Source organism: Alosa alosa, chromosome 16, assembly GCF_017589495.1.
Source record: "Alosa alosa isolate M-15738 ecotype Scorff River chromosome 16, AALO_Geno_1.1, whole genome shotgun sequence".
Classification (NCBI taxonomy): Eukaryota; Metazoa; Chordata; class Actinopteri; order Clupeiformes; family Clupeidae; genus Alosa; species Alosa alosa.
Genome location: NC_063204.1, coordinates 20,720,965 through 20,790,256, shown reverse-complemented (window position 1 = coordinate 20,790,256; position 69,292 = coordinate 20,720,965). Strand labels below are relative to the sequence as shown.

At 41.3% G+C, this 69,292-nt stretch overlaps 2 protein-coding genes across 2 annotated transcripts; both read right to left on the bottom strand.

Annotated features, from left to right (window-relative positions):
- Positions 1-5,796: 5,796 nt before the first annotated feature.
- LOC125309738 (transcription factor 21) lies at positions 5,797-6,779 on the bottom strand. The gene is made up of 2 exons (XM_048266827.1): positions 6,294-6,779; positions 5,797-5,880 (listed from the first exon to the last, which is right to left on the bottom strand). The coding sequence occupies exons 1-2, from the start codon at positions 6,735-6,737 to the stop codon at positions 5,797-5,799; spliced, it is 528 nt and encodes a 175-aa protein (XP_048122784.1). The 5' UTR covers positions 6,738-6,779.
- Positions 6,780-14,299: 7,520 nt separating this feature from the next.
- On the bottom strand, positions 14,300-42,973 carry trpa1b (transient receptor potential cation channel, subfamily A, member 1b). Its single transcript, XM_048265871.1, has 29 exons — positions 42,954-42,973; positions 41,626-41,687; positions 40,299-40,414; positions 39,001-39,163; positions 36,491-36,666; positions 34,987-35,094; positions 33,087-33,195; positions 31,568-31,713; positions 28,516-28,595; positions 27,116-27,164; positions 26,791-26,890; positions 26,199-26,299; positions 25,091-25,260; positions 24,598-24,762; positions 23,731-23,845; positions 22,550-22,716; positions 22,050-22,140; positions 21,666-21,725; positions 20,913-21,011; positions 20,398-20,468; positions 19,756-19,909; positions 18,505-18,594; positions 17,800-17,969; positions 17,410-17,539; positions 17,100-17,282; positions 16,893-16,961; positions 16,694-16,795; positions 16,147-16,262; positions 14,300-15,343 (listed from the first exon to the last, which is right to left on the bottom strand). The coding sequence occupies exons 3-29, from the start codon at positions 40,380-40,382 to the stop codon at positions 14,953-14,955; spliced, it is 3,459 nt and encodes a 1,152-aa protein (XP_048121828.1). The 5' UTR covers positions 40,383-40,414; positions 41,626-41,687; positions 42,954-42,973; the 3' UTR covers positions 14,300-14,952.
- Positions 42,974-69,292: the final 26,319 nt, after the last annotated feature.

Below are 69,292 nucleotides of genomic sequence, written 5' to 3'. Positions count from 1 at the left end.
AGATCTTTTCAGGCCATCATGGTTATATTAAAATTGTGACACTCAAGAGATCGATTTAAAAAACTTTCTCTATGTATAGAGCAAAAGGTAAACGTATTTCCTTCACTTCATTTATTTCATTGAAGTGTTTTCAATCAGTATACAATCTGTCATTTACTCTGGTTATGTCGTTGCTTCGTTCATTTTGTGAGTCCCGCAAAGAATTAAGTTCTTTGTATGTGACAGAAAGTAAGCCAGCTAAACCTGTGAAAATATGCAGCAACAAGGACAACACCACCATTAAGGGTATCCAGTAAATCCTTTTGTGTAAAGAGATAATAGCCAGGGGACAATGGCAACGGGCCCCTCCCTCATCTTGTAAGCAGGCTGGGAGAAGTGTGTGTGTGTGTGTGTGTGTGAGAGAGAGAGAGAGAGAGAGAGAGAGAGAGAGAGAGAGAGAGAGAGAGAGAGAGAGAGTGTGCGTGTGTTTCTCTGTGTGTGTGTGTGTGTGTTTGTGTGTGTGTGTGCGTAAGCTCCGCGAGAAAAAAACACTGGAGGGGCCCGCCATGGACACTCACCTCTTACCGGCAGCGGTCATCACGTCAGCGACCTGCCCAGAACAATGACAGGGGATACAAGAAGGAGGAGGAGGAGGAGGAGGAGGAGGAAGAGGACGAGAGTCAGAGAGGATAGTCTCAGGGCCTGTGGACATGGACAGGGATGTTGTCTTGTCAGTCTACACCCAGGCCAGAGCTCTTCCTCCCAAACCCACCCACACCTTCACCCCCACGTCCCCTGACCTCCACCTCCTCCTCAGGCCTCCTTCGCTCCCTGACTCGACCATTGCCTTAGAGCGGCGCACATCCAGCCACAAAGAGGCTCCATTCTCTCATGAGAGAGAGAGAGATAGGGAGGGAGAGAGAGAGAGAGGGAAGGGGAGCGGGGATGGGGTGTGGATTGGTGAGGGGGCATGTTGTGTGTGTGTGTGCGTGTGTGTGTGTGTGTGTGTGTGTGTGTGTGTGTGTGTGTGTGTGGTGTGTGAGGGGAGTGTGCGTGTGTGTGTGTGTGTGGGGGGGTGGTGCGCGTTCCTGCCCCCCCTGTAACTCTATCACCTGCCTAAAAGAAAACTGTGTCATCTCCCCCTGCCCGGCAGGAAGTCTCCCACAGACCAGATCAGACACACACGCTAATATTCAAAGTGACCTTCAGCGCGCCACCAAACTTTCTCACAGTCCCGTGCTGCCCCCTCCACACCCAACAATCCAAACACACACACACCCCTCCACACCCAACAATCCAAACACACACACACACACACCATACACACACACACACACACACACACACACACACACACACACACACACACACACACACACACACCACACACACACACACACACACACACACACACACACACACACACACACACACACACACACACACACACACACACACACACACATTCACAATTTACCTCCCCAAAATACACAATCACACACACACATTCACATACACACATGAACATGCTCCACAAGGGGTTTAACAAAGCTGTGACAAGTTGTTTTGAAACAAGATGGTCACATCTTCAAAAGCCTCAGATGATGTGCATAATGTGTGCCATAGTTTCTCACCACTGCCAATGCAAACATTATCAAGTGGGATAATCAAAGGAATAGTGGAAATGCTGCAGCTGTCAATAAGAGGAAGCTGTTTCAAAGTGTTTTACATTTTTTCATTCACTCCCTAAGTCAGTGTATTTTGTTTGTCTCAATCACAGTTTAATTCTTAAGCTGAGCTGAATAATGGCATTTCAAATGTCCTCATGAAGCCAAAAGTGAAGTAACACTGAAATCTGTAATAAGAGTTAAGCGCTCATGTGTTAGTTAGGCTGTACCTTGTGGATGGAAAGAATGAAAGCACACACACAGAGAGAGAGGGAGAGGGAGAGAGAGAGTTTGTGAGAGAGAATGTGTTTGTAAAACCTCAAAGCCTGCGACCCTGGGTCTCGGCCGGGACACAAGGCAGAAGTTTGTGCTTTTGGTTTAATCTACAAAGGAACCCTAAGAGAGCGTCAGTGTTGGCTTTGGACCTGCAGTTCCTTCCTGTTCATGGAAATTTCTTCATCGAAATATGTTTTGGTCCACAAAAAGTCCGAGAAGGCCTGGGTGGGTTCATGCTCCAGCACACAACCCCGATGTTCATGGAAATGTGTTCCACCTGAATAAAGGAGACTGCAAACACATCAAGAATGTCAAGAATTTAATTAAGTCAGGGATAATGTGGAGTATGCTTTTTGGCACTCAAGACAAAACATACTCACATATGAAAATGCACACACAAACACACACACACACACACACACACACACACACACACACACACACACACGTGCACACACACACACACACACACACACACACACACACACACACACACACAGCAAACAAATATACAGGGGGTAGGGGGTGGGGGGGTTAACATTTCAGCCTCTCTAAAACAACTTTTTTATCATTTCCAATATATATATATTTCCAACATATATATATTTCCAATATATATATATATATCCAAGACATAAATGGATACAATTAAATCCAGGACATTGATGTCAAACAAGAAGAGCTAGTCACCTAGGGGATATAGTGTAAAAGAAGCTCTAGACGTCTCAAATAGAACACTCTTGACCTCTGCTGGTTGGTTGGTGAACTCAAAGTCACCCTATGGGACACTGACTCAACAGCATTACAATGAAGTGGCCATGGACAATGAAGTCAATGTGTAATGTAAATGCACGAATAAGAAGAGTTACATGACTTATTTTAATGTGTAAGGCTGTTAACCATCATAGTATACCATTGTACAAACAAATACCATGTTATTTTAATTTTGACAAATTTTAACCCATTTCTCAAAACCACTGGTTTATTTTTAAAAGTCTACTTTTATTGTGTTTATAGTTAGAATTTATTTTTCCACTGTAAGTGAAGTGTCAAAATTGTACTATGTTACTGTAAGGTTGCTACACTTTTACTTTTGAAATATGCACAATATGCATGTACCTTTACAACCACTAGGTGGAACTGTTCAGTCTCATTCACTGGGCCTACTCCTTATGAATGGATCCATCTTACATTAATAACTGTGTGTGACAGAAATTTGGAAAATATAACAGAGCATAGCATGTCCTATCACTACAAATAAGAGTGTGCTTTGTGAGAAATGACACAGAACAACGTTTCAGTTTCTCAGTAAAACAATGAAGCAATTCACAAAAAAAATGGTAAAAAAGTCACAATGTATCACAGTAATAGATGACCGCGTTATTAAGCGTAATTTTCCAGCAAATCTCTGAATTAATCCTTTCCCATTGAGCAACCCGGCGGTGGGGAAAATGCAAGAGCTGATTGCCTTCTGTCCGCCAAAGTGCTTCATCTCAGCGGCGGCTGCCTCAGGAGACCAATTCAGTGTTCTGGGAAAAGCCAACTCCTCGACAGCTGCGCTCCACCAGAAATGTGATGAAAAGTCACCCTCTTCAGGGTTTAATTATCAGTGTTCTGCAGAGCATTCCAAAACCAACTTTCAGACTCGTAAGTGGGGGAATACCACAAAAGTTGCTGAGTTTATTTAGGGCTCTGTTATATTTTGATGAAGCGTTTTATTCTGGGGTCTTCACTGACACTCAGGTTGACATAAAAGGATTTCACTAGACGATGTGTTTAGTCTAAAAGAAGGGCTGACTAAGATCTTATCTGAATGTTTTATATAGCCTTCTAATGGGAAGATCAGACATGGGATGGGAAAAGTAAGAAGAGGCAGGCTTCAGAGAAGAAAAGGATTTTCATAACATGGAGAAGAGATCCATATGCATTAGACATCAGAAAAGAATAAAGGATGTATAGACTTAACACAGATAGATAGATAGATAGATAGATAGATAGATAGATAGATGCAGGCATGCATGCAAGTGTGGATGGATGAGAGGATGGCGATATGTAACACAACAGAACAGCCAAGTGTCTCTGTGCGTGTGTGACCTGGCAGCTCCAGGGACTGAAAGACCATTCTCCTCATTACACCAGGAGTCATTTGGCATGGTGAGGTAATGAGGCAGACTTAATACCATTGAACTTCAACTAATCCTCATTCATAATGGCGGAACCTTCTTAATGAAGAGAGGAACTTTTATACTGTCTCAGTAACGTGAAAGTTCTCCTGAGGAAGAGGATGAAGATACTGTAGCTAGAGGATAATAGGCCTTAGCTACCTTTTACAGCTGTCATGACATTCATTAAAAAAGGGCCCACTCCTTATTAAGTGTCCTTGTAACAGAGTACTTTAGCATGTAGTATGTACATTTCCATGTGTATGTACTCTATGTTATTGCACATTGCAAACTCTAATCTCAGACCAAAGCCATAACTTTACTTCAAATGACTTAACACGGTAATAGCTTGCAATATAAATGTATACTGTGTATAGCAGGGAGGGATTCTTAAAGTGCTTATTAAGCATTAATTACATTGTACCCAAACTAGGGCAATACTTTCCGAAAGCTTTTACAATCAGTGGTAACACATTAAATGCATCTCTTTCATTAAAATCACTATAAGGAGTTAATTGTAGTTGGAGATTGTCACTGAAATACAATGAATGATAGATCACAAACCTGTGATAAAATATTGGATATTGAGCTGTTGTTTATATCTATTTGCGGGGCGCTATAATAAATGAAAATATGTGGACATCTGCCTGTCAATATGAAATAAATAGACTGCATGCTGTCTATATACTTTATGTTCCAAATTGTCATGCATACAAATTATTACAATTTTCAAATAAATGTCTCAGGGGCCTAAAAATATAATGTCATTTTTAACAGAAATAAAAAGATACACAACAGTACATTCCATGTACCTCAACATGGGACTGCAGTTCAATGACAAGAAGTTTTGCAGTTTGTCATAAGTGCTATAGTGTAGAGGACCCACACTTAAACCACAGAAATAATGAGTACAACTTTCCTAAGTTAACTATGGGCCTCCCACAGTAACATCAATATTTCAGCACACTTATCAGTGGGAAACAGCCTAATGAAACAAACAACCTGAATCCTTCACATTGCCATAATGAATGCAAGTGTATTGAAGCACTCTTCCTTAAGTACGCTACACCATAATGGGACCTCGAAGTATATCTCAGGGCCACGTGGAAGATATGCAAATAGTTGTAGCCCAACAGAATTCGTAGTGGGTGAGAGCCTGAGGAGTGCGGTTAAGATTTTAATGTGACTTAAGAGTTAGGAAAAAAGATATTGACAATGTCACACAAAATTTTGCAAACCTCCAATGTATACTCATTTAAAAATGTCAATAATCAGAAAAGGTCACAGGCATAATGTAATTATGTGGGTCAACTGGAAGAGGCTACATTATATGTACCATATATCATGGCATAAACATTAATCTTATGAAAACATATTGCTTGAGATTACTTGACTCTCATTGAGATGACAATGCAATAGAATGAATTGCCAACTGGGAGATACACACATACTGTAAAAACATAAAGAAATAGTAGTGTCGGTAAAAATGCAGTCCAACCTCTAGCAGGTCTAGACAACCTGTCGCCATATGGAAACATTAGGTATAAATAGTCACAGTAACAAATTCCTATGTTAGAATTCGTAACACATTTGAGATTTCAAAGCAGTTTGTAAACTGAGACTGAGTTCAAGAAATGCAGCCATCGGTGGACAGAATGTGATAAATACGATTGTGGGAAGACTAAGTCCAGCATGTCTCCAGCAGGCATCACTCATGCAGTAGCCCCACACAATCTGGCAGCGGTCGCGATCTCTTTGCTGTCCTCTGGTCTGCCTGAGACCACAAAGGGCCACGTCTGTGGACAGAGAGAGTATACAACAAAATGGGATTGAGGTTGATTTGCCAGAGTCTGGAAAAGAAATGCATGGTATGTAGAACACCAGAAAACAACTTGTGAGAAAAAGTTGAGAGTTGTCCAAGTCTGGTCTTAAGGAGGCACAGACTATGACTTGTTTGAGTTGTTCTGGCATAACAATTCATTATGATATGGATATAATACCATCCAGAGGAATGGAGCATGGCCTGCTGAATATTAGTTACCATGCACAACAGGTGGCTATACATTCAGCCTACACACGAAAGTCCATGGAAAATTCAACTACTGTAGTTCTATCATATTTCACATAGCGGAGATCTGTTTAAACACTAACATACAACACGGGACTGTTGCAGAGACTTTTCTTCGTTGAAATCATTTTGGTCTCATACCAAATTTACCGGATGCACAAAACTGTTCTCATAACGGTCCTCCTGCAAGAGCTGCCTCAGATGAGAAATGTAGCTGGAGGCAAGTCGCAGCGTGTCCAGTTTGGAGAGCTTGGTGTCTGCCGGTACCCACGGCAAACTCGTCTTCAGTCTTGAGAAGGCTTTGCTAAGCACTCTCATTCGCGCCCTCTCCCTGGCGTTGGCGGCGTTCCTTTGAGTCTGGCGGCCATCCGATTGGTTTTTCCCCAGCCCCTTGGCGCTGGTCTTCGGCCGTTTGCTTTTCCCCTCGTAACTGTCGTCTATGCAGAATTCGTCCTCAGAGTTATCTCTTGAGTGGATAAGTGACTCCGATGTCATGTCCCGCGTGGGCCGTCTACTCTGTGCATTCAGCTGTAAAACAGGTAATTCGTGGATGTCCTCAGCATCACTCAGTGACCCGGTTGACATTGCTAATGCACCTGTTCCTTGCCAGATGAGGTTGAAGCTTCCCTAGGATAAATTGAAGAGTCTGTATTGAAATTATCACGACTTTATCAACAGCTACTCCAGCAGATGTTGTCTAAAACCATCCATTCTCAGATTATTGGAAATTAAAACTTTCAGAGGCATACTAGGCAGCTATAATGTAGAGACATATCATAACAAAAATCTTTGAGCCCAGAATTTTCACATGTTTGCGTCCTCCAGTGATGTTAAACCACTGTTAAAAAGACAGTGCGCTTTTGCGTTAATGAACTTGTTCTAAGTAGCCTAGTCTGCGTCCTTCAAAAGTGAAACTCTGTCCTCCCTCCCGCTCACAGCAGATTTAAATGTAAGGGACTCTGGGGTCTTCTCCCCACCCCTTTTTTCTTCAACCATCATTCCTAGGCTGAACATCATCCCCAGATTTACATAATCAAGGATTTTGACTGGTCTGTGAGGACAGTTACACACATGGACACATCTTGATAGGTGTGACCGGGAAGGCATAGCATAACATCTTAAACGTTTATTTGAATAAATGAAAAACAACAGGACTGCAAGGCAGATATATAACTAGATATACATTAGTATGTGTATTAACCCATCAAAATATAAGTGATGACATTCTGACAACTGTTAAATAACCATAGTTTGTCATGAATGCAGAAAATGATTTGCTTAAGCCAAAAAGATGTTTGTGGATGAGCACCACAGTTAAAGGACCTACATAATCTACACTTCCTATACCATGCCCTCCATGTCCCCATGTTTGTGCAGGAGTGCTTGTGTAACAGAATCATCTGAAAACCTTTATCAAACATCTCTAATCCAGCAGGCCACTTTCACAGAGCTATCTAGTTTCACCGCGTGTAGCGTGGTTTCACATACGGCTGATGTGCATTGGCTACAGCTGTCGGCACTTTCGGCTGTCACATCTGGAGCAGGCAGGGGGGGTGCGGTGGTGTAGGGTGGGGAGGGGAGTGATGAGGCGGTGGAGGAACTGGGGGAGAGGTGGCAGAGCCCCCGTGTGAACGAAGCCTTAGAGGAGCCACCCATTGGCACACAGAGTGGGAAAGTACTGGATGGTCCCAGATAGATGGCCACTGCATGGTAGCAGGTGTAGCACTGGGCCAGATGCGGCCTTAGCCTGGGATGGATCTGGTCGTTTGGACCTGGTTTTGTCAGACCATAAGCATGTTTCATCTCACAGTCTATGGTTATCTCTAGCTCTATCTTGCATCTTTATTTGTAGGCTACACTTAAAGACACCTTCATAACTGAAGACAGCTGCTTGAAACATGTCAATAGTACCTCATCAGATTGTTCCTTTTTGTCTTTGTGAGAATGCAAAATGAATGAAGGCTAGTTGTTTTTATAGGATAACTTGTCCTTTTTTATGTTTTTCATGTGTGGACTTGAAGGATTCTTTGGATTTGGTCAGTTAAGGCCAGTGCTATTCCATAGTGGTTTGGAAAGAAATGTGTTTAAAACAACATTAATCAGCACACATGTGTTTCAGGGGTTGAATATTAATGCCCTGGCCCAACTTCATTTCCTCTTCATTACTGGTGCTGCATGTCTTCTTTTCCAGGAAGAAATGTATGTCATTAGAATGAAAAGATGTATCAATCTAATTTCCACCCACTTCAAGGTTGCCTTATTAATGACCTCTATGGGATCAGCTGATCAAGTTTGACTGACAGCCTGCCGCATTTCTTTCTTTCTTTTTGGCCTTTTTTTCTGTGCAGTTGAACATTTTATCCCCATCTAGGGAGAAATTAGCTGTGTTATCGGAAACCTCAGTATTGTCGAACCTGCGCGTTAGTTTCTCTAAAACTTCAAAGATGAGGAAATAAAAATGTCCTTGGCGCCAGAAGACATTTCTGATTCTGTAACTGATAGCCTCTGGTGCTAGCGCCCGTCCAGTGTTTCCACTTTGTCCATCAACCTCTTGGTTTCAAGACCAACTAAACCACAGAGAGCGCGAGCAACAGTGAGAAATGCAGCACATGAGAAGTGGGAAAGTAATACTATCCCACCTGACTCTGTGCTAATTACTATGTTGATAGCTTGTCTTGTTATGTCTCATGCTCATTCTTTTTTTTTTACTAAAGACTTGCTTTTAAGAATGAATTCTACAGTATGTGTACTATACTGTACTTTATGCATTTTCACTGGTGTAGTGTCACGACACGTGATTGCAAAAAATCTTCCCACAGGAACTGTTCGCAGTATCTTACAGTGTTTTCCAGCAAATCTGATATCTGAGAGAATGTGCATCCCATTTTAATTGGTATGAAATTATGATTTTTCATCACAATTGCTGCCCTTGGCCAAGCATTATCCAACAGCACAGCTGAGAAGCACGCTTGGTTTTAACCGAGGGTCTCTGCCAAGTCTAGTGAGCTCTTGGAAGGAGTACTATAAACAGCTCTAGTGTCTATGGCACTCTGCAACCACTCAGAGAGCTTCTCATGACATAAAGCAATCAATGTCCTATGTAATTCCCATTATCAGTTATGTTTATTGTGATGGCTTTGCTAAGGGAGACTTTGACATTGTGCTGTTCATCTTATAGTATATAGCTTATACAATTGATTGTTTGAATTGCAAAAAAGGGAGTAGTGCATTTAAAGCCCCAATAAGTGAGATCCACATTAAAGTGGCTGTGGAGTAATGTGCCTCTGTGACTCCTTTTTGTGTAGAAAAGACATATGATCCTCACTATAGGTCATGCTGCAAAAAAATAACTCCTCAATATGTCCTTAGTTGCCACCTGTAGGTGGAATAGAAAAAACATGTTTCAGGTGAAAAAAATCTTTTTTAAGGGTGTTTACTGTCCACACATGGGGCCTGTTGTTTTTATGCCCCCCTCAAGGTAAAGCCATTTTTCTGTAACCAGATGAAAAAGAGGCAAGAGAGTGCATCTCTCTCTCTCTCTCTCTCTCTCTCTTTCTCTCTCTCAGGGCCCAAGTGTTTCTCACATTTCTCTCCCTCACAGGACAGGAATGCTCCCTAATCCAAGGACACATTCTCAGGGTTCCAGTAATCCCGTAGCTCCTGAGTCTTTCTTTCACATGAAAACGGCACATCAGCTGCGTCTCCCGTGTGTGCGCACCCTGAAAGAGGGATCATCCTTGAACTTGTCATCTGGCTGATATTCAATTCCCGTGTCTATGTACTATGATAGAAACATATTGGCACACAACCATCTCTTTTCATTTTTTGGGTATCCATCACTGTGTGTGTGTGTGTGTGTGTGTGTGTGTGTGTGTGTGTGTGTGTGATCCAAGGGACATCAATATAGCTCTAACACGCAAGGTCTTCTCTGTAAACCTCTAGATTTATTTCTCTGTTTGTTTTACGCGTTGAGTAGACAGTAGACAGTATGATGTGTTGCCACGGTAACAAACCCACAACAGATGTCATATGGACAAAAAAGTTTTTTTTTTTTTTTTTTTTTTTGAAAAAACTAATTGCTAATAATTTAAATGATGTCAAGTCAGAAGGCTTTGTAGAAGAGGAGAAATCTCCTCTTGTCTGTCAGTGAGCACATTAGAGGTCACTATTTGGCCAGCCTGGTTTCCCAGTCACTTCTCAAAAGTCTTTGAGCCGCCAAAGACAGGTGCAAGCCGATGACATCAGCGCCAATTTGCACTCTCCTCCTCCTCCTCCTCTTCTCTCTGTCTCTCTCTCTTTCTCTCTCAGACCCTGTTCCCATGGTCACCAAGGTCTCCCATACAGCTGCAGCAGAAAGCAAATGGCGTGTAACTGCATGAAAATGGCCATTAGGAAAATCAATGTGACCCTCTTTTACAAGACCTACACTCTTGGAATTAGAGGGAGGTTTAATTGGTTTCAGTGTCCAACTGGGGGAGTATGTACTTTCAGGAGGTGCTCTTTTACACTCTGTTCTACACAGTGACCTTAAAGCTTATGAAACTCTCAGCAATGTCAGAAAGACATTGCCCATTTTTTTTACTACTGTACTATGTGAAACTATAACTCTAGAATGTAAACGGATATATACTGTACTTGTAAAAGAAATCATGGCAATCTATATGGGATATATATAGTATATTGTTTTGTTGCTGATTTTGTTTTTGATGGTAAAAAGACTTGGTTGTTCATTTGGTTGTTATTACTATAGCTAGGGATGTACAGTACACCTCCCCTGTGTATATCTGAAATCTAAATGTTCAACTCAGTGGGACATCTACATAATTAGATGGTAGCAAAGCAGACAGCTTCAGATTCAATTCTGCCATTTATCCCTGCAGAGCACCCTGCACACTCAGAAAACAGCAGCAGTGGTGGTGGTGAACGTGTGCTGAATCTCGGTGCAGAACAGACACCCGCAGGCACATGGACACCTGAAGGTAGGATCACACAGGGAGGGATGATTTGAACACAATGCTCATGCTGTTTGGATTAGCTCTCAGTAAGATATGTATAACCTATATTGACATATCCTGTATCTCTTCCACATGAATACTGCACATCAGCTGCATCTAATCTCTTGTGTGTGCATGCACTTAAAATTGACCGGACAGTTTTAACTGCTCTTAAATACCAATACCATGACAAAAAGCATTATTTAATAGAACATTATTGTAAACAGACCCTTATTAGAACATTAACATCTACATCATATGTGTTTGTGTGTGTGTGTGGGTGTGTGTGTTTCTGTATGTGCGTGAATGTGTGCGAACTCTGGCAACATGACAACATGAACTGACAACATGAACTCTCTGTCTGTGTGTGTGTGCGTGTGTGTGTGTGTGTGTATGTGTGTGTGTGAGAGAGAGAGAGAGAGAGAGAGAGAGTGGGTGTAAATGTGTGTGTGTGTGTGTGTGTGTCACATGCACAGGTAGCAACATGACAACATGAACTGTGTGTGTGTGTGTGTTGTGTGTGTGTGTGTCTGTTTGTGTGTGTGTGGATGGGTGTGTTTCTGTATGTGTGTGAATGCCTATGTGTGCGAACATTGGTGGTTCACATGTACAAGTGGCAACATGACAACATGAACTGAGTGTGTGTGTGTGTGTCTGTGAGTGGGTGTACATGTGTGTGTACTCTATGTATTTCTGTTTGTATGTGTGTGGGTGTGTGTGCATGCATGCTTGTGTGTGGGAAAATTGGTGGTAAGTTGTAGGATTCTGTGTAAGGAGATGTCTTATCTCCTGGATGAAAATTATATTCTTTCCCATTCATTTCCTATGGCGGTCATTTTTGACCGTAAACAAAAAAAGTGTTTCTACGTTGAATAAATCACTAAAAATTCAAAGAAAGTAGTCAAAATAAATTATATGTGTTCAAAAGCCTTTTGTGAAGGTTATCATAAGATCTTGAGGGAATCTGATGAAAAATGCCATATTTATGGTACAGGGAATGTGTAAATCATAAGTCATTTTTGACCGGAACAGAAGGTTAAAGAGGGATACCTGAACTTGTCATCTGGCTGATATTCAGTGTCTATGTAGTATGATAGAAACATATTGGCACATGACCATCTTTGTGTGTGTGTGTGTGTGTGTATATGTGTGCGGCTAACCCAGTATATTATTGTAAAAAGCCTAGGTACATGGGGTTAGTTACTTTACTGTAAGAAGAATGGGTTTGGTTCAGGGAGAATTGACTTTATATTGAAATCTATATACCATCCATACTGTACTGCTCTACTCAAAGCAACAAACAATAACAGCTGGTGACAGTGTCCCTCAACATCCACTCTGGGAGCTGAAATCATCTGTATCCATATATAATTTTCATTATCCACTATGTTTATTATGATGGCTTTGACCTGTTTGAGAGGGACATTGACATTACAATACAGTAATGTATACAATTACAATTACAATATTTTTGATACATCTGATGTTCAGAGAGCATATTCTGTCCACTGAAATCTGTATGCCACCCCCATTATGTTTACACAGTCAGCCTCACCATCACCACTCACATACTCCCCCGTAGTGGGCAGAGAGGACTGCAGAGCTTAACCTAAGTACTGCTATCGGCATCTCCCAGTGTACACTTTCAGGCCGGGAGAAGGCCTGTGTTTTGAGTGTAACAAATGACGCACCTGTTGTGGTGTTTACCCGGGGGAGCAGGAAGAGGGCAGAGCAAAGGAGCTAATCGCTATGAAGGCCTCGTCCATGTGTGACGGATGGGACCTTGTGAGACGCTTTTTATTTAGTCTTTTTTATGTGCGGACATAATTTGCTTTTAGAGGCGGTGTTGAAACAGACTCCTCCGGTCCGTGTCGCAGTTGCGCCCCAGGGGTTTACGGCTGTGGGAGTCTAGGGGAGAGAGATGGGTGACTCGGAGTCCACTCAAGTAACATGAAGAGAGTTGTCACCAAGAAAGTGGTACCGGACTCTCTTTAAGATGGGCATTTTGGGGCCTGTTTCTTTTGACCCGATACCAATGTGTGGGATAATTTTTTAGTGTATAGTGTAAGCAATAATTTCTCCAACCTGATCATTTAGACTGAGACATAGCCTGCAGCAGAAACATACACAGGAATATATTCAGTAACTAAATTCATGTCATTTTAAGGGTGACACATTTTGTCCCAGAGTTTTAGAATAATTTCAATTAAACAACTTCCTGTGATAGTTTAATACATCTAGCCTGTTGGACCATGTTGAATCGTAAGGTGTCAGGGCTTTGTTAGATACTTCTATTTCTCACAGCACCCAATCAAGGCATTTCTAATGCAGAGAATTTGGCGCCCATGATATGAATGAAGGCACAACTGATGTGAAGAAACTGCGTGGGACTGTAAGGAATGCAGTTTCATTTCTAACCAACTGGCACAGAACCTCCATATATCCATATCTATGCTGGAGTTGTGATATCCCCACCGTTCCCATGGCACTGAACTGCTAAACAGACACTAAATGAAATTTGTTCTGTCACCGCCATTTTAACAGCCCCCATATCCTACATGACTCCCACTCTTCATTACAGCCAATCAGCAGGCTTCGTTCAGAGAGGGCCTCGCTTTCCATGGGAATTTCACCTCGAAACTGCATAGCGCTAGGATACAAAGCCCTGTTGAATTATGGGAGCCGAGTCATAAATCTGAAGTATGCTTGCTCTCCTCTGCAGTCGAGTGGGCACGGAACCGCTATGCAAAAGCCTCGCGGGGTTGATAGGTCTGGGCAGGGGGCCAGTTGGAATTTACATGCTAATTCTTCTGCCCAACCCCGAGACCCCCAAGAACTGATTGGGGTAATAAATATCTATCTGTGATGCTCCGCATAGCAAGGTTTATAGTGGACGGGGCTCTGCCCACGTGGACTTATCAGTGCATAAATCAGATGGCTGGCTTTTCAAATACCCTTTGCTGTCTATGTCTTGTTCAAGTGCACCAGTCCACCTCACACTGGGGTTTGACACAACTCTGGCTGTTGTGCCCATGCAGTGTGAAAACACACTCCGCCAAATGTTTGGACTCGTCTGACAGCTTCAGAGAGGGATTCCCACACAGCATATTTAATGCATCAATTATACGGTCAAGAAAGTTGAGAAGAGACAAGCAGAGGCAAGCATCATGTATTACTTGACCAACCACAGAATAACCACAAAATTGAGATGAAATAAGTCACAGTATTAAATATAAGATATACTGTATATATGACCATGCTTTATAGTAACCAGTTACTGTGTACTTTACACTTAATCAGCATGTGAAATTCACAACGTGTTGTTGTACTTGCTGTGAGGGTTAGTGAAATGGAAGTACGTCAGATGTTATGTCTTTGGTAAATATGTTCTCATCAACACTTTTATGCAAAATGGGGCGAGATATACTGTCTACTTCTGTAGACTGATCACCAGATGCATATGAAGCAAGACTGTATACTGTATGTTGTGAATTACAGTACATGCAGAAAACAGGTACATACACATATTGTCACATGCAAGTAAACTGATGTCAAATGACAAACTTTCATTTCCATTACAACATGAACAGACAATCACAGGGGAAAAGAGTGTAAATAATCAACAGAAATTTTATAGGATACTGTGATATGTTCTAACAGTCTAAAAAAGAACTCCAGTCCTCCACAAACATCTTGTTGTTTCTCTCCTCAGCAAGCATAATTGCAATTTCAATGTGAGGATATACAACCATCCTGTCTTCATCCCAACCTAAAAAGCACCTATATTGACCTAAATAAAGATATAGTTAAAATGTAGCTGTAGCACACAAGCTGGCGAGCTTACAAATGTTCAGGAAACACCTGACATGATGTATCCCTATAACTATATTTTCAAGATAAATAACTGGCACTGAATACAACACAGGAAAAAAGGGTTTGCTGAGGTCTCTGAAACCTTTCTGTAGCCAATTGTCTCTTTGACCACCAGCATACCAGGCATACGTGCAATCAGTGGTGACTTGACTTAAGAGATTTGACAAGGGGGATCCATCTGGACCTTTGGAGCGGCCCCTCCGGCCGCTGTGGGCATCGTCCGGTCCGTCGTAGTCATCCGCCTCCGACGTGATCTCCATCTTCTGCAGGATCAGCTTCACCATGCTGTGCTGCTTCTCCAGGACGCTGTAGATTTCCCTTAATCTAAAATACAAAACACACACACACACACACAAATACATTTGTAGGAGCCAGTTGAGTATGGAGGTGTAATCAACTTTCAAGAATGTCAGGAATGTTATTTAGTTTTAGTTATGCAGTAAGAGTATGTAAATTCATACATACTCTGTAATAGTATATCAAATTCACTGTGAAGAAACAAATATGTAAATCGCAGGCAACTGTAACCATCATATAAAATCTTGTGCTGTATGAATGGGCAAGCATGTAATTTACATCCTGACCACTAGAGGCCACTCAGACACAGGTAATATACATGCCAACTATGCTGCATTAATGATTAAGACAACACACTTAGCCACCACAAGTGCATGTCATAAGTGACCAATATCAAGTAGAGCTCATTGATGTTGTGGTTAAATTCAATTTCCGACCTTACATTAGCTGCAGTTTTGAGACCACTAAAGCACTGTCTTTGCGCATGTCTGGATGAAATAATGATTTTCTTTACCCAGCAGATTAGGTAACGTTAACATGTTAATAAATACACTGGAAAGAAACTTCTAGAAAACATTTAAAGTGAAACATGGGTGTAGACATTATAAGACCAATAATTCTGGTACATTTTGGTATGGCCAAGAGGGCTATGTGTCACATCTGCCATCTCTGCTTGTGAGGGCAATGAAAATGGTAGACAACGACCTCCATCACAGACATCAGAAATGTTTCAAATGTGGGCAGAGGGAAGCAAACTAAAGCTATTCACTTCCTGTAAGCCGTTCACTTCCTGTCTGTGAAAGGGAGGCGTCAGGTGAGAGGAAGGTCACCTGAGCTTCTGCTTCCTCAGCTCCGTCTCCACCGGCGTGAGCTCCTGGCCACCGGTGTTCAGACGGCTCCGCACCGCCGACACGTCCCTTGAGTGCCAAAACTTGAACATGCTCCTCTAAAGGAAGCACACACACACACGCAAAATCCAACACGTCAGCATTTCACAGTGATTTATTAATTATTTTATTTTCAATGCTTTTATCTGAACAAAGTTAGATCACCTAAAAAATGTAAAGGCAAGGGTTTTAGTGGAGTGGAGGTGTCCTTTTTTGTTGTGTAAAGCACTTTGGTCTTAAATGTGCTATATAAATTAAACTTACTGACTTACTCACTTGCTTACTTTTCTGGCAGCTGAGACACACCTCACAGAGGGCAAGTTAAACTGTTTTGTTGTCAGAGAATTACGGCCAGCTAATTCACATATGTCGGCTGGGGTGAACTAATTGCCTCATAAGTGCTTCTCTGTAAACTTCTCTGTAAACTAACCCTCTCCATATGGATCAGTGATAAAGTCTAGGTACAGTGCCACTGTTGCCAAATACCTACATTTCTGCAGGGCTTGTTAGGATAAACAGTGATGGAGGACTTGTCCACTCGCTTAAGGATCCAATATGGAAGCTTCTCCTCCAGGTTTGTGTGAAGATCAATCTGTAAGAGAATAATTTGATTACACCAAAACAAGCGCACAAATCCAAAACAAGTTTTCTTCTTTTTCCATCAAGCGGCTCGGATGCCCTTCTCCGACCTGCATGGCGATCCGCTTCAGACAGGCGTTCCTCTGCACTTCAGCAATGTCTCCGACTGCCAAACCAATCTACGAGAGCCCAAATGGAGACAAATATGTTCAATTTAACAGGGGCCGATTCAAGTCATTACCGACAATTAGCGACAGTGATTCACCACCGCACCCCCTCCTCCTGCGGGGCGGGTGAACGAGTGCGTCTGTCGTTACCATGAGGTTCATGAGCAGGATGGGCATGAGGAGAATGAAAAAGACGAAGACCACGTAGGTGATCTGGGGGAAGGCCAACCGATTGCCCTCGAAGGCCGCGAAGAAGTTGCTCTGGTAGTTGAGCTCCCCCACCATCATCACAAAGGTCTGAGCCAGAGACAGGCCTAGCCAGTGAAACTCACTCTGAATGGGACAAAAACACATGATTAAACCTCAGTTACTGGTAATCATAATGTGCGGACACTGGGAGTATGTGTGTGTGTGTGTGTGTGTGTGTGTGTGTGTGTTAAAACTGTAAATGCTTGCTCACCTGATGGAGCATGAGAGCATAGAAGGACAAGCCAAATGCCAGGACCAGGAAGATGACGAGCACAATGACACTGAACAGTGTTTTGATGATCTCACCAAACATCACAACATAAATTCCAAAGTGCTCAAACCCTAACATGCGAGGCAGATATATATATATATATATATATATATATATATATATATATATATATATATATATATATATATATATATATATATATAGAGAGAGAGAGAGAGAGAGAGAGAGAGATAGTGTGTGAAATGAGAGACACAAGAAGACAGAGGTGTTTAAAGCTTTAAATGGTCCATAGACCATAGACCTCTTTATCATCCACCTGTCTGACTTTAGTTTGATGATGACAATAATATGCATGCAAGGTACCAGTACCTCTGCAGGTAAAGCAGGAAGTTGACCCAAGCCAACAGGATGGCCACAGCTCCGGCCTCCCAGACCCAGTTGTCCTCCACACCAAACATGATCGGAATCGTGAACATCAAACTGGCGATAGAGGTCGCCCATTCTGCTGGGTTCGAGGGGTCTTTCAAGTACTTCATTTTCTTCATGCGAAACAAGAAAATGGTAAAGATTTTTTTTTATCGTTATTCATACTCCACATGTCAGCAATAGTAGAAACACATCTCCACTGCTCCATAGGTAATGCAACCAGTATAATATTGTATGTCATCATAATATCACAGAGGTGATAACCATCACATGCACTCAGGGCAATTGTTGTATTTAAACCCATGCAAGAGAGAGATGGTAGTCAAAACAGAGCTGGCCCTGATCTGGCCCACCTCCGCATCAGATCAGAGCCAGACACTGGCCAGATCCTATTCAGCTGGCCATATCTGGGTTTGCAGATGCAGATGAAAATAAGGGGGAGGTCCTCAAGGCCAGAGCTCATTCCCATTTCCAGGCCTAGTGGTTGTGCAATTCAGACACAGACACAGGCACTGAATCATGGGTAATGGCCCGAATGTCCTCAGTGAGAAACCTCGCCTTGAAGGTTTTCTCTTTAGAGTGACGCCGATTTATTGGCGGGTGCGACATGCGATAGCATGGGTAATGCGATGACATGAAAACTGTTACCTGCTGTGACATCTGAGTGATCTGCTTTAATATGGCATAGCAGCTTATGACAATGACCATGATCTTGCTTGAGGTGATTAGATAACTGCTCTGTGGAAGGGAAACAGAAAGCAGAGAGAAGATTAATAATACGAGAAAAACTCATCTTTTATTTTGATTTATTTCTTTCAACAGTTTAATGGCTCAGAGGGCAATTTTGTTCTAGTCAACCTGAAGTGCAATGCTGTATTTCATAACTTCTAGTCTAAATGTATGCAGAGTAAACAGCTTAAACAGCTTCTTACAGCAAACACATTGTTTACTAAATTTCCTCCAGGAGCTGAATCCTAGCTTAATCGCAGCCTAATACCTGTGTAATGCTAAACTCTACACTAACACTCCCTTACTTTCAAGACAAATAGCAATATCCCAAATGGGCTCAGCAATGCCAAGAGCAATAGGCATTCTAACCTTGAAGCCGGGAATGTGATGTATTACTCGCAGTTCATAATGAAAGTGAGTAAATTAAGTAATAGGACAAGGACAAGGTTATTACCCAGGAAATGCATATGGGATGATGATGAAAATCATTAAAAGTAATAGCACATAAAATGTTGTGTCAACGCAAAACACATCTGGCCAACAAGGCCACGTGAATCATGGGAAGGTCCTGGCTCGGACAAAGGAAGTGTGTAAGAGAAAGGTGACAAGGTGATATTACCGTAAAGTGCTATGGAAATCAGTAAGGCGCAATACCTGCATGCTTAATACATGCCTGCCCTGCACATACTTTAAGATCCCACTGGAAACACACTTGACTGGACACTGAGATCACTTTTATGGAATGGTCCTTATACATAGTCACGACACCTTACTGTAGCTGTAGCACAAAAGTATTTTTGCACTCTCTATGGACCCTTTCAAGAGAGTTCCATTATCAGCATCATAGTTGGCCCCACAAGACTTCTTTTTTAACATTCCATATGTTATCTTAATGCAGAGGAAGTAGATTGGGACCCAAATAGAATGTTCAAGCATTGTTTTTGTTTTTATTGTTGAAAGGGTCCATACTACTTAACATGATTTCTTTCTCTCCATAAACATTATTCGTCACCTTCATTGTTCCCTCCACCTGCCTGTATGCCTTTTGTTTCCACACAATGGCTCAAAGAAACTTTTATTTTTTCTGCACCGACTGAGTTCTCTAATCAGCGAATAGAGTGTGTGTGCGTGTGTGTGTGTGTGTGTGTGTGTGTAGGCTGAGTGGAGTACCTGGCGGATTGGGATGGGGCTGACCATGACAGATGTTCCGTTCTGGCCCATGGTTTGCGTAGGCCTTAGGTTGATGATGAGGAAGGTGAGGGGCAGCAAGCCAAGCAGGTATATGACCAGATTGAGCAGGTGAACTTTACTCCCGTACGCCAGCCTGCCAGAGATAGCAGTAGCGTTCATAAAATCAAAACCTCTGGACGGCTTTCTCTCCAGCCGGGGGCTCATTTCCACCATGCATTTGCAGTATAAAAGTATCAAAGGAAAGAGGAAGTGCTCCTTTTTATAGCATAAATGAGACCAAGCCATTAAATATCAATGTGATAAATGGAATGCACATAAATGAAAATTAAAACTATGTTGGGTGAACACCAGAAGTGTTTAAATCAATTGATATTAAACCCTGGTGACCTTTTCAGTTTTTTGCTCAGGAGTATATAGCACAGTTATACAAAACGAATGTGCGACATACAATCCAATATTGTTGTGAAATCTCATCTATACATCATTTTACATTGATATCTTGTGGATGTGAAATTAAATTTCTGTCCTTGCTGATAGATTACTTAAACTTCAAAATATGCTGTAAATGAATATGGCATGACAAATTCTTGCATAAAATGTGTTGCATAAGCACATGCTTACCATTTCATTTCAAGGTACTTATTGCTCACTGGGTGGGTAAGAAGCTCAACACGGTGGTACTGCACCATGGCCTGTGAATTTGCAATGGAAAATGTCAGCGCTTTGATGTTCCGTTGACTTTATATTTCGAGAAGTACAGCAGTCAGTATTTCAGCTGCAACATACCATGCATTTAGATTATTTTAGCTTTGGATAAATGTAGGCCCATTTTACTGTTGTGGCTTGCTGTTCATTTGCGTTGTTTTAGTCAAGTTAAAAATAACAGTAACAGACAGGTGATATTTTAATATGAAATTTGTCTGCTTGTTATTCATGCGAATTAAATATGTTTTTTTGGTCTGACACCTTAGTTTACTATTCAAACAATGAGCCATGGCATGTTCCATAACTGCAGTTCCTTAACTTTTGTTTATCGATTGGAATAGCATTTTTTGATGTACAGAATCACTATGAATCTATTCCTTTTTCCACACCCTGTTGAATACTTGCTGGAGTCAATGTTTACAGTCACTTACATTCATACATGCCAAAGGTTGCATTCTCAGACTCTTGTCAGTCTTGGCATGTTTCTTCAACTGAACTGGTGCTTGGAGCCACTGGAAATTATACTGGATCTGTAGGCAAAATGAAAAACAGTCATCCCTAAATCTGAGCATAAATAATCTATGAGGTGGTTTGCAGAAGCAATGCAAGGGGGGCAATCCAGGACACCATGTGGAGCTGTGTAGCTGGTGTCCTGAGAAGACCCCAAATGGCTTTATACACATAACCTTATGAAGAATCTGTACAGGAGCAACTGTTTGAAGTGTTGGATCAAAAGCATTGAACAAGTTAAAACCCAAGTTAAAAAAAGAAAACAATGATTGTTTAATTTTAACTGATTGCATGAAATGGTGACAGTCAATGTTTGTTTAAGGATATCTCATACATGATTCATAAAATATTCTTGTATTTTGGTTTTCCAAAATTCTTCATGTCCTTCAAAAAGTTAAATGATTTCCTTTTAATGGAAATGTAAGTCAGTGTATCAGCAGTGTACTCTGTCTCTGTTATGCAGTGAAGTTCACACTGTGGTAACCTCAGCACTTTCTTTTTCTTTAGCACACTTTGTCTCTCTCTACCTCTTTCCCTGTAATGTGTTCAAAACACTCTTTAAGACTTAATTAAGTTCATCATTCATAACGAACCATATTCATAATGATCTGAAATACAGTATGTTCATTAAAAGCATTAAATATATATGTGCATTAAAATATGTTTATACGTACATGGTAGTCAGGGCTGTTGGCATCATGGTCTGACTCTCTGATGCACAGGTCCAGTAAGTGCTGTGCAGAGTGCAAGTATCACAGTTACATGGTTAGTATTTAAAGGATACGTTCAAAAATGTCCAAATAGCAACTGAATGTGAAGATATGCCTATGCTCGGTGTTGCCCAGGCATTGAGAAGCCTCTTGCTGTGACCATTGAAGTTAGCCTGATCACCAGCCAAAGATTAACCATTTCTCTTGTACTACCCCTCTCTACCTCAGTGGTGTTGTATTGAATATAATGCAAGTCAATGGAAGGGTGCCATTGATGTATTCATATCCTACAGAATTCTATAGCCCTTTAATACATAAACACAGATTTTAAGGAATGGACATACTGACCTTGAAGGATTCGGGGATTAACTCAATTAAGTCAATAGCCACACAGCGATGGTCAGAACTATGCTTAAATGTTTTAATAGCTTCGTTTAACCTGCAACATGACAAAAAGTAGTTTATGATGCTATATGTAATCAAATGGATCAGAATTGGTAATGTGACTAGTAGCTTCTAGGCCTATTAACAATTTCTTTAGATTAGCTATTAACATGTGAAAGGGTTAATCAGTGCTATAAATACCATATCCTTTGGGGGAAAAATGAGACATTCAGGATAATTGTGCATGTTTTCCAGTATCCAGTCTAGTTTTATATGTTTTAATGAAAAGGCTTTATGATTTCAATTATTGTATGATAAACCTTTTGATAAAAATATGACATCTTCAGTAACATCCAAAGCAAGAATAAATGTTCCTTGTTGTTGTTTTGTTAGATCACTATAGACCATAGATGATAAGTTATATAGTACAGTGGTGACATAAATGGAGAAAGTGGTCACGCTACCTTTCATTATCAATGATGGCATCTGCCACTTCCTTTTTCCCATGATGCACTGCTTCATGGAAGAAAGAGGCATCGCTGTTGTTCAGAACAATGGAAGCACCTCTCTCCATCAGAAGTTTCACTGCAGCAACATGTCCCTCTCTGGCAGCCAGGTGCAGAGCTGTGTTCTGTGACCAGGAGTTGAGAAAGGTAAACAGAATCATAAGGCCATTTAGAATCAGAATCAGATTCAGATCAAATTCATCAGTTCGTCAGTTCATACAAGGGACTGGTTCCAGCCGTTGGTGTCACTCTGGCATACAGTAATTGACCATTTCCGTGCTTATGTATGTATTCTGTTGTATGTCTAGAGATGCATTGTTGGAGAAGCACAGTCTGACATTGAACACATGGACATACTTGAGCTGAAACATGCACTCTTGCAAAGAGGGTATGCTAGCTAGGAGGCCAAACACTGTGGGTGTCTGATGCTACCGTCTGTAGGGGAGTACAATTTATTCACTGCACAGATCCGTACCCTGCTTGTCACTACCGGTATTACACTAAACCAGCTTGAACTTTACTGCCAGTTTGGACGATGACATCAATGTAACCTGTATTATAAGAAACACAGTCTTGCACTGGATTTAAACCTGCACCCTTGAACACAGGAAGTGAGCATGCTAGTATGGAAGCTAAATTTACTCACTGCACAGCTGTATACCCATTGACCACCACTCAGGCTTTAACTGTTTGAATTACATAATACGGAAGTTTGAACAAACTTGTAAGCAATTTGTTAACATGATGGCAGACAGAGATGAGTTGCGAAGTCTTGTATGTGTGTGGTAGGCTGCCTATGTGGTTTGGTTAGTTTCAGTGAGGAAACCAAAGGTAAACAAGAGCAGTCAGGTGACTTCTGACCTCTGACTCCCGTTACAATATTAACCAAAGTGAAACAAACTTCCAGCATCTACATTTTCAGCTGGATTCAGATGATCGTGGAGGAGGACAGAAAAATGTGGACCCTAGTAGCCTATTATTTACATAACATAACTTTGCTGTGTCACTACATAGAGGTGAATTAAGTTATTAGAACATGCGTGATAACTATTACTTCCTTGGGAACATCTTTAGCCTCTGCAGAAAATGGAGAAATACCTAGGATTTTTGCAATGGAGTTAATATACTGAGACACATACCCCATCCTCATCGGCCTTGTCCAGTAGTTTGACGTTGGCTGCCAGGAGGATTGTCATGGTCTGTGTGTAGCCCTCGGCAGCGGCGTGATGTAAACATGTCATGCCTTTGTAATCACTAAGGATGAAGGGGGAAGGAAAACCTGAGCTAAACATACTCCTTACTGCCATATCACAGCTGTTTTTGTGTCAAGTTGTGCCAAGATCTTAGCAAATATTGTCTTGGTAGAATGACACTGAATCCTTATTTTATGGATTACACTAATGAAAGGGTTGTTCAACCAAGTGACATTAATGAATATCACAACTTCCTACAGTTATAATCAGTCAACAGAGAGCTTACTTTAAAAAGGAGAAAGATATATCTGACATGTTACCTTTCTCCACTACAAGGAAAACAAAATAGTGATTTGATCACCAAATATGTATTTTTGGGTAAATACTGTATTTATCATCTTAGATTACCGGCTAAATCAAATATAGACCTGTCAAATATTTGTGAGTGGCTAGTATCTTCAGTGTAACTCTTGGCAATAATGTACATTATGAATGCAATTTAAGGTTCTTTGTGTAGTTTTAATAATAGTTGTATATAGCCTTTATCTTTAAATAAATTCTGATAAAGGGCCCTTGGACATAAAATGCCACTTTGGCAAATCAAAAATGATATGGGAGTTATATTGTGTGTGATTCTTTCCTTATTCTTACACTATACAATGTTCTGAACCAACAACCAATTTTCTATGACTTTAGATTGTTTGTGACTTTACTTGTATGTACCTATAAATCAAACAATGAAAAACGACTTCTTTGTGGCAGGTGGCGTTTTTTGCCTGTACAGTAACTCCGTGGACATTTTGTCCTGGGTACCTTTGAAACAAAGCTCCTTTCCTGAGCAGCAGTTCCACCACTTTGGTGTGCCCGCCGCGGCAGGCCAGGTGGAGTGGCGTGAGGCCATGTTCATCACCCTCGTTCAGCATCTGTGAGTCTGTGATTCTCTCCAGGAGTCTATGGCATGTGTTTATACGCCCATACCTGGAAAAAGGGTCATACACCAGGACCACTATTTTGAGTGGATATGACCTTTATGTTTAGGATGTCATATTGAGTTAGGACACACTGCATTAAAATTGACTTACTGAGACTTAATATTTATGTGCATTACAGTAAGTGTTTGTGACATGAGTCTGACCTGGACAGTACTACCAAAGATTCTAGAGCGCCACGCGCTTATTAAGCTGTTTCAGTTTAGCATGATGAATTACAATTTTACACAGACAATGTGCTTATTAATCTTTGTGACCATTGGGCCTTGCATCCAACTCAGTGCTGGCGATAAAAGTATAACAAAGGTGGCCCTTACTCAGCTGCGAAGTGAAAGGCTGATTTCTTGTTTTTGGACTTGCGTTTGGGGCACACTTGCAGGACCAGAATGTTCTTAACGCTGTCGTGGATCCCCAGTCTGCAGGCGTAGTGCAGGGGAGTGCACCCCTCATTATCCTCATCACACAGGAGGTCCCTCACGGTGGCAGTCTGTGGGAACAAAACACACACAACACCATATGTCAGTGCAGTGAACTGATGGAAACTAAAAAACATCAAAGCCATAACTGGTATGCAGACATCTCCATGGAGGAGGTGTTATAACTGTATCCCCGTTATAACAACATGTTTATATTTATGTGTATGGTTCTTTCTTAGCAGACACTTTTGCCCAAAACAAATTATGATGAAATCAATAAACATCTCATTAATTTTAAAATTAACAGTTTATGGTAAAGTCATGGCCTAAATTGAAATAATGATAATAATTATCTAACTAATATCATGTACTGATATTAACTGTGCATTGTTAATAGAATATCATTACATATAGTATTAAGTACATAGTAAAAACCTGATTTGTAATTACAGTACTCATCTAAAATACTGAACACTATATACATGAAAATGTATGAAATGACTTATCTAAGTACCAAATACACAGTGTGCACAGACACTACATGTAGAGTGGGGACCAATGCTGTTTAATATCTTTATAGCAGTTTTCACACGATTTTATCGTTGGCTGGATTACAGTGAATTGTCAATAGGGTGACAGCGTGTGTACACTATTCACAGTAGCACCTTCATAAAGTCATTAACAAACGTTCTTTGTAACAGTGTGTGTCTCTCAATCCCACATAAGGAGATCATCAATGACGTTGCATCTTTTAACTCACTCTCTCTGGATATAAAATCCACCAATTAAATTGATTGAGTAATTATAAAGCCCTTGGTTACAGTTGCTGAAACAAAGCTCTTCAGCTAATTAGCACTCAGAGGGATCCAAAGATTTAGTACTGTCACTAGGAAACCAGAAAAAGGACAGACAAACATGGCATTGGAGTTAACTCCCTGCACTTCCCCCATGCCACAATGAAACACTGATGTGTTTCCATTACACAAAAGAGTGTGGAACAGTGGCTTACCTGTAAGATGTGCTCAGGTATGCATTTCAGTCCTTTGGCCTGGAAAGTGGCAAGGTGCAGGAAGTTGCGTCCCTCTTCGTCCTTGATTTTCATATTTGCTCCTTTTTACAGTGAGCAGACTCACACATTCAGTGTTTACCCAAAATTGGTTGTGTTACAGTAACACAATTTAGCACCACTGGGTACTCAGTTAGCTCTAGGGGCCTCCTTCCTGTGGCAACATAATGCAGCATAGTGCAAAGCCACATAGTGCAATGCCAAGCATTCTGGACTCATATTAGCAATGTCAGAGACTCAGTTCTTCCACATACAGTAGTAATTCAATGAACAAGAAGCTGTTTTTTAAGGTAAAATAAATACAGCAATTTCCTGTGCATTAGCTGCATTGTGTATAAGCCACAGGATAGTGTTTTATGCAAGTAAAAAAAAAAAAAAAAAAAAAGAACAGCCCCTGTGTATTAACCTCATAGCTGAAGAAATTTAGCAAAATCAATGTAAGCTCCGGCTAATAGTTAGGAAATTCTGGTATATTGTATTATGTATGTTGCGTGGGCATTTTTCATATTATTGTTTTAATGAACTGGTGACTCACCTTTGGACAGTAGAAAGGCTACTGCCCTCCACGCTCCACAGCTTGTGGCTAGCAACAGCGGAGACAGGCCCTTGCAGTCAATGCAGTCAATGTCTGCCCCCTGTTCCCAACAACACAATGAAGTCAGCCTATTTATATTTAGAAATGTCACCAGATACAAATGAATGATGGATAATTAACATTGTTTATTCAAGACAACAAAGGAGGCATCCATCTGTTAAAACACGTCTCATTTACATGTCTATTTGAAATCATTGAACAAAGACGAAACATGACATCTGGCAATTTTCTTTTTCTGTTCTTGTCCAATAAGCAGGGTGTTTACCTTTGAAATAAGATATTCTGCCAATTCCACATGATCAAATATTGTTGCCCTGGAGGGAGAAAAACAAGTAGTTTTATTTTCATCCTGAATTTAAGTGGTGTTGGTTTTGGATTGAACAACAGATTTAAAGATATATACACATAGATATAAGTCTATATAGGAAGCCAGACACAGCAAGTGAATGGGCACCCTTACAAAAATGAAGTTTGTGGCAGATTTGCAGCAAACTTGTGGGTGATTTGTGGGAAAAAATGAGTTCGCCAGAAACCTGACATTTCTGTAAGGGCAGCCTATGCCTATACAATGTCCATTTGAGGTCAAGACTGTCACTGAACAGATGGCTTTTTCAGATCAGTATTTGTTTCTACATAAACTCAAACAATTCTGTTTGGGTCACACAGAGGGCAAACAGGCAGCAGCTGAGGATTCAATGAGGAGTTAATTCTCAGGCCATGCACAAGATGGATGAATCAGCCGTACTAATATCCAACCCTATGTTTGTCTTATTGCAGGAAACACTAGGTTCCTCTATTGTCCTCATAATACCATAAACCAAGACCCGCTTCAATATCAGAGATGGAAAAGAGTTCAAACAGAAGGCATCCTATCACGTGGCATTTATCACCTTGCCTGTATCAAACCACTCAGGCATAAATGGCTTTTTTCCTGGTTTTATTGTTATGGAGCTGGTATTAATATCACAACTCGTATGCTCAGATGAGCTAATGTTTTGAATGCTTGTTTCAAGCGCACAGTGTAAAATGCTGGAATCAGACAACTGAGTGCTTTTGTTGATCCGTCACCGTGCTGATTTGTGCATGGGATCTCACTCTCACTGTCTCTGTGGATCATAATAAACTAGCCTGTGCATGGGAATGTAGTGAGCTCCGCTTTTAATGCTGATAGATAAATTCACCTGTACCAAGAGGACTTGTTGGTCCATTTGTTGGCTGATAATAATCTAGTATACCAGGGTCTCATGTGATAATAAACCAACCAGTTCTGGGGTGTCTGGTTGTTTGATAATAAACATGCTTGTGTAGGGAGATCAGGTTGTCTGATAACGACCTGTGATGGGATCTGGGAAAACCCATAACATGGTGAAATTTCACCAAGATTCTGATACCATCCTAGCAACAACCAGGATTTTGCGAGGCTGGTATCCAGGATGTTGCTAGGATGGTATTCTAACGTTGGTGAAATTTTACCAGAGAGGGTTGAAACGGAGCAGAAATCATTTTTATTTCACCATGTGATGGGTTCCCAGGTCCCATCACAAATAGCCTGTGTAGTCTGGTTGGCTGGTGATAAGCTAACCTCTGTGGGGAGATCTAGCTGTTGGACCATGGACCTGGCAGGGGTCTGCATGGCTCACTGCCTCATGTTGATGATGTCGTCACCATGGAGGCAGGAGCCGTGCATTTGTCAGCCTGGGGTTGGCCAAAGTGCAGGCCAGGTGCAGAGCCGTGGATTTGTCAGCCTGGGGTTGGCCAAAGACGCCCATCCGCCCACACACAGACGCACAGAGCATGAGTGGATGCACAGATACACACACACACACGCGTGCATACACACACACACACACACACACACACACACACACACACACACACACACACACACACACACACATACATGTATAAATGAACAGATGCACACACACAAAACACACACAGACACATCACACGCACACCCACCCACCCACACACACACCTAGTGTTGGGGAGTAACAAGTTACATGTTACAGAATTACGGAATTTAATTGCAAAATAAATATAACTGTAATCCATTAAAGGATTATCACACACACACACTTTAGATGTATATAAATTAGTTGACATCAAACAGAGATGTTTAGTTACTCGTTTTAGTCAAAGCTTCGTTAAGCGTGGAGTGAGAAGGGCATATTATTTAGCCTACAAAGCGCTATTTTATACATTTACAGTTCCAAACAACCACGAAATTGTGAATTTCCAGAGTACACTTGGCAATCGACTCCTTACGGACTTTCCTAAAGATGGCAGCAAAGATGGCAACATTTCGAAAGGTACTGGCTTGATGAAATTCATTCTGGACTCTCTCTCCGACCATAAAGACCTCGGGATGGGCGGGTTTGGCTTTAGGGACCCCTCTACTCACTACCACGTAAGTGTGTTGTTTGGAACTGTAGGGAGGTAAAAATAGTTTTTAGCGGCGAAATAATATGCCCTTCTCACTTCCACGCTAACGAAGTTTTGACTAAAAACGTAACATCGAACTTTCTCAAAAACACATCAATTACATGATTTGGATGTCATTTAATACTCCCAATCAAAATAAATATTTTATAACTGTAATCCATTAATGTTACTGGGGAAAATGTGAAATTAAATTACAGTTCAAATGTTACATTTGGGTTAAAAGAGTCTATTGTTCTATTTCAAGTTTGATTATTGGCAGACAGTCATAACACACATGCACACACACACACACATACTGTACATACTTAAACACTGCACTGTTTGTCTAACCAAATGTTACTAATATTATATTAAGATAAAACATCTTCTTGGTATTGTTTTTAGTAAAAAAAACACTTACCTATTGCTTTCTCATAAAATCATCTGACTTAATTAATAAGAGTTTGACTCATTTTAAGACATCATCAAGAAAACAAGCAAATTTGTCTGCCAGTGCCTTAAGGACATTTGTCTTGATAAGATGTCTTAAAATAAAAGTTTGAGCACAATCCTACAAGACTAGGACACTTGCTTACTCAATAATTTTACTTCATATTTGGGGGCTGTGTATATTTTTTCCAAGGCATTGATTGCTGTAGAATGTTAAATGCCAAAGTTTGATCTCACTGTAAAAAGAGGTGCTGAAGTCGGACGTTATGGTGGCGGTTCTTTCAAATTAAATTATTACAATTTTAACTCATGTAATGAAGAATTTTGACAGTAGACAGTGTTGAGTACTGCGTTTTAAGGTTAACACTGCCAGGTTTAAACATTTGAAAATGGTTAACAGTTGAAAACAATTTATTAGAAATTTAAAATAGTAATCAAAATGTAATAAGTCACATTACTTTGAAAAAGTAATTAAAATAGTTACTACTACTACTACTTCTATTACATTTTAAATAGAGTAACTTGTAATTGTAATGCATTACATTTCCAAAATAACCTTCCCCACATTGCATACATCGACAGAGAGCAAGATAGAAAAAAAGAAAGAAAACAAAAGAGATGAAGATGACGGTAGCCCATTAGGGACAAATGATCAACCAAGTCCAACCCTGCCAGGCCTCTTCCAGGCCTTGGCAGCTCATCCTGAAACGAGTGCCGGGCAATCTCCCCATCCCCCACTCCCCTTCTGGGGGTGTGGGGAGAAGTAATCCAAAGCATTAATGAGGGTATATTGACTGGCGTGGCCTCGGGCCCGAGAGGGGCCTCGCTCCCTCCCAGGACGTAAGTGGGTGTCATTTATATCAATTTGGCCATCAGAGGCTTTTTAGGCCTCAGCAGCACTAGGCAGCATCTCACAGATGAGATTAAGGAAGGGAGCCCAACTGCTGCACGACGTCTGAAGCCAACCTGATCTGGCGCTGTTCCGGCCCTGAGCTGGACCTAATCTGGTCCAAGATCCACACCAGGTCCGTATCCATTACACAGCCGCCTGCTGTCTATGGAAGGTGTGTCTCCCTCAGTGCTTGAGTGTGTGTGTGTGTGTGTACGTGTGTCTATGTGTCTATGTGTGCATGTGTATGTTGGCTGTTTTGTTTACAGCCATGGATTTGAGGTAAAGGATCCAATTGGTTATTGGCCTGTAATTAGATATAGGTAAGCTGCTTTGCCTGGAGACGGTTTCATAATGATCACTCAGTTCGGCTCTCATGTACAGTATGAAGCATTCTGATTAATTGGTCTTACAGGAAAATATATGCTAGCCTCCAGAAGTGAAGGTTATTGAGTTTCATGGGACAAGCAGATTCAAGCATTCTGTCGATGCTGGCAGATATTTTTTGAAGGTTTTCTGTAAATCTGTAAAAGTGTTATGTTGCACTGTTCTGACTGGAAATGTTTAGTAGCACTGAACCGCAGCTTCAGAAGCCTGACAGAACCATGTCATGTTATGGCAGATATATGTTACATGTTATATACTATCATAAATAGCATGATCTGATGTGTAATGTCACTATGATCTTTCATTGTCATGGCCAGGTGATGCAGTGGGAGATTGTTGACGAGACATTAAGCTGTTATGGCATATAACGTTTGGATATCATATTCATCATCATAGCAATTACCATTATAGTACTGTATAGTCATATACCATTTAAACTATATGCCTAATATACCGGTAGTTATCAACAGTAACTTGGCGCACATGGGAACAGGAGGTTGATATCATCTTAATGACACGAAAATGGCAGTCTTATGAGGCTGGGTAAAGTGGTACATTTTTTTTTACCTGTTGCTGATTAATTCTTGCCCCTTTCTCAATGCAGAGTTTGATTACTTCAATGTTGCCTCCACGCACAGCCAGATGCAGAGGACTGCATTGGGATTTGTCCAGGTAGTTCAGGTGAGTCTCAGCGCTGTGTCCAAACTCTTCCCCTGTATCAAAAAAGACACACAGGCATATTTTAGCAATGATATCGGCTTTCTTTTATCGACATTATGAGGTTGCCATAAGCTGTCTGAGACTATTGTAATCAAAATTAAAAGAGAATTCTGGCAATTTTGCACATATATTTCGGTTTCTCGAGGTCACCAAGTACTGTCGGTACGAAAATAATCGGTTCTACCTAGCTATAGCAGCCAAAAGCTAGAGTACTATACTCTGGCGGCATGAACATGGGAGATCATAAACATGCCCCCAGAGTACTGTAGCTGCCTGGCAGCTCCAGCTGTTGGCTGCAGCATTCGAGCTAGTTAGAAACGATTGTTTTTGTTTTATTTCGTACCGACAGTACTCGGTGACCTTGATAAAGAGAGTATCGCCAGAATTCTCCTTTAATGACTTTTATATCTGTAAGCAGTTTATGTCAGAATTATTGTTGGATAGTAGCCTGGCTAGCGCCACCACTTCTCAATGAGACGTGGTCTGGGAACCAAGCGTTAATTTTCTCATATTTGAAAAAAATGCCCAGATCCGTTTATTGGGTGCCACGGATGTCTATCAAATGCGTCTGTGCATAGCTCATCGTCGTCTTGCTTTCCCCCTTGTTCTGTGATTGGTCCCCTATCTCAGGCGAAAATTTCAAATCGCGCGCAAGGCAGCATGGGAACACCCAGGCTAGTTGGATAGAATAATTAAACTAGGTCAGCTGTTTCTCTATTATGTGTTTTTACATATCATTCAGTCCCTGTACTGTTCCTGAGTATGTCTTTGTGTGACTATGTCCTCAGATATAAGGGGGAATATTTTGATTTTGCAGTGTGCCACTGTTCTGCATGGGGCGCATCCCAGATCCCCTGTGTCAGTCTGCTCTGGATTGGCAGGTTAGAATTAATCAAGGTCTGGGTCAGTGTCCACGTAAACTGGGGTGATCAACACCATCTCGTCAACCTGGGAGGATATTAAAACCCTGACTATTTGTTTGATTAGTTAGAGCAGCTGGTGGCTCTTTATGTGAATATTGTCACTTCCTTGGTGTATTACCATCACATCTGAGTATGTATGTAAAGTGACCAGTCATTGACTGATGACAATGCAAATATACTGATTTGACATGCAATGTCGTGTCTTCAAATGAAAACACAGCTTGTATGTTTTTGTCCACCAGACAGAAAGCTGTGACTTACTGCACCTGCGTCAGTCCAAACTAGTGTTCAAACTACAAACTGGAATTTTCCATCTGTGATAACATGGAGAAGTTTGGACTCACAAATCAAAACATTTGAAAACACAGCAGACCTCCCAAGTTGTATACACTGAAGAGAGTAAATAGTTCACATCAATAAGAGTAAATAGCTCAAAACAATACCTTTCTTTATAATCACTTCCATGGCTTCCTTGGACCCATTAAAAGTCACTGCATGGATAGCATAGTGGCCCAGCTTATTCTGGGAGCACAATTTTGCACCATACTTAAACTGAGAGAGAGAAAGAAAGAGAGAGAGAGAGAGATGTTCTTTAAATCAGTACTACATCTTACAAACGTTTAATGCACAGTTGATACCTAACATGTCTTAAATGCAAAGGGAGAGAGAGGGAGGGAGAGAGAGAGAAAGAGAGAGAGAGACCTTGTTGCAGTAGAGTAGTTAACATGTGTACACACAACTTATACATATACAGTACACAACAGTATATTGGAGGGCTACTGCTTTGCTCCTTTGGAAAGGGCCTATATCAGCTTTAAAACTTACTTAAACTACTTTTAATTACTTACTAAAATTAAATGATGAACAGTGAACAGTGCATATGTCTGACTGAGGTCATTTGTGTTTCTCAGACTGTGTGTATTTTTGAGTCATCTCATGAGACATCTGCTTTACATAGTCACCCACTCTAACAGATGCAGTGCATGACAGCTGTTTAAACTGACTTCATTGATATTTTTAAATATATTTAAATATTTAAATTATTCATTCATTTAGCAGACACTTCTATCCAAACAACTTACATATGTCAACTACAAGGGTCACTGACCCCGGAGCAACTCAGAGTTAAGTGCCTTGCTCAAGGGCAGTAAAAGTCAGGAATTGAAGCTTTCTGTCTATTGCATGATAGCCCATCTCTTCAACCACTGCACTACCACCACCCCCATGCATGTATGTATGTCTTTATTGTAACTCATTTATGCATCATAAATGTATTGCTAGTACTTTCGACAAGTGTACAGGGGGGAAAAACAGCTATTTCAACACCATCATTTTTGCGGCCTTTCACAGATTACATGCTATTGACATTCATAAAACAAGACCTTAGCTCCAGGAAGCTGAGTTCATAAAATGAGACCTTAGCTCCTAGTAGCTGGTGAGAAGCAGTGATGGGCAAGCTACTTAGAAAATGTAGTGAGCTAAGCTACCAGTTACCCTATATAAATTGAAGCTTAACTACACAAAAGCTTCCTTTAGACAAAATGCAGCTTGCTAAGTTACATATACTTCGCAAAAGTAGTTTACTACATCAGAAGCTACTTTGTATTTTTATAGAAAATTAACATTAACAATTAACAAAAAAAGTGAACCAGCTTCATGCCAAGTCAGTGCTATTTGAATGACCTAGCCAATATAACTCAAACAGATACAGTAACTAAGTTACCTTTATTTACACATGTAGGCTATAACATATGTTCATTTAAAAAATAATAACCCTTGATTGTTACTCTCATTACTGGAACCCTAGAAATGCAACATATTTTTTGGTATATATCCAGAAAACATGCGCACATTTTACTAAATTGTAGGGTAGCCTAAATGTTTCCCAGACAATCTAGTGAAAAAAAGGACCAATGCCCGTCTCTTCTCAGATTTAGTTGGACAAATGTGTCATGTTTGTCAGATCCATTGAATAAAACTGAACTTGCATGTATGGGCGGCCAGAAGGAAACTCTACTGTAAGCTTCAAATGTTCTGGAAAATGCACTACTGTACATGGCCAAAAAAACAGCTTAGCTATTGAAAAGCTACCAGCTTCAGAAAATAGTTACGCTACTACCAAGCTACTAAGAAATGTAGTTAAGCTATAGCTTCGCTAAAAATAGTACGCTACTGCCCATCACTGGTGAGAAGGTTAATAAAATGAGACCTTAACTCCAGGAACCTGGTGAGAAGATTCTTTTATAATCCTCCTACACAGTACTTCCCTCACTTCCTGAATCCCTGCACATCTTCACACTCTTTTATTTTTCATTGGTTAGTTTTTTGTCTTTTTGCTCTCACCAGTATGTTTAGGGCCTGGCAGTTGTTGTTGGAGCAGGCCAGCATGACAGGTGTGTTCTCCAGGTCTCCCTCCAGGTTTACATCTGTGACACTGAAGGACAACAGGAGCTGTGAGGAGAGAAGTGAGAGATCAAACATCTGCCATCGATCTCAGGAGTAAAAACATCACACACCTGTGTTCACTCCAGGGAGCAAAAAACATTCAATATTTCTCCATTTCTCCAAGTCACCGCTGTTTCAGTTTCATTGATTGCTTGAGGAGTAAAACTGCAACATCCTAAATAAATGCTGTTTAAAAGGTGAAGCACATTTATCAAACTATGTTTTGTTTTGTGCTTCCATCTGCATCTTTTACATAAGATATTTTTTTCAAGGATAACTCTAAACTGTACCAAGGGTATAATCTGACTGTAGACCCAGAAAGGAAACATATACAGTATGAACACAACTTGTTTGAACATATGATTCAAACAAGTTTTATTTCAACATACTTTGGATTTTAAGGGTTAGACACTCTCATCCAAACCAAATGTTTGGGTTTTAATGATCTTTATTGCTAGGTTTTAACATAATCAACCTCATCCAGAACAGTGGGCAACTTCCAAGTCAGAGTACCTCAAAAGGGACACCAGAACCCTCATTTTAAAAGTGTATAGGTGTAAAACACCTAAATGTTAACAGAGCACCTGGTGTTGTTAATAAACGTGTAAGGTAGTAGGCTGGTGTCCTGGTGGCCTGGTCTGGCATGGACCTACAGCTGGGATTCGTTCCAGAGTTGAGCTGCTGCCTGGGGGCTTTTAGTGTCATGGCTATGGCTTTGGCAGAGTGAGATGAGAGTTCACAGTCTGAAGACAAGTCACTGATGGACTGTAATTGTGCCAAACATGGCTGCCCTCTCTCTCTCTCTCTCTCTCTCTCTCTCTCTCTATCTCTCTTTTTATTTCTCTCTTTGTTCCTCTCTATGTTGTTGGCTTCCCATCTCTTCGGTAAATCCCTGTGCTTTCCTTCAAGCCAACACAAATTAGATTGGCCCAGATAATATAAAATAATTTGATTTGGTGAAAAATGATAAAATAAAAAAATAAATGTCATGGACTGGTGTTCATTTTATCCTGAATTTTTTTTAGTCTTTCAAAAGTTGAATCTTGTTCACCGTGAGTTGGTATACAAATTTTACCTCACCATTGTAATCATTGCCACTCAAATACACACTCCCAAGTTTGCATACATACATATACTCTACGCTATGCTTTATATACATTGTTTGACTCTTTAACAGCTGCATGTTACTTGCATATTGTGTACATTTGTCTATATGTATTGTCTATTCTGTATTTGTTGTCTATATTGTGTATATTCTCTATTGTATATTGCCTTAATAGTGTCTGTATTCCTTGTGTGTACTAACTCACATGGCCTCTTTGGGTTCTGATTTTGATACACATGCGATTAAATAAGGCTAAACTGGGCTGAATAAAGCAAAGCACTCATTGCAGTCACTGACCTCCACCATGTCGTTGTGTCCCTTGCTGATGGCCAGGTGTAGAGGAGACATGAGGGCGGCATTGAGGACGTTGGGGTTGGCACCCAGGTTCAGCAGGAGTGCACAGCTGTCCCCAACATGCTTCTCCACGGCCCAGTGCAGCGGCGTATTGCCCTGACCATCACACATGTTCAGTCCTGGAGGTGGGGATCAAAAAGGCCAATCAAATTGTGTATAGAGTCGTTAGGCAGGCTTAACATAATGATTGAAGGCAGAGTTGCAACGGGTTTGGCTTGAATTCCCTGCTACTTGAAAACAAATAAGATAATGTTGCTGTTGGCGTTGGCGAACAGTGTGACACGAGTTAAGCTTTTATTAAGTTGGCAAAAGTTTGAACTAGCCAACTAGCTCCGCTGGTGGGAAACGCATGGGACTCATAGCGCTGTCCTATTGCGTGCAGAGGGAATTTGAAAGACAACCGATTATCCCGCCCCTCGGACTGAGCACTGCGAACGGTGAGTGCCCAGACCCTATACTACATTTTAATGTGGGTCTGGCTCGTCAGGCTAGGTATGGACATGAATTTCTTTGGAATTGAGTTAACAACTAAACCTTCATTTACCAAATTGCTACACTTTTTGAAACGATTTGGTAAGAGTTAATGTACCAATTTAAGTTTAATTTCACTGCTAGTTATGCCCTGTTGGAAGTTGTTTAATGTATCAAAGTTGAATTTCACTGCTACACCACTGTTGGAAGTCGTAAGTCAATTAACTTTTTCCAGACCCACTCCCAGACCTACAATTGTAAAGGGCTGGGTGTTCCCAGGCTAGCTCTGCAGTGCAGTGCTTTTCTGTATAGGCCCATTCTTAGACTGGGTAAACTAAACCTTCATTTACCAAATTGCTACACTTTTGAAACGATTTGGTAAGAGTTAATGTACCAATTTAAGTTTAATTTCACTGCTAGTTATGCCCTGTTGGAAGTTGTTTAATGTATCAAAGTTGAATTTCACTGCTACACCACTGTTGGAAGTCGTAAGTCAATTAACTTTTTCCAGACCCACTCCCAGACCTACAATTGTAAAGGGCTGGGTGTTCCCAGGCTAGCTCTGCAGTGCAGTGCTTTTCTGTATAGGCCCATTCTTAGACTGGGTAAACCCAGCCTGATCTGCCGGTGGTTAAAGCGTACAGAGTCATTTGAACTATGCCAATTGATCACATTTCTTGTGCAGTAAATAAATACAGCAGACTCCCCAGACTAATGTTCAATCTCAAAAGATTGAGCTTGGTCTGGTGAGAGCCAGACTAGTCCATTTTCTCTGTGCTCCCGTCCTAACACCTCACCAGTTGGATCACAAGTCACCATCACTGTCTCTACTGAGACTCGATGAGATAATAGTGGAAAAAAAAGATGTCCACCGTCAGCTCTCGGCCCTGGGAAGATTACTGTATACCCTCACAGCCATTATCACACTCATTCACAAGCCCATGTGCTACTGTCGTGACAGAGGTGCAGCGCTGTGTGATGATGAGGATGGGAAGGGGGATAGTGATGGAGGTGGTGGGGGTAACGGGGTGGGGAGGGGAGAGGAGGGGGGTTTCCATCAGTGGATGGGGGAGGTTCTCTCCTTCACCTTATCACCTCGCTTGAGTCATTATTTCATTATTTCCTGGTGCGAACATTTTCTCGCTTCTCTGCTTCCGTGCATGTGTGTGAGAGAGAGAGAGAGAGAGGAGAGTCGGTATGCTTTTATCTCGTCCCTAACTGAAGATGACTTTAGGGGACAGTAGCACTCAGTGGTGTTAACAGTAAAACAAGACTTTGCTCTACGGTTACTGTATTTCATTGTGCTGCGATGATTACTTGAGCTAAGTATGTGTGTCATTGTGTTTCTATATGGGGAAGGTCAGACCTCCTGTTCTCCATTAGCTTCATGTGACACCCCCCTCCCTGCTCTTTCATCACAGCAAACACTCCAAATCAATAGTTTGATCAACTGGGGGAAACCCACCTGGTAGTACCCATGATGTAGGCTAAAAACAGTGTGGTTACGCTGCAGTGCAGTGCAGGAAACAAATAAAAACACTGATAGTAGAACACACAACATACACGCTATACAAACACGCTATACACAGGTGTAATTTACACAGAAAGCACTTTTTTTTGGTTGGAAAACCTGAGATAGGTTAAAAAAGCAACAGTTTATAAAACACATCTCCAGTCTTCATCTACATCTTATCAGTTGTTTGCATCAGGGTGTGAGTGCGTATTTTGACCATCACTAGTTTGAGCTATAGTGTGGCTAATTCTCAGCCAAGTCTCCATCCCAACATGAGCGTGTCATATTTACATGATTACAGTCCTCAATGTGATTACACCAGTCTTCCAGGATCCCATTACGGCCTAATGATCCAATACAGTTTGTGGGAGACACCAGCAGCATGGGCCGGTGGGATTTGATTGGTAATGGCTTTTTATTGGAAACCGAGAGAGAGAGAACCATTAAAACGACGTGATGTGGCACTCACCCTCCGGTCCGCTGGTGCTGACCAACAGCCGGATAACCTCCAGGCTCCCCCCAGAGGTGGCGTGGTGGAGTGGGGTGGCGCCAGCGTCATCCTTGGCCGCCAGGCACTTTGGGTGTTTCCTGATGAGGTGTTCCAGGCACGCCGTGTTCCCCTCATGGGCCCACTAGGCAGTGGAATGGACGGGCGGCAGGAGAAGATCAGAGGAGAAGAGCAAAGGAAGGAAAGCAAGGATCCATATTGTTAAAGCAACACCAAAGAGTTTTTTCTACCTTAAAATAATGTTTCCAAAATCGTTTCAGTGGTTCATCAACTCGTAACAGGGTGAACGGCACTTCTGCATTCGGCCATGGCCCCTCTATCGGCTATAACCGCACTATGTAAGTTTGCCAGATCGGGTAGCGGATCTGTAGTTCGATGGAATGACACAAAAGAAACTACAAATGTGACTTGCATCTGATGTCGCAATACATCGTATTTTCATAAAATCATGCAACATATTCTACCTTGTCTGTGGACATTGTTATTTCCAAAGCCAGTGCTGGATAAACAAATAGTGTTTGTGACAGAGGAAAAGTTCTTTGGTGTTGCTTTAAGTTGTGAATTTGTGAAGTTGTGAATTTATCTATGGAGGTTTTAGTTGTTCTTGTTATAATAATTGTTGCTATAGGAGGTTAAGTATAACACAGCGTCACTAATTTGGGTTGAGTGTGTGTGTGTGTGTGTGTGTCCACACATTTTACTAAATAATGTGCTCATTTTACTAAATAATGTGCTAATTTTATTAAATTGCCTCTCATTGTGTCTCATCTTTTGTAAGATGAAACTTGTACAAATGTGACTTGCATCTGAATTAGATTTTTCATAAAAATCATGCAAAAATGGAGTTATTTCCAAAGCCAGTGCTGGATAAACAAATAGTGTTTATGAAGTGAAGTTGTGAATTTATCTATGGAGGTTTTAGTTGTTCTTGTTATAATAATTGTTGCTATAGGATATTAAATTGTCCAACACATTTTACTAAATAATGTGCTCATTTTACTAAATAATGTGCTAATTTTATTAAATTGCCTCTCATTGTGTCTCATCTTTTGTAAGATGAGTGCACAATTTAGTAAAATGAGACCACAACTAGTTATAGGAGCGCACAGTATATTAAATTGTCTGCACAATCTAAAATGAGTCCATAATTTAGTCAAATGAGCACACAATTTAACAAAATGATAACATTGACACCTCCTGGTTCTGTACAAAGTAACTTCAGTTCCAGTGCAGGCAAAAACTTCACAAGCATCACTTACTTCGAAGACCTTTCCCCAATCCAGGGTTGCATTGTCTGTGTCAATCACACATTTGTAGAAACTGTTCTCCCTGGCGACTGACATGGGGAGGGTGTTGGTGCTGGAGAAAGCTGCTGCTGAAAGACAGTAGGAAATGTCTTCAGGATGAGGTCAGGCAGATGAGAGCAAATTGGATTACTACTCTTCCACATTGCATTATTGTTTCTCGTCCTTTGGAGAACATTAGTTAGACATGTAAAAAGACTGGCCAGGATGTTGTCCATCCACTACCAAAGGTGTTCTCATCATAAGCAACAAAGGGCCCTGTGAACATTATCTATTCTTTTTTTTAACATCACTTATAATGGGAGAAGACCTCTTGTTTGAAAAAAGAAAACAAAAAACAATTATTTGTGTCACTGCAAGAGAAGTCACCATGTGTCTGATGGGAATTCTGTTCCATGAAAACTGTTGTGTAAACACCAGTCCCACAGATACACATTGTGAAGGTGGAGGACATTGGAAACGTCCTTTCAATGAGGAACAGTGGGTATTTATAAAAACTATTGTATTTGTGAATGTTTGGCTTTATCGCAACATGGACTCTTAATTATACGGAAAAAAGTCAAAAACCCCATGTGTACATCAGGGTCTCAGCAGCACAAGGTGAAAAAATCAATATAAACCACACATCATTACAGAATTGGGAATCGTATCATGTCAAGATTAGGTTCCTAATTCAGAGATCAATATGCAACTTCACAAAGGTCACTGTCATCACAATTATACAGTTGCAGCATATCTTGCTTTTAGTCTGATCTAATTTCTCCTGATCTCTGAAAACAATTACTGTCATGACAGCATAAATGACTCATGCAGTTTATCACACTGTTTGTGGAGTTTGGTTGGGATGTATAATCCATCTATCCAAACAACATGATCACCAGAGCTGGCTAGATTCAACAGGTCTGGCTAACCTCAAAGATATTTACGGTACAAAATTGAAGCAGGGGAATGCTTAGAGTTCTCCTAAATATGGATAATGCACCACGCCATATGCAGAGGTTGAACAATACAATGAACAATGCAATAAAGAAGCAATGTTCTTACATTGAGCCCTGTAAAACAAATTGTGTAAAAAAGGAAAATATACTGGTAATTTTCTGGCAGTAGAATTTCTGTACATTTTGTATTACAATTTTATGGGCAATTCCTTCATTCCTTCAATGGAGAATTCATCAAAATAACAGCAACAAAAAATCATTAACAGAATAAGTATTTTTCTTTTTTTAAAACATTTCTTTTCATTATAAGGAATATTAGTAAAACTTACAGAAATTGTACTTACAGAACAGTCTCAGAGCCTGGTCTCCCCGAAAGCTTCTTAACACTGTCGTTCCTGAGTTACACCTAAAAATGTCATGTTAGTGGCAAGACATGTTCACTCACTGCCAGGCAAGACCTACATAATGTGTTGCATTATATTTTATTTAGCTTCAAAACGTGATTACTTTTCTTGCTAAACTGGAACTGATCTGTTTCTAAGACCAACTGCAGTTAAATAATAAATATAAACACAATGGCACATTAAGGTCCGGAACACAATAAGGTCTGTGTTTGCTTTGTGATAAACACCTTGTCATATCAATCCCCCACCTCTACACTGCTGTTGTTGAGACCGTACCGGATATAAATTACTTCCAGTACATCAGCCAGTGTTAGATCATTTCTGACAGTGCCTTTATATATTTTTCAACACAGACAAAATTAACTCCTTACTGGCTAAAGTTTCTCATTTCTCAAGAGTGAGGACTTTTTTCCTAATGGTTCTATGAAAATTATTTCTTGGAGGTATGCATGTGTCATTACTACATCATTTGTCATTTGGCAGATGCTCTTTTCCAGAACACCTTACCTGTAAACCCCCTGAAGCAACTTGGAGTTAAATGCCTTGTTCACTCTTAAAAACTAATGTGTTGTCCCTATCTGGACACAGAGATGTGTTTAACAAAAACAACGCAAGTTGTGTTGTTTTCAACGCAAGTTGTGTTATTTCAACACATATTGTGTAACAAAGGAACAAAAATCTATCTATCTGGACACAGAGATGTTGTGTTGTTTTCAAAACATTCATTTCAAGAGTGTTCAGAGACACTATTTTGTCAGCCCCTGATCTAACCTTCTGGTATACTGCAGTGTTCAGATTCATAACCACTCCATCATAACCACCATCATATCTTTCCTTTACTTCACAGATGTCTCTGATGTTTTGTCTTACAAACTTCTGTATTCTTCTTATCCTGGCACATACTTATATTTTGCCAGATTATGCTATTTGACACAGATCTAAAACTCTTAAACATACTTTAACATAGTAGTATTGAAAGAGTATATATGCATTTACATAAACATACAATATTATGGTGCATATCACATGTCAAGATGATTAAAATTCTATCTGACTAACATTCAAAGAACACTAAGAACAGACAACATATAAACAGTGACAACTTTTGATCACATTCAGTCCTTCACCAATTAAATTATATTTATAAACCAGAGAGGCAAAGTAAATGTGACCCCTATAGATGTATCAAAAACTCTTGTTGCAGTATAAATATGAATCATTCCGGTTATTACAATAGAATAGTAAAATGAATAATATGCAGTACCTACCTATTATGAGTCCTGTCGCTGTTGAGCTGTTCTGCTCTGCATGTCTGTTCTACCACCTCCTCAAAACAGCAGCGGCTATATACACAGTCTGATGCTATCCGGTTACAGCAGCTTGAGGCTTCCCACTCCAGAGTCTGACCTGTGTGGAACATTTCCTGGCCTCCCCTAAACCAAACACTAATTTGGCATTAAAACTGGCCTCTGAGTGTTTGAAGATGGTAATGGCTACAAATAATGTAGCAAGGATTGCACCTCCCTGGCGTCTTGCGGTTTTGAATATTGCATCTTTTAGAAAGTTATTTCTAATGGCTTTACTTGAAAGTTTGTTTCTCATTGTGTTTTGTCTTCTTGATGGGAATTGTTTTTTGTGCAAATAATACCTTCCATGGAAAGCAGGCAAAAGATGATGTTTGATTAATGTTGAAAACTATCACAGTGATATAACCTTACCATACCAAATATAACTTTCATTAGGCCATTGATTGAATTGATATTGTTGTTTATTATTGCTATTCTCCTTAATGTAGTCTGACCAACTTTTTAAATTGTTCCCTGTTAAATGTAAGTATTATATTGTTTTGTATTTGTGTGTATCTTTGGACAAAGGCGTCTGCCAAATCCCATAACCATAACTATAATCATTTACAAATATTTCTGAAAATGGAAAACTTCTCGATCAGTCACTACAGTTATTTATTTAATCCATTCATACATTCTTAATATATAAAACATTTCTCCAGGCTGGAAAAAATGGGGAATTGATTTATTCTTGACAGAATACATTAATGCTGCCATGGCCATAATAATGTTACATAGTAAAAGGGAAATACCTCATACAGTACCTCAATATGTGTGTGTGTGTGTGTGTGGGGGTAATTGGGGTGCCACAAAGACCTAATTGGACGATTCATCACCAGGTTGATGGGCCTAAAGCCAAGAAAAAACACTAAGGACCAATAAACAAGAATCGATCATTTTACTGTAAACTGGCAAAACATTACTTATTCGGATCACAGTGACGTCTGTGTCTTGTTTTAACAGTGACTGGATAAGTGAACTCAAAGGCATTTTATACCCATTTGTATACCCAAGTGCTCTCAAATGTCAATGATTGTTCTCACATGCTTAAAGAGGTCTGCTGCTCGGCCGCACAAATGGTTTCCATTAAAGCTATTGAAACAGATTTCAAAATTCGAAATAAAAGTCCCTTTCACTGTCATTGCTCCCAAATTGTTATTCCATAACTGGAAGATCAGACCAGTACGAGTGTGTTCCATAGGGATTACGGAGTGGCCCATTGGAAAAGTGATGGCTTGGAATTAAAAGTGGGTATACTGCTTATCAAGAAGGATTATCAGATAAGGTGTATCATTAACCATGGATTATGCAGTATGGGACAGCAGGAAGTCGGTGATTATTTTATGTTACTGTACATGTTGTGTTGTTGCCTTATTGAGACATTCGAGCAGTGATACAAAGCAAGTGATTCCAAAACAAGGACTTCTGAGGACATTTCTACCACTGTCCTCAGATTGCTACCACTGGATAAAAACAGCTGGATATTGTTTGCTGGGTAATATGACAATCTTCATAGGCTGTCTGTGCACATACATCAATATAAAACCACTAAAGATTGGAGACCATTATTATAAATAAGATATGAGATCATCAAATCAAACAAAAAAGGCCAACATATGCATAAGTTGTACTACAGTATATGAGGTTTCAGGTCCAACTGCAATCACACAGATGCACACTATTCATTTAATCATTTGTAAACACAAGCATGCATTGTTTTTTGTTTGTTTTTCACTCTTTACAAATCTCTAAGCACACAACAGTTTATCAAAGCTGTCAAATTTGAGAAGAAATAAATCAAATTCTCATAAATACTCTGCACTGAGTACTGTATTATAGCCTCTGTGCTAGTTATGTAAGTATAGGCTAAATGAGATATTAAAAACATTGAGTGAGTAGCACATTTTGTCATTTACATTTTGTTATCAACATTATTTCAGGCGCACCTGCCAGGACACCTGCAAACAAATGTTTGCCTGGTTATTAATGCCCAGTCATATATATATATCACTCTCAGTGTTTGGCTGCTAGACAGTTTAATGATTTGGCATAAGCCATCAAAGCTTTCAATGGGGCCAACATTATTGAGCAAATAGAATGACCATTGGGTGCTGATGAATAGCCTCTATGGGTAAGGTTTCATTCAATGAATATTTGAAACATCAATGTTTGCTTTCATTTTGTGTTCATCATCATGAAGTAGGGATATCCTATTTAAAGACAGAAGGTTAAAAGCTTTTGTCCATCGCCCATTTACCTTCTACCAGCACTTACTGTAAGCGGGGACTGTTGCACTTAAGGTAGATTACTATATGAAATACCGTTTGAGTCGAGCAAATATGATATACACAGGCATGTTTGTGACTTAGGTCTTCACGTAGGGACCAGTTTATGCTCATCACACATGTTTAAACATGACCTGACGTTATTTATATCGTCCAACCCCATTTCCAGGGAGGTTATGATTGAGTGTGTCCACTCCTGCTCACTGTCGTGCGATATTGAAAGGAAACTACATTTTCCACATGGGTGCCTTCATAGACTGTCACCATCAGCCATGTGTGACAGAACAGCGTATTGAGGGTGAGTCACAGGAAGGAGGAGAGCAGTTGGTTTGTTTTTGGTTACACCACCAACCAACCATTCAGTGCACCAAAGGCTCCAGGGAGAGGTAATTCTGTAGTTTTCTGTAACTGGAGGCATATTGCATTGGGGAAATACTGCATATGGTTCATATTGTTACTTGTAATAATGTTAGCAGTATATGGTAATATATTGTGTGATCAGGAGGAACTACACAGTAGTATTCTGCTACAATAAATATATGTAATTGTAATGTAACCACATTGTAATGTAATTGTTATGTAATCATTACATTACTGGTAATCACAATGTAATGTAATTGTAATGTAATCACATTAAGCTAGGTTTAGGATTATATATTTATGTTTTGATACGTCAGTTCTTAAAATGTGTGACGAACCCAGCAGGTTGGTCTACTTTTGGTTTGTCTTGTGTTTTATTTCCCGCTGATGTCCAGAATGGGAGCTGAGAGACACCTGGTGAGAGATGTGTCCACTCCTCAGCAGTCTTTGATGGCTGTGTTTTCAGAGACATTGTGTGTAAACTACCTGGCTTTTCTTCTTTTATTAATATTGTAATTTTATCAACAATAAAAATATCCTAAAAGTAAAGCACACTACTTCACTCCAGTTACTAAGTTAGTAAGTATGAAAATATATTTAAAAACCTCAGTGTCTTACTACATGGTACAGTTAATTACCAGATACTAGAGAGTGAGATGGAACCAGTTATATGTGCTTTGCATGCTATATATGTACTACATCATCCAGAAAGTGTGTATATTTAGCATGTTTTAGAGGTAAAAGATGTTTCTAAGTTCATCTCAAATAAATGAACTGTTAATTAATACTTAACTGTAGGTATACTGTATAGGGATAGGGGCGGTGGTAGTACAGTGGTTAACCTTCTAACACTGTTCCGATTTACACATTCCCTGTACCATAAATATGCCATTTTTCATCAGATTGCCTCAAGACCTTATGATATCCTTCACAAAAGGCATTTGAACACAAGACACATTGTGACTTATTTCTTTGAATTTTGAGTGATTTATTCAACTTGGTCACACTGTTTTTGTTTACAGTCAAAAATGACCGCCATAGGTGGGAAAGATTATAATTTTCATCCAGGAGTTGAAAGACATCTCAATACACTACAACTTTCCTGTGCTTGTGTGCCCATTCTACACATGAATCATACTTTCCACAAGAAAGCTTAGAGTAAATTATGGGAACCCAGTGTTTTCTTGAACTAATGTACTTCTCCCCCAATGTGAACCTTACATGCCAAACAAATCAATCTTGTGTAAACTAGATGTACCGCAGAGCGGTACAAAATATGACCGCCGCCCAGTCCAGCACATTTTTTCCACAAAAAGAAATCACGCTGAAAGGCCTATATGATTCTAACTGTCTCACTAAATTGCATTATCCACACTCAATTCTCACTGGTATCTGCTAGACAACAAGTACCAAAACATGATTAGTTCATAGATTTCACATGTAAAATTCATTTTATACAACCCCACCTCCATCTTGCCTGTTCATAATTCTGAGAAATTCTTGATTGTTTGTTTGTGTTATGTTTATGTTATGTGTGTGTGTGTGTGTGTGTGTGTGTGTGTGTGTGTGTGTGTGTGTGTGTGTGTGTGTGTGTGTGTGTGTGTGCGTGCTTGTGTGTGTGCCTGCGTATGTTCCTGTGCATGCAAGCGTACATATGTCTACTGTGTGAGTATGTGTCATAAGTATGATTACTGTGAATGTATGTGTGTGTGTGTGTGTGTGTGTGTGTGTATCTGTTTGTGCACATGTGTGCACATGAAATGGGTTAACATGACCCTGGAGGCAAACATAATGGAAAAAAAAATGGTCATCCTAGGCCCTACAGTTCTCAAGATATTCACAGAGAACTGTGTCTGCCCTACCCTCCTTTCGGGGGGTCTAGTCCAGCGGGGGCTACAGATCAAAACGAAAAATGACGGTTCCATGCTATCCATGTGGGGGTACATGCCCACCAAGTTTTGTGTACCCCGGTCTTTCAGTGTCCCGGGAATCCTTGTTGGTGTCGTCACTAAATGTACACATAAATTATTTTATTGTAAGGCCCCCATGAACGAAAGTACATAAAACTTGGCATGCATTCGGAGGGTGTCATAATGATCCTACACTTTTAATTTGTCGTGCAGTTTTGACCTTGTCAGCCAGAGATATTGTGATGAAAACACCTAATTTTTGCTTTTTAATTTTTAACTAGGTGGCGCTATACATGAAATGTGGTAATGGGATGGGTTGACATGCCCCTTAAGACCAACATACATAAAAAGGTGGACCTCCTAGGCCCCCCGGTTCTCGAGATATTGAAAACTGTCTCCGCCACCTACAGGCCAGTTGGTGTATAGAAACATAAATTAAATTGTGTGGCCCCCATGAACGGAATTCCACAAAACTTGGCGTGCATACAGAGGGTGTCATAATGATCCTACACTTCCAATTTCATGCAGTTTTGACTATGTTAGGTCACAGATACCTTCAATTACAACACCTCATTTTGACTTTTTTGTGTTTAACTAGGTGGCGCTATACATGAAATGAGTGGTTATGGAATGGGTTGACATGGCCCCTTGAGATCAACATACAAAAAAGAAATGGTCCTCCTACGGTTTTCGAGATATTCACAGAAAACTGTGTCTGCCCTACCCTCCTTTCGGGGGTCCAGTCCAGCGGGGGGGCTACATATCAAAACGAAAAATGATGGTTCCATGCTATACATGTGGGGTTACATGCCCACCAAGTTTCGTGTACCCCGGTCTTTCAGTCTGTCGGTCTGTCAGGTTGCCACTTGTGCATGTGAACCACCAATGTTCGCACACACATGCATGCACACACACACAGAAACACACACAACCACACACAGACACACACACACAAACACATAAACCATCCGTCACCAGACGGTTTCACCATCTTCACTGGAGATTTTAACCATGCTGATCTCAAAACTGTACTTCCAAAGCTACACCAGCATGTTGATTTTCCAACAAGAGGAGATAACATCCTGGACCTGGTCTACACTACACACAAAGGAGCATACAAAGCCACCCCCTCCCCACATTGGACTTTCAGACCATATCACTGTTATGCTAATGCCCGCGATACAGACAAAGGGTAAAAGCGAACAAACCGGTTCGTAAGCAGATAAAAATGTGGCCTGAGGGAGCCTCCGATGCTCTTCAAGACTGCTTTGACACAACAGACTGGGAAATGTTTAAGCAGGCAGCCACTTACAACAACCGGACAGACATAGAGGAGTATACAGACACTGTAACCTCTTACATCACCAAGTGCATCGATGATGTGACCCACACAAAAGACATCATCACTGGCTAACTGGAAGCCATGGCTGACAGGGGATGTCCTCAGGCTGCTGAGGGCCAGAGACAAAGCCTACAGAGCTGGGGATGAAGCTGGCATGAAAACAGCGAGAGCCAACCTGTCCCGTGGCATCAAGGAAGCAAAAAGGAATACACTCACAAGATAACCACCCACTTCAAAGACAGCAGGAACGCACAAAGCCTATGGCAGGGCATTCAGGCCCTCCACGGGACTACAAGCCCGCGCCACAGAGCTGTGAGAGCAACATCCCTCTGCTCAACAACCTGAACCGCTTCTTTGCTCGCTTTGAAGCACAAAACAGCACCTGCCCACAGAAGACCCATCCCCCCTCTACATGAGCAGCCCCTGTGCCTCTCTGCTGACAGCGTGAAGAGGACACTTGCTGCTATCAACACCGTAAGGCAACAGGTCCAGACAACATCCCAGGTCGCGGCGCTGAAGGACTGCGCAGGGGAGCTTAAGGATGTCTTCACAGACATCTTTAACACTTCCCTGAAGCAAGCCATCGTCCCATCATGTTTCAAAGCTGCCACCATCATACCTGTGCCGAAGAAAACTGCTCCATCCTGCTTCAATGACTACTGCCCTGTGGCACTGACACCCATCATCATGAAGTGCTTTGGCGGCTTGTCATGTCACATATCAAAGCCATTCTCCCCCCACCCTGGACCCCTTCCAGTTTGCATACCGAGCTAAGCGGTCTACAGAGGATGCAATCTGCTCTGCCCTCCACCCAGCCCTCACCCACCTGGAAAAAGAGACTCATATGTGAGATTGCTGTTTATAGACTTCAGTTCTGCATTCAACACCATAATACCACAACAACTCATCTGCAAACTTGACAAACTGGGACTCAGTACCTACCTCTGCAACTGGCTACTGGACTTCCTCTGTCAGAGGCCCCAAGTAGTAACGTGTTGGCAACAATACCTCAAGCAGCATCACACTGAGCACAGGGGCCCCAAGGCTGCGTGCTCAGTCCGCTGCTCTTCACCCCTGCTGGACGATGACTGCACTGCAACCTACAGCAACAATCACATAGTGAAATTTGCTGGCGACACAACTCTGGTGGGTCTCATCACCAAGGGCGACGAGACTCAATACAGGTTGGAGGTCGACCATCTGACCACGTGGTGCAGGGACAACAACCTCCTGCTGAACGTCAGCAAGACCAAAGAGATTGTTGTTGACTTCGGAGAGGTCACACCCAACACCTGCCACTGACCATCGACGGTGCTGTGGTGGAGAGAGCGAGCAGCACCAAATTCCTGGGGTGCACATCAGTGAAGACCTCTCCTGGACCACCAACACTGCATCACTGGCTTAAGAGAGCTCAGCGCCGCCTGTACTTCCTGCGGAAACTCAGGCGAGCAAGTGCTCCACCAGCCATCATGACCACATTCTATCGAGGCACCATTGAGAGCATCCTCTCCAGCTGTATCGCTGTGTGGGTGAAGCTGCACTGAATACAACAGGAAGCCCTGCAGCGCATAGTGAACACAGCTGGAAGGATCATTGGTGCTTCACTCCCCTCCCTGAAGGACATTTACACCACCCACCTCACCCACCCAAAGGCGACCAAAATTGTGAGTGATGCAAGTCACCCCGCTCACAATCTGTTTGATCTACTGCCCCTCTGGGAAGAGGTACAGAAGCCTGCGCTCCCGCACTACCAGACTCACCAACAGCTTCATACACCAAGCTGTAAGGATGCTGAACTCTCCCTCCTCTCCCCCCCTCCACCCTCAGCTACATAACATCCTGGACATTGAACCCACAATGGCCGCCTGCACTACTCCACTTGCACACTTGAACACTTGCACACTTGTACACTTTACAACTTGGTGTTGTTGTCTTGAAAACACAACACTTCTGCTGCTCTTACATAACTTGCACCACTATGCCACTTTCTTTATTACTTAGGTCAAACAGAACTACCCAAGCCTTTTATTGGCCTGACTTTGCACTAGTATTTTATTGACTGTCTATGCACAATTTCAACCAAATTTTGCTGCTCTTATTTTTTCATTATTATATGTGCCCCTCTTATTTACTTATTTACTTACTTTTTGTTTACTTGAATGTTATGTTTGTCTGTGGACTTAAATTGGTAAAATATGTCTTGTCTTCACCGTGGGATAGTGAGAAACGTAATTTCGATCTCTTTGTATGTCTGGAACATGTGAAGAAATTGACAATAAAGCTGACTTTGACTTTGATAAACACACACACTAATTTGACTCCAGTACTATCCAATGCAACTGCAAGAAAACATGACTCACAGTTATTTTGCTTCCTCATTCAGGGACTGTGCAGGTGTCTTAAGTTGCAACGCCACATTTTCCCTCACGAAAATTGCATTTCTCAGTACTTTACTTCCAGTAAATTATCAAGAAAAAATTTGAGCAACCTTTGATAAGTAAAGATGTATTATCAACAACTTTTCATAACATATCAATGTAGGCGTCATAGGAAATTACAAAAAACGGCATGTTGCCCCAAGGCAACATTGTACCACAACGGACTCGCATTTGGCCATACCAAATAAACTAAGTAAGCAAGTGCATTATATTTGTAATTAAAAGCAAATATATTGCATATGCCTGTAAGTAAACTGACAAATGTATTTCCTGCATTTGTTAGAAAAAGAGTTATAAATATGTAATACTTTACTTTTTAATTGTACTGGCATATGTCTGTTTCTTTCTGGTTCTGTGGAGGGTCAATTCCCGACTGCGACCACTGTATCCCTCAGCAAGGCAATTAACCCTGAGTTGCTCTGGGGAAACTGGGCCTTGTAAGAATCGATGTATGTAAGTCGCTTTGGATAAAAACATCAGCCAAAAGAAGTAAGTTTGACATTCACTCACTATAGGTTTCAACCATAGGGTGCCTTTTTGGTTTGACATGCTGCTCTCTTAGTTTAAGACTCAAACTATGTATGTCAGGCTGATTTAAATTAAAGTGACATGTGAGACTATTAACTCTATTTACACATCTTCTGATGATGTTAATTTAAAGCAGCACTAGATAAAATTTGCTCTTGGGGTCCCCCTACAGTTGAGAAGCGCAATAATAAACAAACTAAATATGCGTCTTTGTGTTCCTACCCGAACACAGAAAATTGTTAGGTCGGTGATCGCCTATAGAGGAACACTCAGACAATGGCAGAAGTGCCATCCGAACTTAGTCCCGCCCACAACATTTGAGTTCGGTCTGGCATTGCTCCATTGTGGAGCAACTATGCTCGCCCAAAATCTGGCGGACCAATCAAATCGGGCTTTACGATGATGGAAAATAGAAAACTATTTTGACATATTACAGCACTGACTTAGAGGCAGGGCTTCAGTGATGACACTGCCTTTGGGTAATTGATTAAAATATATACGACCTCTTAAATCTAGGCTCACAGTTAGGTTGGCAGGCTCAGTGGGAGCTTTGTGGATAAAATTACCGTGTGAGAAAAAGGGTATAGAAGTAAAACTCAACATATTTTGACGAGAACCCAGCTTGAGCTGGATATAGTGTGTGGAGAGTAAGGAAAGCCATTGGGACAGTGGGAGCCACAGGTAAGTGACCTCTCACTGGGCTGATGTACACATTCATCCACAAACATTACAGTAAGTCCTACTCTCAAGTTACTCACATTACGTAGGGCTAGTGTACTGGTTCGTCCTTTATCATAGCTTTCTTTCCTGTTTGTTTGTTTAAGTTTGCGGAAGAGGAGGCTGCTATCTTATTTACCCCTAGACAATGTAGCTTGGATGCCAAGCCTGAGTGCACCTTCTCCTTCCTAACACAATAGATCACATGTAGAAATGACATTTTGACTGGTCAACAATAGATTAACAGATATCTTTAATTTAAGGAACTGTATGTAAGAAATGTATTTTAATCATAAAATGGCCCTGATATGTCCTGATATGTCACTAGACATTAAGAAATCATGTTCATTTCAAATACTTATATCACTGACAACAGTAGTCCGGCCAGGATATTGTCATTTAAAAAGTGAAGTTGCAGCCCTCAACTGATGTTGATGTTGTCATGTTGTGTTTTGGCCTGATACACCGCTCTACAGTAATTTAAAAAGTGATTGCAGTACCAGTTCTGGCCACAATCTTACATACGGTTCCTTTAAAATATTGATATCAGTAAATACTGTTTCACCAGTAAAATTAATGACTACAGACATTGTTAGGAAGTCATGGCCTGGCAACAAGCTCACAACAATTCTAGGGGATTTGTGTTGCCATGACCAGAGTCTCTAACCTAGATGTGTGCGATAACGTGGAAGTCAGAGTGTAGGAACCACTTTTCCAGAGATGGCTTATTGTACAGCACAGCTGCTGCACAGCCTCAAACTGAGCTTGACAACGTAGATGGGAAGTGAGCAACCTGTCTGAAATGTGTAACTCTCATGGTAGCTGCGCACAGAGAAATCTAAATCAAGTGTAGATCTGCAAATAAATCAAACGATAACCGTGATTTAAATTGAGATGTTTTTTTCCATTGCCTGTATAATTAGTTTTTTTTTTCTTCGTAAATATAGTTATACCTCATTACCCCTACTAATTTTTATAATGTTTTTCATTTTTGTATATTTTTAAGATTTAAGATTTGTTACCTCAACATTGTAATTTACATGACAACTTATTAATTTAAAACACCTATCCATATGACTTAACACTAACACACAAATATTTATCTGGTTTTCAATGCATTACAAGTAACATACTTAACAAAAATCTGATTTTAAACTTAGTTTTTGCCCCTAGGCAACATTGTACCATTGCGGAATAAAAAAATAAATATTTTACAGATATGAAGTTATAATAATACAAATGATTATTTATTAGTTATGTATACATATACACACACAACCACACACACACATCCCTGAGTTTGCACACTTACACCCAGCATACTCATGTAGCCTATGCATACTTATGCACACTTATGGACACACACATTTACAACATCCACTTTCCCTCTGAGACACCTGACTTTCTGAAAGTTTAGGCTAGTAAGCAATTTGTCTCAAAAGAGAAACACAGGGGGTAGGTCTATAGCAAATAGAGGGATTAGTCAGGCCTTAAACTTGGGGCTACAGAGTACAGGGTAGCAAGTCTGTAGCTTCACCGCAAAGCATTGTCTATAACATGCCTCAGTAGCTAGAGGCTTCTCAAATCTCAGACATCTTTTTCAAAGCTGTTGTGAAGTCAGCCCTTTTTAAACATACATGACAAGATCTTCAGCTCCCCAGACCTCCATACAGGCTTATTGAGGTTTTGGAGTATGATGCAATGGTCTACGCATATCATCTGCACTGATCAATAAAACACCAGGGCTGCTTCTGGGGAAAAAAACAAGGTTTATTTGTGAGCCACATTGCATACATGTTTGTGTATGCATACATTCTAGTCGTAAAGCATCATTAAGATAGCAAGATATTGTTTATCTAGTGTGGTTTTGCATTAATTTTGGTTAAGTACCCTTTCACATTCATATGTAAATCATCTTTTTGTTCTTCAACAGTTGTCAAAAACAACAAAGGAATGAAAATATTAAAATCACCATAACATGATGGGTTTGTGAATAGTGGTTGTGTAAGCACAATAAAAGCTCTCAACTTAATTGCAATGCTTTCATAATAAATAATGTATTTTGGATTTTTGGATGGATTTTTTTTTAACCAGAAAAGGAACTCCAAAGGAATGCAATTTGAGAGTATGTTGTAGAACACACCACTACCATAATGACATGTATATTCATTTGCCTTTGTTTTGAGAGAAATAACTGTTCAGTGTGAATGATTTTGCATTGTATTCTATGTGGAACACACAGGAAAAGTATGGATTTACACAGGATTACCTCTGAGATTAAGTTTCTTACCAGCCTGGCAAATTTGGTGGGATTTGTTGACCATACTGTACAAGCAAGTGAGTTATTGTAGACAACACATTATGGCTTAATCCTTCTGTTTATGCAACACACAGACCACCTGAAAACTCCACTCTGACTGCAGCTCCATGTTTGTGACATTGTGACATCTGGTGCTGATGGTTTTTTATTTGAATATATAAGCTTGAGAATCAAGTGTAATTTAACAGAAGTCAAAAGTCTGACATCTGACACTGATAATTGAAGGGAGGGGGTTCTGATAATTATTTTTTTTTTTCATAACTTTACTTTACTTTAGCATCCCTAAAGTTCTAAAAAAAAACCCCATCTTCTTGTGTTCTCCACTTGCACTGTAAACAAATTTAGTAATTCTAAGATTGACTGACCAAATAATGACACCAATGATTGTTTTTATTCTTTTCCTGTTCAATCTGTATTGCTTACTGCTTGACATACCTCTATGGGTCAGTCTTTGTGTGAGTAGGACATTTTCCACTGCTTTCACTATCTCTCAATGACTGATCGCTGTAGAGAAGTGCTCATGAAGGCCTGGCTTATCTAAGAGGCTATACGCCATCATTTTTTACAGCGTTGACGTCTCAGCCCCTGGCCAAACAGTGGAGAGATGTGACGTGATTAAAAAACTCTGAGCGCTGGTGCCCCACACACATACACAGAGAGAGAGAGAGAGACACAGAGAGAAAGAGAGAGACTATACTATTGTTATGTACACTTCATCTAGGCAGGTGTAAAACCAATCAGAGGTGCTTATTTTCAAAGGGATTTGATGTATGAAAGAGACAGAGAATTTTGTGAGTATGTGTATGGTCAAGAGAAAGAAAGACAAAGGGTTTCTCAGAGTATTTGTGTGTGTGTGCGTGTCTGTGTGTGTGTGTTTGTGAGTGTGTGTCTCTGTGTGAGTGAATGTGTACATGTATGTTTGTGTAATTGTATGTGTATCAGGCTTGTGCAAAATTCCAGAATTGAATTGAAACTGGCTCTTAAATTCCAATTCAATTCTTGAATTTCACTTGCATTTCAATTAAGGTAGCAAACAGGAAGCAGAATTGCAATTCAAATTGTGCACATCCCTGGTGTGTATGTGTGTGTGTGGGGTTGGGGGGGTGGGTCTTTGTATGTGTGTCTGTGTATGTGAGTGTGCGCACATGCAACCGTGTGTATGTGTTTGTGCATGCACGCAAGTGTGTGGATTACTGTCAGGATAACCCTGTGTGTGACACTGGTTTGTTGTCGCAGATCAATGAGGCCCCAGACCTGCACTAACAGCCCCCAAATCTCCTCCCTCAGGATATGATAATCTTATTTACCAGTCTGGCACCATCTGTTGCCATCTCCTGTGCCAGTATCTTCCACCAGTCACCAGCCATGCTGAGTACTGTATGTAGGGAAAATGGGGATCAAAACATTTGTTATTCCCTCCATTTGCTTTGAGCCTGAACCCACACTGTCTAGTAAGCACGTGCTGCATACAGACAGCATCACTGCATAGAGTCACCTTGTCACCATCTAGAAAAAAGAAAAGTCTTATCAACACACACACACACACACACACACACACACACACACACACACACACACTACACACCTTGGCGGTCTATGTTATAAAACCACACTATATTGATCTGTGGTGTGTGGTATGAAGGTTAAAAGAGGCCAAGGGAGAGGGCGAGGAAGACAGGGGAAGAGAGGAGACAGGGGCATCTAATAGTTCCGCCACAGCAAGGTATTTGACCCCATCGCCTGGCCCCTCATTTGACAGGTGAGGATGTACTCATCGGCCGAGCCGTCGACAAGCGCGGCAGGTAATGAGTTGCATCCATGCACTGCACACACAGGCACCGCTGAAGGTCACCCGCAAAGGTTGCATGTCCACTCGGCCGTGTGATTTGTTTCAAAGGTTCCCGTGATGAAAAGTTCAGCCGCATGCTTTTCCAAACAGCAGCCACCTGTCAAGGGCAGAAGGTGCTGGAACACTCTGCCTTTATGAGAACAGAGACCCGAGAACCCAGCCCAACAACAAAAAAAGGCTTGAGCCTGAACTAAACTTATTTGCCATGGCCCTTTTATTACCCATTTGTCACTTCCAGTGACATAACTACAGTGCATGTCTGTGAAGGCATTTGAGTGGCTATGCCATTCACAGTATACGGGCATCAACCCTCATCATGGTGCTGAAGCACACTAAACAGGCCTACAGAATTCATAGAATTGCTGATGAGGAGCAGAGACGGCATTCAAAACACAGACGTGATGTCTGACTATGACAGCTCACATTCTGTCTCCTTGCACACGGCCCCAGAGGAAATGCCGCCAGCATCTCAAATGTACCATTGAACATTTGAGATTAATTTGGTATATCTGACATTACGATGCAAGGACTTGGTGTAGATTCCAGAGAGGAGTCTAACTATCAGTGACTGTTTGATTTGACCCAAACATACCTGACCAGGAGACAAGGTTTGAGGCATATGGTTTTAGTTAATAGCTAATGAGTACAACACCACCTAGTGGACTAACCGAGAGACTTTCAAAGTAAGCATAAGGTCACTCAACCTCCTGAGTTGTCAGAGAACAAGTCAGCTCCTTTTCAAACTGGCAATCAGTTTGAATAATTTTACTGAGCCTTAGTATATATAGAACAGCTGTTGCAACAGAAACCCAATGTATTGCACAGGGATGTTGAGAAAAAAGAACAGCCACCCAGAGAACATTAAATTCCATTCTAGAATATTCCATCATTTTCATCTGCTGTGTAGCAACTGGCAGCTGCAAATTATAAAGAGATAGCTTCAGCCCGCGGATCACAACGTATTTGCAGGAGCTGGACAGTGATGGAGGCTTCCCACAAGTCTTATCTTTCTGGCCATTTGCGGGAGCAAGGGATTCTGGACCACCGGAGCAAGGGATTCTGGAGACGTGCATGCGGATTTATGCGATCTTGTTTGGAGGAAGATGCTGAAACAGACCCATAAATGTTTGCAAGTGCTGGTAAATAAATAATCTCCCACCACCACCAAAACACCCCCCACCCACCCAAAAAATATAAAATATGCCTGGTCAGCACGAGCAGACAGTAAATAACAATAAAAAGTTTAATCATATTTCGTGCCTGTATTTGGGGGAGGGTATTTATGAGTGCTCATAACTTCATCCGCAGAGTACTGAGAGGAATCTTTCTTTATAGACCCCTTCCCCACGCGCACACACACACACACGCTAACGCACACACATACAACTTCTCCTGATCACCCACACTTTGATTACATAAATCAGCTCCAATATCTGTCAGCGAAAGGATGGGTCCATGCTGAGGAGAACACATTTGTTGGTGAAGGCAGAGATGACTTTGTTGTGTGTGTGTGTGTGTGTGTGTGTGTGTGTGTGTGTGTGTGTGTGCCGGTGTTAATTTGCTCTGTGTTTTGCTCGGCAGATTAGAGGAATGTTCGCCCCATTGCCATGCTGCACTCCTCTCTCATTCCACAAACAGCTTCCCACGTGGGTGCCAGAGGTTGAGCACAAGGAGTGGTGCCAGTCCACCGCGGCACAATCTCTCCTCATTACACTGTTAAAGTTTGTATGGAGATAGAGAGATAGAGAGATTCAGAGGGCGAAAGAGAAAGATTGCGTGTTGTGTCTGTGTGTGTGTTTCTCTAGGTGTGTTTCTATGTGTGTGTTTTCTCTATGTGTTAGTGTGTGAATGCATGTGTGTGTGTGTTTGTGTGTGTGTGTGTGTGTGTGTGTGTGTGTGTGTGTGTGTGTGTGTGTGTGTGTGTGTGTCGGGGTGAAAGGTTGACCTGTGTGTGGGTACAGCCAGTGCCTCCGTGCGTAGGTGGATCTGCCATGGTAGAAGGCAGGCCTTGGCGCTGACCTTGCAGTAAAACATGCGATAATTTATTCATTGCTTATCGTTCTTTTACAGCCCGGCACCATGGAAATGTACTGCGCCTTTTTTTTCTCAGGACCTCTTCTGCTTTTAATGGGCTTCCTTTTGCAGTTTTTTTTTCATCCTAACCTCCAGTGACCTATTGATTTCTCCATTCACCATCTCTTTGCTTGAGAACACCCAGATTGTCATCATAATTTCTGATCTAATCTGTTTGTTTTCAGTGACTTTTCCTCGTTTTTGAGATTAGCTGAAACCTATCTCTTCATCCCAAGCCACTTTAAAGAGAGACAGAGAGAGAGAGAGAGAGAGAGAGAGAGACAGAGGGAGGGGAAAAATCCCAATTTCCCTCTCCAATTAATTGCTTACTTAGAAACAGCCAGCCTGCACCTAGTAGTAAAAATGTCTCTTATCAGTAAGAGCCCAGCTGGTAATGTTAGATAAATTGCTGTATACCTTGATAGTACACGATTAATCTTAAATTAGCTCAATCCAAATCAAGAGAGCACTTCTGTCTGCTACACAATCAAACATCTCACATAAAAGACATCTGTAGCAGCCGGGTGGCAAAGATGATTCCAGAAAGACACATTTTTAGCAATCAAATCAAAGTGTGGTGCAAAGGGAAAATCCCTGTAGTTCTTTCTGCATGAACTATGGTCAATGTGTGAAGCATAACAGCACAGATGAAGTTTATGCAATGAACAACTTGACCTGAAAAACAGACAATGGCAGCATCAGATGTTGGCATAAACGATTTCTGAGAACATGAGATCGATTACTGAGATCGGCATTAAAAGGATCATGCTAATCCTTTACCCCAGTTATATACTTGAACTTAAAATACTGATTATATATCTATTATATATATATATTATATATATGATGCCATTTAATGTGGTTTATGATTCAGAGCATGCATGGGTGCTTTCTGTACCGTAAGTACAGAGAGAGCAAGTGCTAGAGCAATTTATTGCCCACATCCCCAATTACAAGAAGTGTTCTTTTGATTGGATTGATTGAGTGATCTCTGAGTGAGGGAAAAGAGAAATAGGTTCTACTGCCTATTGGTGTGTGTGTGTGTGTGTGTGTGTGTGTTTGTGCGTGCATGTGTGTGTGTGTGTGTGTGTGTGTGTTTGTATGGTTGTCTCTAAGTGTGTGTGTGTGTGAGTGTGTGAGTGTTTGTGTTTTCTAGTCTTTCTATTTGTGCATTTTTCAACCAACAGATAACGTGCTCTATCCTTTTGATTGTCTGAAACGGAGACTTCTTCTCCATTGCTTTGTGATTGCCACCCAGCAATTAGGCAAACAATGATACCTATTACTGCCCTATCACGCACAGAATTGAGCATCAAAATTAACATGCCATAAAACATTCAGGCATCTGTACTCAACATAATAACAGCATTAGCTTAACTACCTCTCCTAACAAAAGTAATTAAGTTGAAAGAGGATGACATTTCAACAGAGTTTGAGTTACACTCTTGGGTGTAAAGTTACAATTACGGTCCAGTTTGGGATCTGGGGCATCACAGAGCCTTTGAGTCGATTCACCAGGGTCATTTGCTCTCCGCAAAGTCTCTGATCTTCTGGGAAAGTTTCAAAGGCGTAATTTCTGACATCTCTTTAGCTGTGGTTTGGAAGCACCCTGCTATCACCACATAGAAGCCTTTATTTATGGCCAAAGTGCAAAGTCGGCCAATGAGTTAAGTGTCTCGCACATGAACAAAAGCTATCATGTGGCATGTAAGAGTATTGAACATTACGCATCCATGTCAGCACTGTTGATCATGCTTATGGTATTAAAGTAACATTTTGTATTTTGCCTAGTTGTCATTTGAATGTGCTTTTGTCCTTTGTCTGGGAATGAGCCCAGAATGTTTACAAAGAAGTGATACAACTCAGGGCCAGATGTAGGTACATTTGCGAACGTAGCGTTATCAGAGCCATGTCCAACCCGGAGAAACCGCTTGTTGTGACCCCTCAGTTAACGTGACATTTATCAAACCTGCAGTTCATCGGGTAATCAGCGCCATTCTCCGCCCCCTACCGCAATTTACAAACATTAACAACTGAACGACATACTTCAATCACAAGCACAGTTGAATGCAGTTAACTGATGAAAACATTAAAAGGAATCAAAAGTTTAGCAATCATGAAATAATACAATACATGATGTCAACAAGCAGGAAGATAATGAAGAGCAGTAGTACTCAAACTACTTGTGCACGTAGGCTATGGAAGATTGGTCAAATCTAGCAAGTAGGAAAGTTTAAGTGGATGACTTGAAAGTGAAAGTAAGACATTCGAAAGGCCAACGAAAGTTAAGGTTTCTTTTGATATAGTACAAAGACGCTGGTACCCTAAATAGCGATTCTGTTGTCTTTGAAAGTTTCTCTTATTGACGCATTTAACCGCAATTTGGATTAACACCTGCTCTTACAAGGCGGAAAAGCATTAGTACAGTACATCTGGCCCTCAGTGTGCTGATAGATTCACCTTCACCTGTTAGACCTCCAGGGGCCGTGTAGGTCTTAGCCCTCATCACTGTGCTGCTTTTGGATCTGTTGAAATCCTTTGCTAATACATGGGCAGCAGCATTGGCCAGACAAGTCATGATTTATGAGAGCAAAGGGATCAGGCTTTTATGGTGGCTGCCCCCCACCCCTCTTCCTGCCCAATGGGGATTTGAAAGTTCATATGAAAAAGACAGGACAGTGTTTTCGAGATATTTAGAGGGGGTGGGGTGGGGGTTTCAGGATAGGACAGAGATGGAATGTTCCATCACACGTCATTGGGAGTGCATGGTTTGAACCTTTCCTTACACAGTCAAATCAGTCACTCTTTAAAGCCGGTGGTCTGGAAAACAGAATCCTCCACATCCATCATTTCATCCCATCTGTCATGCTATCAATCATGTCCACACAGCCATAAAGAGGATGAACCCATGATTAATTTCAGTGTCCAATTGCAATTAAATTGTGTTTCATGCCTTAAAATCAATTCTACTTCCATGAATATACAGTTGATGTTTTTAAAACACCATTACTCATGTTTAATTATAAACTTTATAAAGTTTTTATATAAAGCCTTAAATCAAAGAATTTCCCACAGACAAGGCACTTGTCTTCAGTGTCAATCTTCATATACTCACCCTCCTCCAAATGCTCCAAAAGCTTGACTTTCAAGGATTTAATAATTTACCAAGCTTACCTCTGACAGGCACCGACAGAGTCTTTTCTCCTTCAAACCTCACAGACCTCCTGAAAGAAACAGAAACAGAGACCATGTTTTAGCCAGTAGTGACCCCTCACTCATACAGTCATACTGTCTGCACTGTCTAGTAGATGCTGTTCTGTTCTGCATTGGGTAAACTTCACTCCTAGCATACACCCCCCCCCCCCAAGTCTTACTTTTCAAAGTTGAGTCCAGTGTGTGGCAGTGCTGTCACTTTAACACAATATATTAGCAAAACAATGTTGTGTGTACAAGTCCCAGGGTGCACACAAACTGAGATAAAAGTATCACCTAGAACTGTCAATCAATTTGGAGGAGTATCTGCTCTGTAAATGAAATATTATCACGTAGATCATTGGGTTGAGAACATTAAGGATATGGATGTAGATGAGGGGCTGAAGTGACACCGTGTAATTCAGGGAGAGAATGATGGGGACTGTCTCAGTACAGTTGTGCGTGTTTGTCAATGCCAAGAAGGAGAGAGGGCGCCCTGTCTGCTAGGCCAAGGGCTTAGTGTGGAGCTAAACTCATGTGCTGTGTATTCCTGAATCATGTCATAACATTAGAGAATAATATGATCAATAGTAATAAAATAGTAGTCTTAATGTGTGTGTGTGTGTGTGTGTGTGTGTGTGTGTGTGTGTGTGCATGTGCATGTGTGTGTGTGTGCATGTGCATGTGTGTGTGTGTGTGTGTGTGTGTGTGTGTGTGTGTGTGTGTAGTGTGGCGTCAAATAAAGTTTCTAAAATGTGAGCTGTAGGTAGGGGTGTGTACTGGATAGTAACTCATTATCTAAAGTTCCCAGAAAAACGCAACTCCCGCACTCTGCACTTCCCAGTCCCGTGTGTCCGCCTGCATGGCTGTGCCAAGGCCGCTACTGTACACCTGTCTAGCCTACATCCCTCTCTCCTCTCGTCGCCCATCTTCCTCCTCTGTGCCCGACTCTTGGGCATCACCCATCGCTGCCGAGCAAACCAGAGCGTCTCACTTGCTGGCTCGGCTTTCATGTCGAATCTGTACCACCAACGGAGCATAAAAGAGATAAAAGAAAGAAAGGAGGGGTTGGGGGGGAGAAATGATCCTCCTCGCAAATCCATTTGTTGTCTGAATGGCTCTTGTCAAGCATGATTACAGCACAAACAAGACCCGTCGGCCACTGACCTTTCCCTCTGGCACCAACCGGGAGGATTGGGTGTCCGGGCAAAGAGCCTGTGCCAACATCGCCGCCGATGCCTGTGTGCGGATGGTGAGCTGGCTGGCACGTAAGCTCTATACACCGGCAGGAAATCTGATCCCTCACTGGTAAACAGGTAAATAACAGACCCGTTGTAGGGGGAACTGGATCATATGGCCGATTACTGACAAGACAAGTCTGACCCGGCCTGGGCTGACCCAATTCAACAGCTGAATTTCAGTAAAGTAACCCAACCCGGCGCATAATGGCCAGGGCGGCACAGACGGGGTTAATTTTTCATGCAGGCTCAAAGGTCAGAAGAGTTTCTGTTAAACCTAAAGAATGATGTGTGTGTATGTGTCAATATAGCACGGTTTTATAACATAGACTGCCAAGGTGTGTGTGTGTGTGTGTGTGTGTGTGTGTGTGTGTGTGTGTGTGTGTGTGTGTGTGTGTGTGTGTGTGTTGGGGAAGTGAGTAAATAAATAAAATTAAACCCATTCATGCGTAGACTAGTGCAAAGCAAATGAGAAAATAATTTCGATACAGAGGGCAAAACCCAAGAGGCCTTCAGGCAATCAATTTAATGTCAGGCTTTAACTGTATCCTCCAAGAGTGGTGTGTGGACAACTTGTAAAGAGAGAAAAACGAGTTTGGAGAGACAAAGGGAGATGAAAATTGGAACCCCAACTTCTGGTGTTTAGTCCCTCTCATTAACCTCAACCATCAAATGGAGAGTTCCGGAATGCTTCGGCACGCATTCGTGCCAAGGATGCCATTAGGGGAAAAACATACTCCTTTTCTCCCACAACACTTGACTCTCTAAAACCATCACCGTGGACGCAAATCAGCAAGCTAAGGGTTAGGTGGGGATTCAGAGTAGCAAACAAAAAGTAAAAGTGAGTAAGTGAGTGAGTCCCTGTGAAGAGTGCTATTCATCAACCCAGCAGACCACATAAGAACAAACAATCTGATATCTTATGTCATGGCTAATTTAGCAGGCGGCTCATGCCAAGGCACAAATCAGAAACATTGTTCTTCAAAATCTGCTTTAAGCTAATTGTCCGTATGAACTGGTAAAGCAGAGACGAAGCAGGTGTGCAGTGATCGCAGGGAGGCACACAGAGAGTGTGTGCTGTTTTTTCAGAGTTGCCATTATAGAATGATATTTAAAAAGGTAATTTTTACAGTATCTCCATGGTTTAGGGATTAAGTAGTTGCATGTTATGCAGTTACATCATTAAATTACAAAAGAAATCTAACTGTGATATCTTGTGTGTGTAACTTTCTGGAGGAAACTTTCTGGAGGAAAGTGTGTGATTAAATTACCAATTTTGAGCACACTTTTGAGTGGTTGTCTTGTTTATAATGTGCACTGTTTCTCATCTGCCAATCAAAGTTATCAAAAGTAATCAAATGTAATAAGTTACATTACTTTGATAAAGTGATAAAAATAGATGCATCACGGCCTATTCCATTTGTGTTATAAAAGGGGAACTAGTGACCTGTAAGTAATTACATTTGAAAAGTACATGTATATTCCCAGCCCTGGTTATCACCATAGTTACTGTTGGCAGTGGGGACGGCCCTTTAATCCTGCCCTTTAAACCAACAAGTGTCCAAATGTTGAATTTCACCAAGCCAGTTCCACACACAGAGTGGCTGAATGATTAATGCCCTTGACACATTAAAAATCACTATTTTAGAGAGAATGAAAGGAGCTTGCTGACTTTACAGTACACCCCTAAACGAGGGCTTAATCATTTGTCATGCTGCAGTCAAAATATGACGTGATGCTCTGCAGATATACAGTAACAGCATGTAATTCCCAAAAAGCTGTTAAATGTAAATATGGCACAGTTTTCCCAAAAGTCTCCCAGACGAAGCTTCTGGTGGTTACATCACTTTCAGCGTTTTACTTTATTTACACAGTAATTAGAGCCGCAGTTTTGTTTCTTAAGCGCTACCACCCACTGTTTTTATTATAATTACCCAAATATGGAAGGTCATTGCCTGGGGCCCAAACACAACACAAGCAACCTGCACACTGCAAAGTCTTTGTGTGGCCTTTTTAATTAACATAAGCATCATAATGAGCCTCACAGTTGTCTATAGGTCAGCTCAATTGAGTAACATTCATATCCACTATGACAGCAAGAAAGCTTTAAAAAAAACTGGTTGACGTGAATGAGTGCATCACCGTGCATGAACATGTATCCAATGAAGTGATATCGAATCTGTTTATATGAGGAAGCCCATATTTTTTTAGATGAGGTTCACCAGCCAGAGAAAAGGTCAATTGTGTAATTATATCAAGAAGTGTGAAATGACCACGTGTGTGTGTGTGTGTGTGTGTGTGTGTGTGTGTGTGTGTGTGTGTGTGTATATATCTATTTGTGTGTGTGTTTGTGTGTGTGTGTGTGTGTGTATACGTCTGTTCCTGTGTGGTTTCTACACACGCACTAAGAGGAGTGGAGAAGATTCCCGGTCGCTGGGTAGCTGGCTTGATCACTCTGAGCAGGTGTTGTGTGTGCGCATGTGTGCGTGTGTGTGTGTGTGTGTGTCACAGCAGGAGGAGGAGATAGGGGCTGGACAACGTGTGGGATTCAAATGAAGGACAATGGTGTTAGTGTGATGGGTGACTAGAGGGAGGCTTGACACTGTTTGTGTCGAAAATAGAAAAGAGAGAGATAGAGAGAGAGAGATACAGTAGATAGAGAGAGAGAGAGAGAGAGAGAGAGAGAGCCTTCTCTTACAACACCCGCACACATGCACACACACACACACACACACACTCACATACACAGCACAGACACACACACTAATGCTGACTCCCACTTCTTACACATCACCTCATGCCACAAATGTATGCAAGCCCAATCATTGACACAAGCAAAACTGACCACGCACAAGGAGTGTAGAGCGTAGAGATAAGAAACACAAAAAGAAGAATGAGATGTCACATGTTAATTGTCCACTTTGTCCTCAATTGCCCATATATACATACACATACAGTACACACAAATAAACATCCACATGCCTTTATATTATCCCTACCCATCACCCTTGCCAAAATCATTCATGCAAGCAAACATACGCACACACACACACACAAACACATACATCCACTTCTGAGGCAGGTGCATATACCTTCACAGATATCTTCACATCCCCACACATTCTTGCTCAGATTCTGGTATGCACACACTCACATACACTCATAGGCACTCGCTTGTAAGTGCAGGACCATAAACACACACATACAGTATACACAGAAACACACGCATACACACGCACACACATACACACAAATACACACACATAAATGCACACATACACACTCTCTCCCTCTCCCTCACACACACACACACTCATTCACACACACATACACACACACACATGCTCCGGCCAGTCCGTTGCTGATGGTCCCATACTTGGCTCATTAATGTGCTTCCTCAGCCTTGCTCTTGATAGGCTCATAAATCACTGCCCTGAAAAGTACATCACTCCGGATCTGCCACATAATTTATGACAATGCAGGACAGGGAGTCCTGCTGCCGCTGTTGTCTCTGGGAGCCAGAGGGTTCATCTCCATAGCCACCTCCATCACCTGTCACCACTCAATGGAGTCACTGCAGCAATGCATATGGACACACACACAAATACAGATTCCTACTGTATATACGTAAATACACACATATTTGACATATGCATACATGAACACACACGCTTACCTTCACATCTGCACATCTGAAGATACATACAGTACAGTAGACATATGCACAAACACACACGTATGCATAAACCACACTTTAAACTGAAAGTGAATGCACACATAGCACAACATTCTCATATACTACACACACTCATTCACACACCCACACACACACACACACACACACTCACCCGCACACATGTACACACACCCACACAAACACACACACACACACTCACACACACACACACACTTACACACACACACACACACACACACACACATACACACACACATAAACACACATACTCTCACACAACACAGTCCCCACAAACACGTACAGTACAAAGGCACTCAGTGAGAGATTTCGTCACAACCCTCTTTTGTGGGCAATGCAAAGCATTGGGAAGTCACTGACAGAAATGTCCCAGTGAGCAGCAGGTTCGGCTGTCCCTCCCTCCCTCCCCTGCCCTCCCTCCCCCCCTCCCTCCCCTGCCCTCCCTGTCCTTGCTCCTGCTCCTGCTCCTGCTACATCTTTTTTTTTCCTTTTTTTCTCCCCATGGACCACATAGCTTACCATCCAGCTCCTGCTGCTGGGGTATTTTTAGCAAGGCGTCCAGCATCGATTGAATGCTTATTATTATAATTTAACAGAATGCCCCCCCACCCCATGCTCTCTTCCTCCTGCAGACGTTTGCTGAAATTACGACCGTCCATCTCTCTCTCTCTCCCAGCCTCCCAGCTCCTGTGACATAAAGTCCCCAGACTTACATAAAGACATGCAAATAAAACGCCCTGTGCTATGTGAGACTCTTACAGCATGCAGACAAGAGAGCAACACACACGCACACACACACTGCAGTTCAAGCATGCCAGTAATGTGATGCTATACTCTAAAGCTTGGTCAGGTTTACTTTAGCAGGATATCAGGCAGAGCTGGACATTGTCTAGCCTGATTCGGGTCCTTTGCACAGAGCTGCTGTTGTTGTTCGCATTCAGCTGTGCTGTGGAGTTAAAGTAAGTCACACAGATTAAACAATGTGAGTCTTGAGCAGGTGGAGGGGACAGACTGGAGACTCTGTAGTGTTCTGCAACTACTGGATTTCACTATGGTGAAATACTTGTCTCCATGAACAATTGAAATATTTAGATAATCACACACACACACACACATACACACACTTTGACTTAGGTTTGCTCAATGCAATGCACACATGGATTGACCATCCACATTTACCTTTGTAGTTTAAGGGTTCAAAGTCACAGTAGATGCCTTCTCTGATGTGACACACAACATGCTCCATAAGTCTATGTACACTAAGTCTACCCTACAGACAATATACTATACCTATGGATGTTTTTTAGTGCCACTCTGTTCCATATGTCCAAAGAGGAATGGTTATTTATTGGAGGGAAGCCAGGTAGTAAACTGAGTGGGCACACTTTAAGACCAATAGGCAAAAAAGGGGGAGAGGGCATGGTGCGTGCGTGCATATGGGCATGTGTGTGTGTGTGTGTGTGTGTGTGTGTGTGGGGGGCGGCTATACTACACCCACCGGAGGTTTGGGGGCAAGTGGGCAGGCGAGGCATAGAGAGGCAGACACGGTCATCTGATGCCAGGGCTGCGATGAGAACATAATGAGTTGCTCACCTCTAAAACCACACATAGATACACACCCATGCAGTCCAGTCTTCAGTAGGGATACAGGATTCCACCTACATGGACATGCACAGTACATGCAGACACATACTCATACGCACATATTTCCCCACGCAATGTTCACATATTGTATATATACACACACACACACACACACACACATACACCAATAACACTACACAGACCTAAATGCTTACGGTAAAAAGCTTTTCTTCCCTTTTGTGCGAATCAATCAGATGTATTGATTTGGCTCAACAGTATCACACAAGCTCTCAGGCACTGACACTTTGCAATGCCAAAATGTTACTTCTGCACGATGCTACAATTGGGGTTTCTATGGAAACTGCCCACACACACACACATGCCCACATGATGCTTGGGTTTTAAACATACATCACCTTCCAAAAATGTGCAGTAGTCTTGGTAACTCTGCCTGCTTAGACTCATGTCTTTGTGAAAGGTTAAATTAAGAAAACATAACATTTAACTTCATTGCAGCAATTAGTCTGTCCAGTGCAGACAAAGCAAACCCTAATGTTTTATTTCGATACAGAATAATTTATCTTCCCATTATCATTTTAACTCTTACAGTAATACCACTTTGTCAGCAGCGGAGTTGGGAGATAAGCTGATATGCATGGTTGGAGGACAGCTTGCATGTAAAGTATACTGATTCTCACACCATGGTTCTT

Excerpts from the sequence above, each read along its gene's own strand:
- LOC125309738 (XM_048266827.1), bottom strand. The coding sequence starts at position 6,737 with ATGTCAACCGGGTCACTGAGTGATGCTGAGGACATCCACGAATTACCT. Across the intron at positions 5,881-6,293 it reads TTGTGCATCCGGTAAATTTG|ACGTGGCCCTTTGTGGTCTC; the intron begins GTATGAGACCAA and ends CTCTGTCCACAG.
- trpa1b (XM_048265871.1), bottom strand. The coding sequence starts at position 40,382 with ATGTCAGTCGCCAGGGAGAACAGTTTCTACAAATGTGTGATTGACACA. Across the intron at positions 31,714-33,086 it reads GGAAGTGATTATAAAGAAAG|GGGAAGAGTTTGGACACAGC; the intron begins GTATTGTTTTGA and ends TTTTTGATACAG. Across the intron at positions 18,595-19,755 it reads GCCCCATCCCAATCCGCCAG|AGCAGTTATCTAATCACCTC; the intron begins GTACTCCACTCA and ends TCCCTTCCACAG.